Genomic DNA, 72,089 nt, shown 5'->3' on the forward strand with positions numbered 1-72,089 from the left:
AGAAAATGTGCTGAGGGAACACACGGAACCCTAAAATGATAAAAACCCTAAAAAAATATCCCGCGACACGGCAAACTGTACCGTGACGCGGGAAGTCCCACCGTCAGACGGGAAACATTCCCGTGACACGGTGCAATTTTAGTGTGACGCGGGAAATATTTAGCAAACGGGGAAGAAAACGCGTTAAGGGTTTACGCGGAAAGGACACGGAAATTCCCGTGTCACAACAGGTTTCTCGTGTCACAGGAAATCCCACCATCAGACGGGAATGATTCCCGTGACACGGTGGATTCCTGCCGTGGCGCGGGAATTTTCAGCCCGCTTTTCCGTCTAAATACATTTTTAACCTTAATTTCGTTCAGCATTTTAAATGTCGATTGATAATTTCGGGCCTTTGTCTGATTTATTATTATTTGGGCTAAAATAATAAAATAATAAATAAAAGGTTTGGGCCAAAATAAATAATAAAACAATAAAATAAAAAAGGTTTGGGCTAAAATTAAATAATAAGTTTGGGCCGAAATTAAAACTATGCTTTTACCAAACATCAAGACTAATCCATGGACTGTTCAAAAATACAAATTTAATCAAATACGATTTTTTAAGCACTCTCGGGATTAAATACTGAACCCGACCAATAGTGGCGGTGAAAGGTTGTTCATCATCGGGTTTGGTTTTGGGGAGATATTTTTAGGTGTCTACAGTTCTCTCCATACGTTTGATAAGGAAACTGGAAAATGGGTCATCAAGGGTCCGAAAACCAAAAAAATGGCAAATAAGCTTGTAAGTTACCTATGAACTGTTGAATTTTAAGTCACTTTTGCATCAAAATCACTATACAAACCATTAATTGTCTTACTGACATCCTTTTTCCTTTTGCTACAGCTAAAGCACACTCAAGAGCTGGTGGAGGGCAAATTTGAACCAAATGTGGAGAATGACCCTTTCACCATGACTTTGGGAAGGCCATACCATCCAGGACGAGTAGTAGGTTCGGGAGGGTAATTGCTTGGGCGACAAAAGGTGATGGGGCCAGAATACACGAAATCGGGTAGATCTCGAGCCAGTGTTAACTCACCGGGGGAGTTAGATGCCAAGGTGGCGTCAATTAAGGAACAAGTACGCAACGAGTTAGTAGGTGAATTCAATGCTTGGGCGAAGCAGGTGAACTTACCGACTTTGCAGTTCCTCGAGAGTACACTAGTCGACTCATGTTCTCAACCAAAAGGACAAGGAGAAGGTGGTAGACATGGAGGAGATGAGATACGTGGTGAAAATGTGCCACCTGAGGTATTTTCAATTGGGTTATTAAAAGTTTTAAAATACTAAGTTAATTGAGATCTGAGGTGGCATGATTGATGTACTGTTGCAGGTTCCTACTCCTACACATGCGGGCTCGAGGGAGCTTGATAATCCAACACCGCATAAATATCCAGAGTTACAAGTGATTTTTAACCCTCTACCTTAATGAATTTCGTTATATTATCTATGCTGTAGTAAAAGACCTATTTAACTATCTTCTTTTTGTACTTGTGTAGGAACACACCCGGTGTGCACTTCTAGACCCAGGGCATGCAAATAGTATGGAGTTGAGTTTCGTGGCGTATGGTAGTGCCCAAGCGATGACCGGTGCTACGGCGGGGCCACATCATTACTCGGTTGGGATCGCTTCGGTGGTTGAGGGGTTCGAAGACATCCCACTACCCGTACCGATAGAGGAGGTTGAGATAACAAAGATTTGGCAAGCTATAGGTAGCTTCGTTGATTGGCCACGTGCGTGGGTCAGGTTGATTAAGTAGGTAAATTATTTATTTCTCAATTTTTTTAGTGTTAAATAACCGTTAGGCACTCTCTAACTGCACCTCTGAAAATAAAACCGCCGAAATAACACGACTCCCCGGCCCCCATCTCTGATGCCGAGGCAACGGCGGCCTCCGCTAGTGCTCCCTGCGCTGCTCCAGACTCCTGAGCGGCTGCCCGGTCAACTTCGGCCTCGGGAGCCGCTGCCCGGCCAGCTCCGGACTTGGCAGCCGCTGCCGCGGCTTCTCCGCCATCGGAATCACCTGGCTGCTGGGGATGCAGAAGCCCCGGCAGCGGCTGCAGTGGCTGCGGCAGCCCCAACAGCCTGCTGCCTTAGCTGCTGCAGCTAAGGCAGTGGCTGTCGGGGCTGCTGCAGGCCAGGAAGCGGCTGTCGGGGCTACTCAGCCACTGGCAGGCCTGCAGTAGCCTGCCAGGGCTGCTGCAACCTCGGCATCCTGCTGCCTGGGCTGTTGCAGCCTCGGCAGCAGCCTGCCTGTGCTGCTTTGGCCTCGGCGCGGGCTTCCTTTGCTGTTCCGGCAGCGGGGTAGCTCCCTCAGGTGTTCCGGCCTCGGCGAAAGTTGCGTATTTTTTTAAAAAAATATTTTTGAGCCATATTATTTTTTCTCAACTCACTCGGCGGAATGGCTTCTCGCATGCCTATTTTCTTCATTTCTCAACTTATGCACTTATTCTTTCTCAAACCATATCATAATTACATAATTATAAGCGAATGTCACTTGAAATAACATAAAAGAAGCTAATTTCTAAGTTTTTTTTGCTCCATTTCATCAAAATAAAGCAATTTCTTTCCAAAACGGCTTCTCACTTGCCTATTTTCTTCAATTCTCAACTTATGAACTTATTCATTTTCAAACCATCTCATAATTACATATTTATAAGTGATTGTGACTTAAAATGACATAAAAGAAGCAAAGTCCTAAGTTTTTGGGTCCATTTCATCAAAATAAACCCATTTAGAGCCGAAATGGCTTCTCACATGCCTATTATCTTCATTTCTCAACTTATGAACTTATTCTTTCTCAAACAATCTCATAATTACATATTTATAAGTTAAAGTGAGTTGAAATGACGTAAAAGAAGCTAATTTCTAAGTTTTTTTGTCCATTTCATCAAAATAAAGCCATTTTGAGCCGAAATGGCTACTCACTTGCCTATTTTCTTCATTTCTCAACTTATAAAATTATTCATCCTCAAAACATCTCATAATTACATATTTATAAGTGATTGTGAGTTGAAATTTCATAAAAGAAGCAAAGTTCTAAGTTTTTGGGCCCATTTCATCAAAATAAAGCCATTTTGAGCCGAAATGGCTACTCACTTGCCTATTTTCTTCATTTCTCAACTTATAAACTTATTCATTCTCAAACCATCTCATAATTACATTTTTATAAGTTATTTTGAGTTGAAATTACATAAAAGAAGCAAATTTCTAAGTTTTTGGGCCCATTTCATCAAAATAAAGCCATTTTGAGCCGAAATGGCTTCTCACTTGCCTATTTTCTTCATTTCTCAACTTATAAACTTATTCATTCTCAAAACATCTCATAATTACATATTTATAAGTGATTGTGAGTTAATATTACATAAAATAAGCAAAGTTCTAAGTTTTTGGGCCCATTTCATCAAAACAAAGCCATTTTGACCCAAATTGGCTTCTTACATGCCTCTTTTCTTCATTTCTCAACTTATAAACTTATTATTTTTAAAACCATCTCATAATTACATATTTATAAGTAATTGTGACTTGAAATTACATAAAAGAAGTTAAGTTCTAAGTTTTTGGGTCCATTTCATCAAAATAAAGCCATTTTGAGCCGAAATGGCTCCTCACTTGCCTATTTTCTTCATTTCTCAACTTATAAACTTATTCTTTCTCAAACCATCTCATAATTACATATTTATAAGTTATTGTGAGTTTAAATTACATAAAATAAGCTAATTTCTAAGTTAATGGGTTCATTTCATTAAAATAAAACCATTTTAAGCCAAAATAACTTATAATATACCTATTTTCTTCATTTCTCAACTTATAAACTTATTCTTTCTCAAACTATTTCAGACTTCACATGGAAGCAAAACTTCAAATAGAAAGAGGGTTGAGAAGCCTAAAAGCATTGATCAACCTAAGAAGAAGCTAAGTGAACAAAGGTCCAAGAGTGAACAAGCGTCGAAGTTGCACTTTTCGAAAGGTTCACCCATGCAACCTACTCCACTAGTTGAAGACATTGTTCTTCAATCGCTCTCTGCTGACATAACCTTTCTTCACAACGGTGCTTGTCATTTGGTCAATTCCATGGAAGTTGCACTTCCTAAGGCAATATTCCACTATGATGAGGATGCAGTTGCATGGATCAGCAAAGAAGATGTGAAGGAATTTGTACGTGGTGCAAAGCTTAACATTTCCCTCATTCAAAAATTCATGAGGTACTTCAATTCCCACATAATCTACACTTTTTTCAAGTTATTCAAATTTATGGTGATTATACTACATGTGATTAATTATTCAATGTTCATGCACGCAGAGCACTACAGGAGCACTTAACTGAAACTGATTCTCCTTGTAAAGTTGGGTGGTTATGCCCCGAGCAATTATCCACTACTAGAATCATAGGCAACCCCCATTACGTGTTGTACTATGTTGAGCAAAGTATCAGGGAATTAGAGCGTGCGGGAGACAAGTTCATATTCGCCCCATGTTATAAAGAGTAAGTCTAACCATGTCAAATTCAATCGATTTGGCCTCATTATATGTTGACTCCTAAATATTAATTTACTTGTCTATTGTGAACTTATGTAGGGAGAATTGGAGCCTCATGGTGATTTGTAATTCCAATAACACAATTTATCACCTTAATTCAGCTCGATCATCGGAGAAGTGGCTCGTGAAGTCTATATTGCAAAAGTAAATATATATAGCTACCTAGTGATAATTATTGCTAATAATAACTAATTTAGTAGTCAAACAATAAATCAAATTTGAATGTACTTTATTTACTACAGTGTTATGAAGAAGCTACATTGTCGTGCTCCATAGGGTCCAACATGGAAGTCACCGTTGGTAATTTACATAATATTGTGATTATCTTCAAAATCTATGTTAGTAAATATTTGCTAATTTCCTTTGCATGTTTCACGTATGTGATTTGTTTGTCATATGCTAGTGCGCACAACAAGAAAATGGACTTGATTATGCTTTGTATGTGATGAGAATCATGCTTGACATAGTGACTCGTTGTACGGACAGTCAACACCTTGATGAGGTAAGTCCTAAAACTTAATGAAATACTATATTGATGTGATTTCTAGCCTTATACACCTAATATTACCCAAAATTGACATGTTATGAGAAATAAAAAGGTCATTTGACAAGAAAGGTAGAAAATGGGCTGAATAGAAGTCATATGGGCCATATTTGGGCCATTTTGTGTAAATATGCTATTTTGATGTGATTTCATTCCTTAAACATATATAACTAGATAATATTGACATGCTATGAGATAAATAAAGTTCATTTGATAAGAATTGTAGGAAATGGGCAAAGTAAAGTCATATAGGCCATATTCGGGCCATTTTGAGTAAAAAAAAACGTCTTAAACCTTAATAAAATGCTCTTTTGATTCAATTTTAGGGCTTAGACACATAAAACTAGGTGACATTGACATTTTATGAGAAAGAAATAGTTCATTTGATAAGTAATGTAGGAAATGGGCTACATAGAAGTCATATAGGCCATATTTGGGCCATTTTGAGTAAAAGCTGCCACAAAAAAAAAAATTACGCGGTAGTTTATTTTAGGCACCGGTTAACCGGTGGCCAAAATAGTTAAAGGCACCGGTTTTGAACCGGTGCCAAAAAGAGGGGTAATTGGCACCCCCCACATAGAAACCGGTTCAAACCAGTGCCTTAGACCGGGTTTGAACCGCTGTCTATTGCTATTTTTCTACTAGTGATTATAATTTTAATTCTGAGCCATAACGAAAAAGATATAAAAAATACAAAACTGACACCGTCCTACTATTTCGTGCATATCTTTTATTCTACAAAAGATTTTAATCTGGTTCTAATTGGGTTAAAAAGTAGACTTCAAGAACTTTCCAATGAAATATTATTTGTCTTATTCCAACTTCTGGATAAAAAGATATGATAAAAACAAAAATCACAAAAATTGTTGTCAATCGAAAGAGTTTTATTCCGATTCGAATTCAGATTCTTTTCTATTCCTTCGACCCTTTTTTTTCCCTATAAAAAGAGGTCATATCACCCCTTTTTCAATCATCAACAAGCTTTATCACCCACAATCATCATCTCTTCTCCCTGTCTAAGCTAAAGCTTATTCTTTCTTTCTCTCTCTTAATTTTCTAAGTCTAGTCTAAACACATTAAACACATCCCTTTGATTTTTCTTGATTTGATCACCATATACCTCATTAACAAGACTTAGACACATCTAGCTAAGCTCGAAGTTGTCTTTGCCCTAAACGTGAAAGATTGATATTCACTACAAGAATCAGGTCAAATTCCGACGGATTAGTTCCGACGGACAGGTAATTCCGTCGGAAATTTCGGCATTTCCGACGGATTTTTATTCCGTCGGATATTTTCGACGAATTTAAAATTTCCGTCGCAAATCCATCGGAAATTTCCGACGAAATATAAATCCGTCGGATTATATGCACTTTCCAACGGAATTTTCCGTCAGAAATTACTATTAAAATCCGTCGGAATATAATTTTTTTAAAAAAAAAATAACTAAAAGCCCATTTAAAAGTAAACCCTAAAGCACGCAGCTTCCTCCTTCCCCTTTTTATCTTTCCACCTCTCTTTTTCCTTATTCCCCTTTCTCTTTCTTTCTCCTTCCCCTTTTTCCTTATTCCCCTTTCTCTCTCCTCTTCTCTTCCAGATCTTCTTCTCTGTTCCTCTTCCGATCCTTCCCTCCTCTTATTTCCATTGTTTCTTACCACCGCAACAAAAACCACCACCGTTCTTTCTTCTCTCCTCTCTTTCCCCTCTTTCTTCCCACCACCGCGACTGCAACAACGACCACCAACATCTACCTCAAAAAACACCACCACTGCAACAACCACCTCCAACATCAACCTCAAACAACGGTGCACTGCCCAACAACAACCACCGCAAACAACAGCAATCGTCGCAGCAACACCACCGCCTCTATCCACCGTCGTGAGTATCTCAAGGTCTCTGCAACAACACCACCGCGAAAAAAAACCCACCGTCGCGAGCATTTAAGGTTTTTTTTGTGGATCAAGTTTTAACTTAAATTAAATTTTAGATCTTGTTTTAATTTTTATTAAATTTTAGATCTTGTTTTATTTTTGAACATTTATGATTATAGTTAATTATTTATGTAAATGTTAGTTTATGAATTATTAAATAATTGTAATTATCATAGTTAATTGTCATTTTTTCTTTTTATTGAAATTCCGATCAAATATGTATATCTACTGGTTTGGATTTTTTGTGGTTTTTTTCGCTTTTTTGTATTATTTTTTTTAAATATTATTGTTTATTATTTTGGTGTTGTGGGCGGATTATAGTGGTGTTTTGAGGTGGTGTGTGGTGGTAGGACGTGTTATGGTGAAGTGCAGGTGTGGGGCTGGTGGCAATGGTGCCACCAGATTTTTTTTATTTTTTTAATGCATTTTCTGACGGAAATTCCGTCGTAACTTTTCGACGACAGGTAATTCCGTCGAAAATTTACGACGGATTTTTCCGGACCGGAAAACCTCTCCTGACATACTAATTTCCGTCGTAATTTGCGTCGAAAAGGTGGTTCCGACGAAAATTCCGTCGAAAAAGGTCCTATTTCCTACGAACTGTTTTCCGACAACCAGTTCCGACGGAAATTCCGTCGGAAACGGGTTTTCCGACCGAAAAAGGGGTGTTTCCGACGGAACTTTTCCGTCGGAAATTGGCTTTTTTCTAGTAGTGATTTCTGAGGGTTTGGTCCCAAATCTCTATTTTAATTATTTCAAGTAATTGTTTGATTTAATATTTTCATTGAAGTTACTAACGTGTGTATTGTTTTGATAGAAAGAGATACGAGGCAACAAAGTGAGTAATTCAATTGCTCTATTTGTTTAGTAATCATGCTTAGATTATTTTATTAATTCTCAATATCATGTTAGGATGCTTTTATTACTTTCCGTTATCATGTTTAGGGAGTTAACTAATATTTCTAATATCATGTATGTTCCCATGCAATATCATGCTAGTATCATGTTAGGGCTAAAGCTTGATTTTTAGTGACATGCTAGGATTTGTTATTAATCTTGTTAGTATCATGCATAGGATCTTGCTAATATTATTATGTTTTGATGAGAATATCGTTATGATGATGATTGTGTTGTCAATATTATTATGTTGCTTGATATTATTGTTATTGCTTGATCATGCCCTCTCTTGCAGGTTTAAAGGAAATTTGTACTTGAAATCACACTTAATAAGATAATTAATAATTTGATTTTAGGCTAATATAATTTTAATTCAATTCAAGTGATCGCCAATAATAGATTGGTTTGTGCATTAATAATCAACCAACATAGATTAAACAGGTTTACGGTTAATATATTGATTACATGTTAATTGGAAAGCGCACATGAATATGAGAAGAACAAAATAGAGGCCTACAGGTTCAATCTCTTTTACGTTGGATTTGTACCTTCATCCCCGATTATCCAGTCATAGTTCAGGACCACTATGGAGTTAGCGATCTCTATGACCGTGAATGGTTTACAAGTTCCTAAAGCTTGTTGGAGACTCTTTTGCTCTAGCTTCCTTCCCTTTGGACGCCACCATGCTTAAGTGTGTGATCACAGTGAGGCTCAAGTGTGGGATACTTGAAATATTCCCTACAAGGCCCTTCCTCCATAATGAACAACAAAACATTCCTTACCACCAAAGTGTCACCAATGATAGTACCGTCATCCAAATACTACGCCCGAAGACATACCTCAAAAGTATCTATGATTTTACACACCAGGCATTGTTAAACCAAAGCAAAAAGCAGAGGACCAAGGGGGTCACCTTGTTGCACCCCTGAGACGACGATAAGGTGTGGTCCTCATATATAATACAATCTGGCTGGATTAGAGTAGTAGAACTCCACCCACCACGAAATACCCGGAAAACGACGTCGAACTTCACATAACATGACCACACGATCAACTAGATTGAAGGCATTTTGAAAATCCACCAACAACATGGAAAGACCAACATCAAAACTAGGCCACGATCCTCAATCAACCGATTCATAGCATGAAGAATTGCCTCACCTGAAGAAACCCCAACGCCAAATTGAAGACCATCAAAGTAACCTCCCAAAAGACTGGTTAACTATAATAGCACCCACCTTCGATACTAGACGCCGCCAAATAGTACCCACAGCTATAGAACGAATACCACGACTAGGCTTGACAAGTGGTGTGAGAGGAGCACTAGAAACATACGCTCCAAGCTCCATAAGACATCTTCTAGCTAAAAAGAGATTAACCACCTCAGAAATATAGTCAACTAACTCATCTGAGGCAGCCACAACAACACCACTCAAGCAATCGATAAGGTGTTGAGCACGTAAACCGTCCCTACCACATGATGTGTCACTAGGAAAACTCTTGATCCAATCCAAAACAATAGCAGAAGTAGCAACGAGATGAAGGTGATCAACAAATATATCAGGCAAGGATGGAGCTGGAGAAGAAGTGTGTTTTGATTGTAAATCTGCAAGAGTGGCCTCATCATTAGGAGCAACACCTGAAGAAGAAAGAACCCGAACTGTAGCGGTATAATGGCCATCACAAATCTTCCTACGACGTTGTTTGATATTACGCTCTTCCAAATCAAGGTACTCATCATCAACCACCGACAAAGGAGGAGAACCATCAGCCAAAGTTTCCCTCACAAGTTGTAAATTATTATTATTATTATTATTATTATTATTATTATTATTATTATTATTATTATTATTATTTATTTTTAAATTAGTTAATTAAGTACTCCCTCCGTCCCTAAAAATAACGACCCTTTTAGGCATTTTTCATGGGGTAATAAGAAACTTAAGTGGGAGATACAAAGTGCAAGAATAAGCTAAAAAAAGTACATTGAAAAGGTAAATTTATACTTCCTCTATTCTTTTTTACTTGACCTGTTTCTTTTATCACGCTTGCCAATGCAAAACTTTAACGGTCAATAACTTTAACGGTCAATGACTTTAATTCTCCATAATTTAAAAATATAAAAGTTAAATATTATGATAGTACTTATTGAGACGAATTCAAAATGATCCAACATATGTTTTTCCTTAAATATTATTCACAAAACACGATTAAAAGAGGGGTGGTGAATAGTGTAAAAATCAAAGCGGGACAAATAAAAAAGAACAGAAGAAGTATGAGATTTATAAAAAAGTTGAGAGAGAAAGTATTAAAACTACATGGAAAAGGTAAGTGTTAATTTTTTTTAATACTCCGTATTAATTAGTCACAAATCTGGTGTTTTTAAATAAAACAAGTTTTGTTTGAATCCATTTATTTACAGTAAGATAGGCAGACTGTTCTTTTGTCGGTAAAGAGCAACTAGCAACTCATCAATCATATCATTAGAATAAAATGGCAACTTATAAGTATGTCACAAGAGCAAAATATTCACATTGCAATGAATTCTCTGTTGCCTTCATCATACTCGTTGTACCTTTTTCTTTCTCAATAATTCAAGTTGCCGGAGCATCTCCCGATCTTTAAGGTTGCTTACTCTCCTCCCAATTCCTACTGCGAATGGTTCCTCTCAACCTCACCCTCATTCTTTGTTTTCCTCTACTAATAATTACTCGTCCGTAAGATTTTCTAATCAGTGATATCCCACAAACTCTACAACTTTAAGCTCACCCACCTATTTCCATTTGAGCCACCAAACCATCTTTTCATCCTAACCAAAAAGTTGTATTTCTCCTTGTATGGGAAAATGTTTATATAACATTTACATTAAGGCCGATACTGTATGACAAGCCGATATTGTTTTATAGGCCGATATACTATTTGAGTCCGGTTCATCAATAATTCTTATTAATATCGGAATTTATATATAAAGCATACATATCGGCATACAAGCAGCTGACACGTGTCTTTCTCACGTTTGACACGTGGCAAAAATTACTTTGCCTATTAAACTGCCACCCGTCACTTAATCAACCTATAAATAATCTGGTTTTACCTCATAAAGAAGGTAGCATTTATTACTCTCTCTCTCTCTCTCACTACTTTCTCTCTCTAAATAATCTCTTTCTTCTTTCTAAAAACACTTGCTGACTTAATCTTTGGAGTGGTTATCCCCGGATTCACCCCGGGGCTAGCTAATCTCTTCCCTGTGTGTAGGTTCTTGTTTGGCCGATAGGAGCAGAACGGGTTATACACTCGAGCTTCGGATCTTGGATTTGGGTCATCGGATTCCTGCAGAAACAGTTGGCGCTAGGAGGGGAGCTACTTAATAGCTTCTATCGCCTAAAAGAGCCTCATACCTTTCGATAAAAAATAATTAAAAAAAAAAGAAAGAGGAGAAAAAATGCCTAATCCAGAAATTCAGATTGAGGATGAAACTCATACTCTGGAGGGTAACGAATTTCATATGCCGTTAACTCCTGAAGGGCAAGCTGGGGCAGATGCAGACCCTATGGCTGGATTTACATCAAAAGAACTGGAAACGGCTGCAAGAGTGATGACCGCTATGAGTAAAAAAAAGAAAAGAAGTATGAGCAACCCAAGATGGAGGAGGGATGCCTTTTACAACTCATGGCAATCAATTTAACCAGACCGGAAGTTCGCAAAGACGCCGGCATGAAGGGTCACCGATGAGATCCCAGTAGACCCCTAGAGAATCAGAGGTTCAATCCTCAGGTCAAGACGAAATTACGGGGACTTATCAGCAAGGAGTGGTGCAAAGAGTAGTTCAGTTGAGGACATCACCATTTGCGCAGATCATCCTTGATCAACCGATGGAAAAAATCAAAATGCCGACATGTCGGTATGATGGAAGGGGAGATCCAGGTATATACATGACCTCATATGAGGGTCACATGATTTTATTTACCAATTCTGATGTCGTTTGGTGTAAAGTATTTCCCACCACTCTGGTTGGAGCAGCAGCCGACTTGTTTAATAATCTGGAAAATGGAGTAATCCATAGTTTCCAGCAGTTAGCTGAAATGTTTGTGGGGCAGTATGTTAGTAATAGTGTTTGGCAGAGAACTTCTGGAGAATTAATGGCTATTACTCAAAAGGCAGATGAATCTCTAAGGGATTACATAAGGAGGTTTAATAATGAAGCCAATACAATTCCGAGATTGCAGCAGGAGATAGCAGTCATGGCACTAATGAATGGCCTGAATGATTCTGAATTTTAAAGATACTTAACCCAAAAAAATCAGCCAACATTAGCTGCAGCTTTCAACAAAGCTCATGATTATATTAAGAGCGAAGAATTGATGAAAACAAGCAGCCGAGTTAGTTCTACCGATAGGATTCACCCGATGTCTGAAGGGGGATCTTCAGGAGTTGTAAGGCCGAGGAATCCTACCGCGACAAGGGGAGGAAGCCGTCAAGAGGTTAGAGGAACCAAGGCACCAATGCGATATAATTCGTATACACATCTGAATGCACCGAGGGCTGCAATATATTCTATAAATCAGAATTGAGAAGGATGGGTGAGGCCCATGCCGATAATAGCGAAAGGAAGGGATACCAAGAAATATTGTATTTCCACCGAGATGTGGGGCATTACACTGAAGACTGTGTGCAGTTAAAAGATAATATTGAAGAATTAATAAGAAGGGGGCATCTCACTCAATATCGGTTGCACTCTGGGGAAAGTCAACAACAGCAATACCGGCAACCAGAGCGCCAGCAGATAGAGTTCAGGCCACAAAGGCAAGGGCAAGTGAGCCGACAAGGTGAAGGTGGGAAACCACCGTCGTCCACTGGAAAAAGAGTTGATGTAACACTAGTAGAAAAATTGAAAAAGACACCGCTCAATGGCCACCGGTTTTTGTAAACTGGTGGCTTAAAAAATGGGCGGGATTAGGCATATGTACATTGCCACCGGTTCAAACCTAACCGGTGGCATAAATGATAAAGGCCACCGGTTTTGAACCGGTGGCAATAATCAAATAATAAAAAAAAAAGCCCACCATTCTCTTTCCCCTTCCTTTATATACCCTAACCCTAATCTTCTCTCTCCTCTATCGCCTCTCCTCCTCTCCTCCTGCTCTCCTCCTTCTCACTATCTCCTTCTCTCCTTCGTTCTTACTCCCCCTCTCTCTCCTTCTCTCCCTCTCTTTTCTCTCTCTCTAAATCTCCCTCTCTGAATCTCCCTCTCTAAATCTCCCTCTCTAAATCTCTCGTCGCTCTCCCTCTCTAAATCTCCCTCAAAGGCCAACGTCACCACCGCCACTGACCACCGCAACCACCAAGACCGACATCAACAACAAGTTTTACACGGTTTTCAGTTTCCTACACCGTCGCCACTGACCACCGCAGCCACCAACATCATCGCATTTTCTCTCTCCTCGTGATGAAACCATAGGTTTTCAGGTCAAATTTGACCATCAAAACTCTAGATCTAGAGTTTTTATGGTCGAATTTGGCCTCTTAAACCTAATTCAAACTATGGAGAGTCGTCGAATGAAGATTTGTGTGTTTTTTTCAAATTTTTTTTTCATTTTTTCTGTTTTTTGGTGGTGGGTGATTGGTCGATTTTTTCTGTTTTTGTTAATTTTAGGTTGTTATTTTCGAAGGCGGTGGTTTTAGGTGGGTGGTGTGGCGGTTTTAGGTGGGTGGTGGGGTGGATTTAGGTAGGTGGTGGGGTGGGTCGTGGGTCGTGGGTCGTTGAAGCTGGGTGGTGGGTCGAGGGTTCTGGGTGGTGGGTGGTTGGTTCTGGGTGGTGGGTCGAGGGTTCTGGGTTGTTGGGTGTTGGGTGGTGGGTGGTTGGTCGTAGGTCGTGGGTCGTGCGTTATGGGGGGATTGTGGGTTTTGGTGGTTTTTTTTTTTTTAATATTTCATATCTAAAGTTTTAATTTTTTGTGTTTTTTTTGCAGATCTATTATTGCAGATTCAAGGTTAATTCAAAGAGCTATTTTTAAAAAAAAAAATTGTAAATTAGCTATGTATTCATTGATGAATATACAATGCATGTAATTTATGTATATTATGATTATTTCTCAATTTCTAGGGAAAAAAAAAGGATGTATATTATGATTATATGTAAGTTTCTTTTGATTTGTAAGTGAAAAAAATGAAAAAAAAAAATTGTTTTTTTTGGGCATTATTGCCACCGGTTCCACCTAAAAACCAGTGGCAATACTTACTAATACCAAAAAAAAAATGCGGGAAGTGTTATTGCCACCGGTTAACCGGTGGCCTTAAGCCTTTTTGCCACCGGTTTTGAACCGGTGGCCTTGCTTCGGTTTATTGCCACCCCCCAAATGACCACCGGTTCAAAACCGGTGGCCTTGGGGGGTTTTGAACCGGTGGCCAATTCATATTTTCGCCTAGTGTAATAACCGGTGGACCAGTTCACGGAGGGACGATAAGTGGAGCACGGAAGCACCTATCGGAACATCGGCACATTGTTAATGCACTAGATGTCGCTGATCGCCCACAACCGTCTGAGATTCCAGATGTAACCTTTACCAAAGAAGATGCAAAAGGAATAGTTTTTCCTCATGATGATCCCCTCGTATTAATAGCAAAAATCAATGGAGCTGATGTGAAGAGAATTCTAGTTGACGGAGGAAGTTCAGCGAATGTTTTGTTTATGCAGGCCTTTAATGAGTTGATGATAGGTCGACAATATCTAACGCCGGTATCTTATCCGGTGATTGGGTTTAATGGTTCGACAGTAAGGCCAGAAGGGAGTATAGTTCTCCCTATTAGGTTCGGAGATGGTACAACGGCAAGAGATGCAATGGCTGAATTTTTGGTAGTGGATGTACCATCGGCATATAATGGAATTGTTAGAAGGCCGATAATTCACGACATACAGGCAGTAGTATCAACTTACCATTTAACTATTGCTTATGTGTCGAATAGAGGGGTTGTAGAAAAGGTACATGGCGGACAAGTGATGGCAAAATCATGTTATGTCACGGAACTGAAAAATCCAGGGCAGAAAGGAGAAGTACCGAGCAACCCGAAGCGAGCAAGAGAGCCAACGGTGCAAGATTTATCCATGGAGAATTTTGACTCTAGGCCAGAAACTGCACCAAGGCCGTCACCAGGAGGTGAGACAGTACAGGTAGAGCTCCGACTGGGGAACCCAAATCAGACAGTTAAAGTTGGGGCCGATATGGATGTTGAAATGAGGTGTAATCTGATCAGCTTATTAAGGGAGAATGCAGATGTGTTTGCCTTCTCGGCAAATGATATGCCTGGCATACATCCGGAGGTAATGGAACATAAGCTTAATGTAGATCGAAGGTTTAGACCGGTAAGGCAGAAAAAGCGCAACTTCTCAACAGAGAAAATCGAAGCCATTCAAGCAGAAGTCAACAAGTTGTTAACGGCAGGATTTATAGAACCATGTACTTATCCAGAATGGTTAGCAAATGTCATAATGGTCAGGAAGCCGACTGGGAAATGGCGGATGTGCGTGGACTTTACAGATTTAAATAAAGCTTGCCCAAAAGGACTGTTATCCGCTGCCTCGGATAGACAGATTGGTAGATTCAACTTCTGGCCACGAGATGTTAAGCTTCTTAGATGCGTTTTCCGGATATCATCGGGTTAGTCTTCATGAAGCAGATAGGCCTAAAACAGCTTTTATAACAGATGTCGGGGTATACTGCTATAAGGCAATGCCGTTTGGGCTAAAGAACGCCGGTGCAACATATCAAAAGCTGGTTGATAAAATTTTTGCAAATCAAAAAGGCCGTAATGTGGAAGTATATGTAGATGATACGATAGTAAAAAGCAAGATGAAAAAAGATCACATAGATGATTTGAAAGAAACTTTTTCAACTTTGCAGCAATATCAGATGAAGCTCAATCAAGAAAAATGTGTTTTTGGAGTTCGATCTGGAAAATTTTTAGGTTTCATGGTTAGGAACGAGGCATTGATGCAAATCCTGATAAGGTTAATGCTATTCTTGAAATGAAGCAACCTAAGTCAATTCGAGACATCCAGATATTAACAGGAAGAACGGCAGCCTTAACGCGCTTCATTAGCAAATCAGCAGATAACACACTCCCGTTTTTGGGGTTGTGCGACAGAACAAATCATCTGAATGGGGAAAAGATCAAGCTGGTGCCTTAGAGATGGTAAGAAACCATTTGAAGTCTCTCCCGACAGTAGCACGACCAGAGCTGGGAGAGTACTTACAATTATACATATCGGCGTCACCAAAAACAGTGGCCTCAGTCCTGTTAGTTGAAAGAGCCAAGCAACAAATGTCGATATACTTTGTCAGCCATGTCCTTAATGCTGTTGAGCGACGATATCCAGTGATAGAAAAAATGGCATTTGCTGTCGTTATTGCCGCTAGAAAATTACGACCTTATTTTGATGCACATCCGATAGAAATCCTTACTAATCATCCATTGGAAAAATCACTGCAAAAAATGGATACATCGGGAAGGTTACTAAAGTGGGCTGTTGAGTTGTCAGAATACGAGTTGTATTATAAGCCAAGAGTGTCAATTAAAGCACAAGCCTTATCGGATTTTGTCTTGGAGACCTCTTACAATGATGAGGAGGAAGAATTGGGAACGTGGCAGGTATCTGTAGATGGTTCGGCAACTTTAGTAGGATCTGGAGCCGGCATTGTGATAATAGCTCCAGATGGAGAAACTTTTGAGTATGCTTTGAAGTTCAAGTTCAAAGCAACAAATAATGAAGCTGAATATGAAGCAGCAATAGCAGGCATTCAGCTTTCCATAGCGGCAGATGCAAAAAGGTTAATTCTCAAAACTGACTCGCAATTGGTTTCCAGTCAGTTTAGTGGACAATACGAAGCAAGAGAATTGGCAATGATAAAATATCTACAAAAAATAAATGAGCTTACATCCCAACTGCAATATTTCGAAGTTCAATTGGTGCCGAGAGCACAAAATTCGCAGGCTGATGCTCTAGCAAAGCTAGCCAGTTCAAGTTTTAATGACTTTGAGAGAACTGTTATGGTAGAAGTTCTGAAGCATAGAAGCATAGACGAGTCGGCAAAGGGCGTTCATTGTATTCAGCTAGGGGATCAATGGTATGACAAAATCCTAACATACCTGTTGACAGGAGCTTTGCCGATAGAGAAAGAAGAAGCTCGAAAAATCAGAAAAGATAGCATTTGGTTTATAATATACCAAGGCCAACTTTATAAAAGAGGGTTCTCATTCCCATTACAAAGGTGCATAACGGCAGAAGAATCTTCAAGGTTAATAGAAGAAATCCATGAGGGAACTTGCGGAAATCACCTAGGGGCACGAGCTCTTTCAAGGGAAATAATGAGAAAGGGATATTATTGGCCAGCAATGAATGAGGATGCTTCTTCTTATGTTAAAAAATGTGAAAAATGTCAAAAGTTTGCACCTATTCTGAACCGACTGCCGAATGATCTAACGCTGATATTGAATCTAGTTCCGTTTGCACAATGGGGAATGGATATAGTTGGTCCCTTTCCGTCCGCAACTAGAGGTCGAAAATTCCTACTGGTGGGTATAGATTACTTCACCAAATGGATCGAAGCAGAGCCAGTAACCACAATATCGGCTGCATAGGTGAGAAAGTTTATTTGGAAGAATATCTTCACAAGATTTGGCCTTCCGAGAGCAATGGTCTTTGACCATGGATCGCAGTTTGATTGCAAGCTTGTAAAAACTTTGCTGACAATTTACAAAGTCAAGTTTGCGTATGCAGCAGTTTGCCATCGACAATCAAACAGCCAAGCAGAAGCAGCTAATAAAAAGCAGATAGTAATGGCAATAAAGAAAAAGATCGAAGATGCCAAAGGATTATGGGCAGATTTGATTCCAGATATCTTATGGGAAAATAGAACAACAGTTAAAGAAGCAACAGGAGAATCCCCTTTCCACTTGGTTTTCGGAACATAAGCCGTTATACCAGCCGAGGTCGGTTTGCCGACATTCAGGATACAACATTACTGTGAAGAGCAAAATGATCTACTATTGAGACAACAGTTTGATTTTTTACCAGAAGTAAGGGAAAGAGCAGCAGTTAAATCGGCCGCATACAAAAACAGAATGTCAAGAGCCAATAATAAAAGAGTTAATCACTGACCACTAGCCATCGGAGATTTAGTGTTAAGAAGAACATCGGCAACAGGAAAGGGAAATGAAGATGGAAAGTTAACAGCTACCTGGGAAGGTCCATATCAGATAAGAGATATGGTAATGCAAGGATCATACTATCTGGAATCTGAAGACGGAAAACCGCTAAAGAATGTCTGGAATACGGCAGTTCTTAAAAAGTATTATGTATAAAATAAAAGTTGTATAATGTAAAAATATTTTGTGCATTTGTGATAATAAATAAAAGCAGACGCAGTGATCCATTTTATAACATGTGTACAAAGGCATCCTCCATTTAACAGACCATCGTTAATTGGGATGAACAGCCAAAAACCACTTCCGTGATGACAACGCACTTACAACCTGATCAGTTGTATTCGTTAATTCACGAGGTTGTTGGTTCAATATAAAATCCCGGCCAAATCATTATATAGTATGCGCCGACATGAGGTGCAGCTAAAACATGATCGCCGATAAGGGTACTTGCGAAACTATTACATAGTTGCACAAGTGACCAATGATTTACAGAATATAAACTACTACCGTATCCAAAAACCTGTAAGTACATACATCATGAAAATGATGTTTGCACTAAAAGGGGAAGAGTAAGGGGCTATACCACACCCCATATTGCAGTTTATCACCAGATTACAAAAAAAAAGCAGAAAAGGAAATATGAGAAGAGATATCACTATGTTTATAAGTATGGTGTACGAATTGCATACTCAAATAAAACAATTTTAGGTTGAATGATTAAAACCGATAAGAGTTAGAGCCAAGGCATTTATAGCATTAATAAAAACTACATAAAAGCATAAATATATTGAAGTTATACAGACATAGTGTTATGAAAGAAACGATGTTTTGGCAAAGCTAAAACAAGATCGACAGACATCACCACAAAAGGGTATATGCCGATAAAACAGCATTGTCAAAAACACAAGTTTTCTAAAAATATATAACAAAAACATAAATTATAATGAGTAAGGCCCCATAACACAAGAGCCACAAGATGATGCTGGTGATGGCTGCCCGCCCCTTTAAGCTAATTTGTTCTCGGGCTCAGGAGAATCCAGAATTTTAGGGTCGGAGACGGCGATATCAACACAAGGAGCAATATTAAAGATATCTTCATCTGATAACTTCTGTTGCTCGAATCCAGAAGGTGTCTTATGGGCATCATTATTAAACGCTGCTTCAATTTTTGCCCAGTCTTCTTGTTTCAAGCCGATAGCGTGAGCAGCACATCTCTGAGCGGCAGTCCACCCACCACCAAAGTGATCTTGCAGTTTACTGCAAAATTCTACCGATGACATATAACGGTTAATCGCTCTTTGACTCACTCTAGGTTTGTCGGCCTCCATTTTTTGCAGTTTACCTTCCAGGTTGCTGATTGTTGCCTTGGCATCAGAAAGATCATTCTGCACAGTAGAGAGTTGATTCATAACGGCGTTCTTATCTTCAAGCTGAGATTTCAAATCCTTTATCTCTTCTTCAAGATTTTTCATTTTATCAACTTTCTCGCACAGAGATGTTAATTCAGCGTCGTCTTTTTCTTTTATCAGCTTAATTCCGTCAAGAGCCTTCTCGGCGTTCTTCAAAGCTGTCTCCAGAGACTGTTGGTTGGATAAGTTCTGATGATATTTATCCTGGTAGAATCTATACATTTCGACCAACTCTGTTCCGGAAGCAACCGCCTATAGATATGCGAAATATGAAAGATATAAGTTATATGTATTAACGTAAAATAAAATATGAAAATAATAGGATGATAACTACATACCCTCATAAGATCGTGCATATGCTGAGCAGCAACAGGGCCGATAAGTCGAGACAGCCTATCAACTGGAGTTGAAACATTTCGCAGAAGCCGATATCCCAGATTTCCACCCCATAAAGGATCGTCAGTGAAAATGGACTCGTTGCGAAAGACGTCCATTTCAGGCCGCCATTGATCACGAGAACGACCCTCTGGAGCCTTCATGCTATCCAGAACCTCATCTGGAATCTTTCCTTCAACATGTTCAATCCACTGACCACCCCGATAAGTAATACCGAGAATACTTGTGTCGGAATTGACAGGTCCATCTTCTTTCCTTGTTGAAATGGCAGCAACACTACCACCGCGTCTATTAGCCAAAGAAGTTAGACGCCGATTTCTTCTCACATTCTCATCGGCCATTTCCTCCGCTCTTCTTTTAGGGTTACGGGTAGGTGCACGTGAGCAAAAGGAAGTAAAAGTTTCTAATGCCGGTCTCGGAGATGGGGGACAGCGGGATACCACTCTTTTGCCGTCAGGTGATAGGCCGAGAGCTACCTTGTCCAAATTCTGTGGACCTACATGTACCAAAGATTTTTAATAAATATAAGAGCTAGTAAAAGCATATATCTATGTAATAATACGATAACATATATATCCTATTGATATGAAAGTACCAACAAAATAAAGGATGACAATAATTTATAAAGTTAGTACCATAAGCATCAGTCCAACATAGACCGATATAAGATAGTGGTGCGTTGTTCAAAATGTACTTTACATTTGGCAACCACACTTTCAGAACAACTCGAGTTTTCCCGCCGACATTAATCCTAACGGCGTCAAAATAATCGCAAGCCTTCTGTTCTTGAGGGCCAAGATCCCTCTCGGAAATATGGCCGAAACGAGGATGAGGCCGAAAGAAAGTTCTCCGGATAGGAAAATCTTCCGGAACACTCATAAAGAAGAACTTATCCTGCCAACCTTTGCAGCTCGTTAACTTAGGATTTACAGTGAACTTATGAGAGGTCGTATATAACGACCACCAACCTTCAGATTGTCCATCACGTTTCAAAGTTATTAACCTCCTAAATAAGTTCAATGTTAACGGAAAATTTTTAAACAACAAAACCCAAACTAGAGCAATAACGGCACGAATAGTAGGAGGAGTAACTAGTACCAAGCATACGTTCCAGGCCTTAAAGATTTTAGCAATAAAAGGATGAAGAGGAAATCGGAGGCCGAATTCAAAGTGTTTGGCACAAATATCAATGTGACCGTCAGGACAGTCAAGAACAGTAGCAGAGGGTGGTGGAAGTGTTAACTCATACCCATCTGGCAAACCATAAAATTTGTTTGCCTTACGGCAATATTCCTTTTCCTCGACCAATTTTAGCCAAACCTTGCTAACACTAGCCTCAGCAACTTTACTATTAGAGGGTAAGATAAGGGGTTGTCGGTAATCAACCTCATCAGTTTCAGAATAATACTCCTCATCTAAGCTTTCCTCATGAGTAACTTGAGCCATGAGGTCAATCATTTCGGATCTCTCAGGGCTTTTGGCGTTATCACCCTGGTTTACCTCTTCATCACTGTCGTCGTCGTCATTTAACACATAATTAATAGCAGAATCGTGAACAGGAGATTTCGAACCCTTTTCTGACTCAGAGCTAGAAGAACTTATGACTTGCGCCTCACCAGGCCTTTTGCTAGGTTCAGGCCTAGAACTCGGTCCAGCCTCAACACTAGGCCCCGCTGCACCATCTGCAGCCTAAGATGGGTAACCAGTCGATTTAGATCTCGGCATATTTGAAGTTCTAATATGAATGTTTCCGACGTTGATTCTGTATTGGTCAAAATCAGGTTTGTCGGCAAAACTTCGCAAATGGTAACGGATGCTAACAGGCTCAATGTCAAGAACCTCAACGTCCTCAGGAATATTAGGGTTTGTAGGGCGCCGCGCCTTTTCACAATCTGCTAATATTTTATGACGGTAAAACGCCTCCTTTTGCTCTTTCTCTGATAACGGCTGAAAAGGGTCGTCAATGTTATCAGATAGAGATGAAACTCCAATTTTATTATGGCCGAGATCTTTTCCCAAAGACTGCCTAATAAGACGACGCCTAACAGTACTAAGGGTAGGTTGTTCTTCTTCAATATTATTATTGGACATTTAATAAACCAACTAAAAACTAAAAAATGGGTAAACAACGAATGTATTCCAAGGCATGCAAATTGAAATTGAAATCTTTAAAATACCTTAAACTACTCGATTGCAGCGACGACGTAAAGAAGAATTGTTGATGCTTCAGTAAAACGACAAGTCCAGCAAAGTCCAATTACAGTCTTCCCAAATAAAGATCGCAGTTTTCTCTGGTAAAAATCGCTTAAACAGGATAATTTTTTGCGAAAGAGATGTGAAAATGTGAAAAGTAAAAAAAAAAAAAAAAAAAAAAAAAAAAAAAAAAAAGAAGAAGAAGTTAAAAAGGAAGTTGAAAAGGTTACGTTTGATGCGACACGTTGTCAGAGATCTAACGATTAAAACAAAATGGTAATTTAAAAACATATTTCGTTAGATCATCAACACGTGTCCTATATTTATACAATTTTCCCGCTTAAAATTTTAAGCCACCTATGTATGCACATTAAACTTCCAATCTCACAATTAAAGTAAACCTAGTTTGCTAACGGCAAACAAGGTTACTTGGGGGGAAAAAACGGAGTTTTTCGCTCCCAGACCTATTATAGTTAAAGTAAACCTAGTTTGCTAACGGCAAACAAGGTTACTTGGGGGGAAAAACGGATTTTTTCGCTCCCAACCCTATTATAATTAAAGTAAACCTAGTTTGCTAACGGAGAACAAGGTTACTTGGGGGGGAAAACAGAGTTTTTCGCTCCCAGACCTATTATAGTTAAAGTAAACCTAGTTTGCTAACGGCAAACAAGGTTACTTGGGGGGGAAAACGGAGTTTTTCGCTCCCAGACCTATTATAGGTAAAGTAAACCTAGTTTGATAACGACAAACAAGGTTACTTGGGGGGGAAAACGGAGTTTTTCGCTCCCAGCCCTATTATAGTTAAAGTAAACCTAGTTTGCTAACGGCAAACAAGGTTACTTGGGGAGAAAAACGGAGTTTTTCGATCCCAGCCATATTACAATTCAAATAAATCAACTTTCCTAACGGAAAACATGGTATATCGGTAATAATTTACATACCCATGCTTTTTATTCTTCAATTACACAAACATATACCAGAAGTTATCCTAAATATTCATATACACTATAAAATAGAAAATGCTCAACAGAGTGCAAGAATACACCATATTACTCACGTTAATAACCAAAACGAATCAACTGAAAATGTCAATATCAAGTGAGAACGTTAGATCATCTAATCAAACGTCCTCACTCGGGGGGCTAGTTGTATGGGGAAATGTTTATATAACATTTATATTAAGGCCGATATTGTATGACAGGCCGATATTGTTTTATAGGCCGATATACTATTTGAGTCCGGTTCATCAATAATTCTTGTTAATATCGGCATTTATATATAAAGCATACATATCGGCATACAAGCAGCTGACACGTGTCGTTCTCACGTTTGACACGTGGAAAAAATTACTTTGCCTATTAAACTGCCACCCGTCACTTAATCAACCTATAAATAATCTGGTTTTACCTCATAAAGAAGGTAGCATTTATTACTCTCTCTCTCTCTCTCTCTCTCACTACTTTCTCTCTCTAAATAATCTCTTTCTTCTTTCTATAAACACTTGCTGACTTAATCTTTGGAGTGGTTATCCCCGGATTCACCCCGGGGCTAGCTAATCTCTTCCCTGTGTGTAGGTTCTTGTTTGGCCGATAGGAGCAGAACGGGTTATACACTCGAGTTTCGGATCTTGGATTTGGGTCATCGGATTTCTGTAGAAACACTCCTAATTTGTACTTCCTTCCACCCTTATTGTTTACACCCATTTCTTTTAGGATATCTAAAAAAAACATTTTTGATTGTGAACTTTTTTTTTTTGAAAATTGTGCATTAATTATATATATATATATATATATATATATATATATATATATATATAATATACAAAGTGTCTTTTAATGAACCTATCCTTAAACCTTATAAAAATGCAAAATTTTAACTGTAGCTTATGAATAGTTCCTGCTGGTGTTATTACAGAGGTGCCCTTGAATTCAAGGAACTGACGGTTTTGCCCCTGTTTGGTCACGTGGCGTTGATTCCAATGACAGCTGTTGTTGTTGCTTTTCCTTACCAGAGTTGGTTCTGACTTGCTTTTGTGTTGATTTAGCCTTTGCTTTGGTTTGTATCGCTCTTGTTTTGGGAGTTTGCGGTTGGGATGCTCAGGTGCGGGAGTAGGCTGCTTTCGTCCGGCTGCCTGTGCAGGAATGGCTGGTATGTTTTTCTTGGTTAGCTTGTTGTCGTGCCTTTGATTGGTAGGCTTGGGTTATTGTATTATGTTCTGTTTTAGGTTTGGTTTTTTGTTTCTGAATTAAGGATTAGGAGGTTATAGTCGGTGATGTATGGTTTTTGGTTTGGACTGCCTTACTTGGGGCTCTACTCCAGTGTCCTTTTCCTGAAAAATTAAAAAATAATAGTTTTAGAAGACTAAGGGATGACTTCGCTGTGCTTGCATTTGACGTGGCCTGTATATAGCCTGAGGGGTGGGTTTGTTTTTGGATGTGGTGGTTTATTTGTGCTCAATTACAAATTCTCTTTGCCTTTGAGCTATCTGAGTTTCCTGTGCATAGGTATTCTTTTGAGAGGTGGTTTCATTATATTTTGGTTTCTTTATGATCTCGCAGATGTAATTTGGACTACAAATTTTGAATCCCTGACAAATAGGACTTTGAATTTATGAAATTATTATTAATAAATTTAGACAGTTTACCCGTAATTTGATCTAGATTGTTTGTGTGGGTGATAGCTGTTTTGCCTCTGCTTTGATTATGGCGTATAGATTCCAAGAGCTTATTGATTATTTGTTCTAAATTGATCTGTTACATATTAGCTGTATGCTTTGCCTAATTGTATTTTAAAAGAACAGCTTCTATTTCCACTGTTTTTGGAGTTTATTTGTCCCCGGTTTAAATTTGTGTTTTTTCCGGGTTACAGGCTTGCTGATTGCATTGCTTGTGGGTCTGCTGTTGCAGAGTTGCTTGTTCTGTTGGGGTTAGGAGATCTGTGAAGGTATCTCTTTTGTTTCTGGCATGTACTTTTTTTTGTATATACTTCTTACCGGGCTTTATGAGTTCATGATGTCGCTTAGCTATCTGGAATTGTGTTCTTATATATGTTTTTAGCATTATTGTTTGGTGCATTTAGCAGCTTGTGCAGTGTAGTGTAATTTTTTATAGCTTAGCTTTTTTAGAGTTGCTAGATTTAATTATTTCTTAAATTTGGTGCATTGTATCATAAATTGTTGTAATGATAATAATATTTAAGAAAAGAACTAAGGAGAATTCATGTATTAAGGTTGTGAACGGATAATATTGCTCAAAATGGCAGGGTTGCGTATATACCTAAATAAATATTAATGAAATTAGGATATGATTTCACACACTTACAGGGGTTAGACTGTGATAAAAAGTTGCTTAGCTGAAAAAAATGCAGAACTAGGAACTATACTTCAGAGCACAGGTCATTCTGTTAGGTTAGTACTGTGTTGCTTTCAGATACAGGTCCGCTGATTGCATTGCTAATTATGTACAGCACTTTTTAAGGACACTGCTGAGAAAGAAGGTTCAGAGAGCAAAGAATAATCCAGAAGCAACAAGGCAATTCCCGAATGAAGGCTACCTAGAATATATATATGCAGTTATCATCTTTTGCTATTAAGGTATTAGTGGGAATCAGGAACTATGATGTGAAAGTTTATTAAATTTGAAGTAGCTTGTGCATGTTTAAAAGGAACATTTTGGACATCTTGTGTTCCCTATAAACATCAACTATGTATATAGTACTAAGGATATGTAGGTACTACTGATGTTTAGTAGCAGCACTGTCTTAGACGCTTCCTCTTAGCAGAACTGTAGTATTTTGCTTGTACATAGTAATGCTAGCAGTCAGAAATTGAAAGAACTATCAGGTCACTATGTTGTATCTATTTGCATCCTTAAATCAGGATGCCTATATATATAATATGAATTAAGTTGTTATAATTTCCCACCTTCACCTTTAGTTTCATAGTTATGTGTTTTGCTATCCTATATAGCAGTGTTTATTACATTTTTCAACAACATTTCTACCTTAATTAAAATAATGCTCCTATTTTTTATGTTCCTTTTAGTCTTCCTTTCTTATGACCATTGTGCATTTTAACTTCCACTTCTTTCGAGTGAAACAACAAACAGCAGAATGTTGCAGTTTACATTTCCAAATCTACTCATTTGTGATATCTTTCTGACAGTAAGTTCCCTTACCTTGCATATTCAGCTTCATAGAACAATGAAACTCTAAACCACTAAAACACTGAAACAAATTACTTCATTACCATTCTCATCACAAACTTAATACTTTACTCCTGCACGAACAAGTTTTATCCTAATATCATCCTGCTTATGAATCTGTATTCATAGTTTTGCACTTAAAACAGATAAACACAATGTAAACTAGAATTCCTCTTACATCATAATGAAAGATAATAACCGATCTGCACAATGCCAGAATTCCTCTTTTCCTTTATTTTTTGTCAAATAAACAGCAAACTAAAGCATAAAAAGATACAATAAACTTGACACCAAAGTTCTGGCAATTAACCTAACAACATTTTTCATCCCTTGCTATCATTGGTTCCCTGAAATTAGTCTTTGGTCCACAAATCTGCATCATTATTAAATTAGTACATTTGTTCATGCACACACACAAAACACCTGATATGCTATGTCTTTCTTTTCCTCTTTTCCTTTATTTTTTGTCTCCCCTTTTCTCAATAAACTATACTAACGATCATAGCTTACAAGCAACACTTATAATCAGACAACTTAAACATACACATATATATATGACTACATTTCTCCAAATTCACAAATTTCTTTATCGAGCCGTCGGGGGAGCACGCGCATCGCGCGTGCTCCAACGACTAGTTTATCAAAATATCACATGAATATGCTTTTCTTATCAATAAATGGAATCCACTGAACTTTGACTCTTTAAGGCAAAAGCAAAAGTATGACCTAACAAACTGAGAAGAGCTAGGATAGTAAAAGACCCAAACTTCTATTTTAGCCCCGAATCCATATTTGAAAAACTATCGTATGAGTGTTCCTTAAATTTATTGGCGGCTTTTAATAGCTCTTCCTTGTAGTTGTAGTCAATTCTCAGCAAACCCAGAACCTTTTGGCGAGGACCTCATCATTCACTAAATTCATTGTCGTCGGAATGAGAATGTAGGTTAAGCTGGATGGAACACAAGAAGAATACATACCAACAGGGATGCGGCGTGCTTCATTGTAAACCACACTATTATACAAGTACTTTAATTAGGCATAGAAATTAAATTTGAGAAGACATCAAATTACTTGGTACTCTCGTATCAACTCCATACAGAATTGTTCATGTGCTACTAACAGTGGGAAAAAATGAAAAAAAGAAAGTCAGACACCATATTAACTGTATTTATACAACTACTTGCCATTTTTACCCTGCCACAAATGGTTCTTGAACTCTCTTTTCATGGCCATATTTTACAACGGAGTGAGACACGACTGAGGAAATAACAATGTAATTGGCTCGTGGCTGTTGAAGGAAATGTTCCCTTCTGACTCCTAGTTTTTCTCCTTGATAACAAGTCACCTAGAGACAAATCTAACCTGCAGCAAAGCAGGTATTGAGACTATGATTACCTCGTTGCTGTGTCACCCCGTCTCACAATACATGTAGCATTTTACTTGGATATACTAGCACATTGAACTACAAATGAAACGAGTTTTACATCATTGTGCTAGAAGACCTATCCACCTACGAATCAATTGCCTGGATGGCTGTCAGGATTAAATTTTCCTCTGTTTTCTCAAACAAATAACAGAGTAGGAACTGAGAAGATAGTAAAAAGGATGTCAGATGGTTATTGTACACCCTAGTTCCTTGGCTGCCGTGTCAAGATACTCAATAGTCTTTCCTCGTGCTAGTCGACTATGAGCCTCCCACGTCAAACACTTTTCAATATCTGTGTGCCAGTCAATGATCCCTAAATGCAAGTATTGAAAGGGAGATTCATGGATACCATTTCTATTTTCTTGTTGAAAACCAAATTTTACAGATCCGTTCTGCTGTATATCTCGGAGAACAGAAGTGCTTAAAGCACGGACATGTGCACTTGGATGAGAGAGGCATGTTATAGTAGCTGGTAGGCGGCACTGCAAAAAGGAGCAAACAAAATCGGTCAAAAACTCAAAATAGATCCTCCAACAAGGCACAATGTCTTTCTCCTGGGGGCAAGGGTACGATCCCATTCATAAGCTATCAATAAAAATTGAAATCATGTAACTTTTCCTTGAGTGCATCATATCCGTTTGAAGTAAATAATCTAGGTAAACTTATACCTTTAAAAGATTGGAGAGGCCATCTGCAACAGCTAATCCAGACTCTCCCCATTTCAGCACTGATTGAACTGCCCTGGCAGTTGCTTCTAGCAGCTGTCAAAAAGTCAGCATAATACAATAAAGTTCATCAGACATTACAGTTTAATATTATAATCATCTTACTAATTCTTGCATCTCTTAGATGTAACAGCAAAAACCACCCAATTTTTACTATGTCACATAAGTCTTTGTTTGTATGCACTTCCTAGATATCACTACACTTTGAAAGTTTTAATAGTATTCATAATTACAGCACAAGACGATTTCTGAAACATAATAACATAGCAACGAGTAAAATGAAACATAGGTTTATTGAAACATAGGTTTAATGAAGATAATGGGAAAAAAGGAAATTAAAGCAAGTGAAAGCAGGCTTTTTAATCTTTAGAACTTTCCGATTTTTTACCTCCAACTGAGGAAGAGTGCAAGCTTCTCCATCAACAAGCATCCCATCCGTCGCACGCAAAAGAAGATCTGAAGCACTTGCCAGTATGACAAGTGATTCGGGGGTATCATAATTTCTCATCAATTCCACCATTAGCTTTACAATTCGCTGGTTAATCTTCCACATTTTCTGTCCTTGATCATCATCCTTGGCAATCCAGGGCTGTAACTCCCTTTCAGCCTGACCAAAATAAACAAATAAAAAAAAAAAGGTTACTAAATAAAATGTATTTGTATCGAACAAGATCATAATTTGAGGCATGTTCAACACCCATAAATTTAATATTTTTGATAGGAATCTTAGGATATTAAAAATGCCTAATTAAATATCAGGCAACAGAATATTGGTGAGTTTGGCCCCACTCTTCTATTGTCCAAATCAATTTTATTTATTTTTTTTTAAAATGCATAGCAATGGAGTAGAAATTGAACCTGAAGAACAATCCCTGCTGCTGCTTTAGCGGGTGATGCAGATACAACATTGCATAGTGCATCAACAACCTGTATCAACAAAATGTAAGATGGAAGGGCAATCCATATAGAAAAGTTATCACTATGTTGATATAATTTTAATATCGCATACTAATTTCGAAAATTTTATTTTGCAATGTACTGCTAAATAAGGTGACGCAGGCTTACTCAAAAAAAAAAAAAAAAAAAAAGGTAACGCAGGCTAACAAGTGAAAATTCACATCACGGAAACAAACTTGATGAGGTAAATGGTAGTTATAAGGTGACATGGGAGATAATGATGCAGAATAGGGAAGTAATAATATAGAGTCGGTAGGGAACTGAGAAGATAAGTTTCTGACAAATAGTATCCAAGTTCTTCTACTTAAAACAGAGACTTATTATTGTAGAATTTGGACATGCATACCTGTCTCCATCCTTGCTGTGCAGAGGTACTTTCTGCACTAGGTTGAGTTTCAGGTGATGCAATCAACTTGTGCCAAAGGAGTGAAACAACTGAGAAGCAAAGTTCTTGCTTCTCTTCAAGTACTGATTGCAGAAAAATTTGTACACTGCAATTTAAACCTATATGCCTGTCCATAGTAAGGAAATGAGCCAAATCTGAGGCATCAAATTGGAAGTTCGCAACCCTTTTACCCGCTATATTTCCAGCATCATCGTCTGTGTATATAGCCTTCCCACAATTTAGTAAATTCTTTGAATGGGAAGAATCTTCACATATTAGTGATGATGGCACTTCTGATTGAAAAGAGACAGTCCCTCCACAATCATTTTGTTTTCTTCGATTGGCAACAATTGGTGGACCCCTCCACACTGGTGTTTGGGATAGATGAGCTTCTAGTGGTTCTGCCTTGTTGGCAATAGATGCAACTGCTTTTCTGTGGATATCAATTAGATTATAAAGTGAAGATGCCCTGGTGTGAATTTCATTATCCCATTTACAACGCATTAAGATAGAAAGGGCATTCATGCAAGCCTTTGATCGCCTGAATAATTCAGAAATGTGGGCAGCAACCATAGCAGCAGCAACTATTTCATTTGAACTGTAACCCCATGATGTGCCAATGGTTGATGGTTTCAGTGAAAATAAAGCTTCCAGAATTGCCAAAATTCTACGAGTATGACGGACCGCAGAGTCAACACCTTCCTTGAATTCATGAGATGTACCATTTAATTTGACAGGCTTGGCAATATTAGCTGAATCTTTAGATATTGAAGGATCAGACATATTTGCAATCAAAGGAAACAGCTGAAGTTCACAGGATAGAGCACAAACAGCAGCCAGCACATAAGAATCAAATGCCACAACAGGACCTTGTTTTTTGGATTTCTTACTTCTGGGTTCTCTCTGTCTCTTAGAATTCCTTGATCTTGAAGGGCTGGATTGACTTGATTCTGAGTGTTTGGTAGTGTGTTCAGCATAGTTATCCTCACCCCTCGAACTTTTCCCATTTCTGTGAGCTTCGTGACTAACACAGACAGTTAGCACCACAAATAGCAATCGAGAAGCAAGCTCTGCAGAAGCACATGATTCCAAGAACAATGAATGAACCATGGTGCGGAGCTCGGCCACAGCTAGGTTTTTGGATGCTGGGCCTGCTTCAGAACTGTATCTTGATCTTCGATTTTCTTCCGGAGATGACTCAAACGGAAATGTTCTCCGTAGAACTGCTTCAACAGTAGCCACAAATATTTTCATAAGACATGCTTCGGATGGGCTTCCTCGAGGCAGATACTCCAATACTTTAAGGAGAGGTATGTACAAGTTCCATGACAATAGGGGGGGCTGCAATGGTGTAGCAACTATTATTTCAGGAAGATCAACAGCTGAAGAGCTTAATGGTATCAAACCATAAGCAGCTTCCCATATGGTACAAATTCTCCATTCCACCTCTGGACCATGGGCACAAAGCATTGATGCAATGCCCTGTGCAGTGGCTTCAATAGTAGCTTCAGCAGCAGGCATTTCTATCTGGTAACAAAAAAAAAAAAAAAAGAGCCCCAGTCAAGACAATCAGACGGTATCTTCAAGGAAGACGAGGTTCTATGATACGTTATGGGATGTTTGGAAGAATACAATAGTTACCAATGTAGACACTATTTTAGAAAACTATTCACCAGATGTTCTTCCTCTTTTACCAAAAAAAAAAACCAACACCACCCTGGGTCATCCAAATTAAGATAAATATATTACCTGCTTTCTGTAGCATGAGATATAACCACCCAAAGGTTCATGCTGGACATCAACCCCTTCAACTTGTCTCAATGGTGGAAAAAGCAAGGCAGGCTGAGAAAGTATACGAAACAACAATGCTGCTGCAGCATCAGCGGCAATACCTTCTCTCATAGACATTGCTATGCCAATAGCTCTCAGAAAATGTAGATGCATCCAGTTTCTTGGCAACTGCACAAAAGTAAGGCATACATAGATAAGAAGTAGCATTGACAGATAAAGAAGCCCACATACATCGAATTGACATGTCTCGATTACAGCACGTACCAGTTAAAGCATTACATACCCAAAGAAAAAATAAAGAGGCTGAAGAAACCATATGATACCAAGGGAAATTTTGCACAATTTTTTAAAAAGGGCATTAGTATCACTCCAAGAAACTTCCTTATAGAGTTATAGAAACTTTGTTGACGTGCACAACTGCACATACAACTTATATACCTTTGTTCAGAACTTCCAAGTGATTCAACGTGCTCACTATAAGTGATTTTATTGAAGCACTGCGCTTATGCCATCATACTTTACTTTCATCCCCCAAAATTCAAGTTAGCAGGTATATGTAGTATACAGGTCCTTTATGACAGGATATTTGGATATTTAGGACAACATTATGAGCGAATGTATGATACAAACACAAAGACTAACAAAGAGGGTGATGACCGGATGCAGGATATTTAGGACAACAATTATGTATGATACAAACACAAAGACTAACATAAGAGGTTAATGACTGGATTCAGAATATATGGGACAACAATTATGTATGACACAAACACAAAGACTAACATAGAGGGTAATGTCTGGATGCTGCGCGTTACAGACACATTTAAACAATCTATAGCACAAAGTGGTATTTTATGGTAACAGGTTGGATTTGGGCAAGATGAGAGAACCTGAATTCAATAAGTTAAAAGGAATTTATGCATCAATAGAGGAGAAAGAGTCTTTTATTGATACAACTGGATTACTATTTAGCCCCCTTTTCACCCAAATCTCACAAATTGCGTATACAAATAATAAATTAAATGGAGATGACCCTCACAATACTCACTACCGTAATCAGCCTACTCCAAATGCATTTAGCTAACTCAAGCAGCAGTAAAAGATGACTCTCCATTTGGAGAAAATGCACTTTCTAACATTACCAAGTTTACAGAATTATCATAAATTTTAAGCCTATCAAAAGACACAGAACTCACACAAAGTTTGTAACCCCAACATTTGAGTAAATTATAGGGCTTTCTGGGGAGATCTAATGACAAAGGTGTCGGAGCCTTATGCTTTCTCCAACTATTAGAGTAGTAGGCTGCGGATGAGGGGAATTTCCAAGTCTATGCATAATTCTTTCTAAAAAGTACATAATTCTATTCTGATCAGATAATTCAGAAGACCAAAATAAGTCGTGTCATTGGGAGGGGGGGGGGGATTAAGTAGAACTTTATCTTTTCGAACCAAATTTTATTTAGGTGCCTAGCATAATACTCAGCCTTGTGCACTACAGTTGATTTTACCATCAGCAAAATGGTGTGAAAATAATTCGAAGGGGAAATAACTTAAGAAATTCAAGCCACAGCTTAATCAACAAATGAAGAAGAATTGTCGATCTCACTGTTACAACTATGATTATAACAAAGAAAATAATGAGCACTTCATCCTCTTATCTAGAGGTCAAAATTAATCTAACTCGCATGGTCATGAAAAAAGCTAAATCCTCAAATACAAGACAAAATGATTTCTACTTTGGACTTTTGTCCTTGAGCAATTTTAAGTCATCCACTGCTGTGTGTAGCAATGATTGAAACAACTAAAGTAAGGTATAAATGTGCATACACCCCATATTGACAATCACAATGAGATCACAGATATATATAACCGCAATCACAATATTGGTCAGGGAGCTATTGCTTATAAGTTTACGGCATAGCAAGTGCATTATGTACCAACCCCTTGACAAGATTTCTTATCTACTTAGAGCATGTTTCGTAAGAGCTTTTTTTGCTTGGAAACGGAATCAATCAAACCATTACCATTACCATTACCATTACCAAGTGTTTGGTTAGAAGGTTAGAGAAACAATTACCATTACTTAGGGGTAATGGTTTCCACCTATTTATTACCTCTCCAAAATCTAAGGTAACAATTACCCTTACCCTCCTCAAACATGAACAAAGAAAGTTAGGTTAAGTGATTCCTTTCCATGGTTAAACCAAACAAATGAAAAGGTAATGGTTAAATGATTCCTTTCCCTTCTTCTATTTGTTACCTTTCCATTCCGTTTCCAATATTCATACCAAACGCCTCTTAAAGAGTACATCCTCATAAACTATTAGTCATATATTTTTATTTGTTTAAGAAAACTCTAAAATTTAATTCCATATTTATGAAAAAATATATATTTATTCTATAAAATTCCAGCGTGGCAGCGTTTATCATTTTGGATAAGAATAATTAAAAGTCACCAACAACCAAGTTTAGGAAAACAGTAATGGAGTCCATCGCATCACCAGAACAATGGAAGACAAAAAAGATCATGTGTAGTAGGTAAAGTCATATGGAACGTGATCTTACTCTCATTCCAGTTGCATAATCTTCAGCTGCCCGAAGAAGTTCCACAAGTTGTACTGCAGCATCAAGTGCATCTGGAGCCCATGATGGTGGTGCTTCAAGAAGTCCAAGCAACAATCTCTGAGTGGCACTTGGTGTAGCGATTGCATAATACCTTTTGCAATTAAAGGAAAAAAAGAAAACCAGATAAATATTAAAAGAAAATTGTACTAAAAAGGAATCAATCAGTGAGTTCTTAGGTCAATAATTTACCGATGAAACAAACGTGCATATGGTTCAAGTGCAGGTAAACCAGCAACTAGATGCTCATCCAAAGCTGTTGTTGGAGGAGGAAGCAGAAGGGCAGGAACTGCAACAGCTGTTAAACTAGCAGTCTCATATCGCGTGACTTCTTCGTCACAGACACTTAATATAACACCAGCACCATTTGCAACAGCCCAACGAGGAGTTGACGGCATTAACTGAGGATGCTTCCCATTTTCACGAGAAGAAGCTGCAGGAAGGAAAGGTAGCCAGAACTTACTCCATGTTTTGCTAAGGTACTTCTCACAGCAATAGAAGAGATAAAGATTACAATAGAAGACACTCCTATCCCTCAATTATTAGGTGAAGATTTTAACCTAGCTGATATACAGTTAAAACTTAATCACATTTCATTGCAAGGACTCTCCTACTAGCCAAAGGAAAATCCATGCAACAAACATTAGAGTACGTCAACTTTAGCCATTATTTGGCTGCTGTTAAAACTCAAAATAGGACAAATGGAAAATATAATAAATTTATTTTTGTTCCTTTCTAGGTAGGTAATGGTATCAAATACTCTTTCATCACCCTAGTGATGGAGCTATGAGTGAGAGAGGAGGGTAGGCTGATGCATTAGAAGGGAGAAAAGGATATGCATGAGACAGGAGAATGAATGATGTTGAATGTAAATTTTGTATATAACTAGGGCGGCCAACGCACGCACCATAGCTAGCCATATCCAGAAGTTCTTTTGATTTGGCATTGTTATTAGCGTTAACTAGGGGAAAAAATGTAAACGGATATTTTTATGGGTATAAATGTCCACATGTTATTTTTAAGAGTTAAAAAAAACAATTAACATTAATGAGGGCAAATATGTAAATAAATATTTTAGGGACATAATCGTCTCAACACTATTCATAAAGTGTGGTCATACTTTTAAAAGGGGTAAATACGTAAATAAACATATTTAGGGGCATAATAGTCTCAACACTATTCATAAGAGATTACTCATAGTTTTAAAAGGCAGGGAAAGACAGCATTTGACAACCTGAATAATTATCATGTTCAATAAGCTTAACCTGGTAAATTTTTAGGCTAGTAAATTATGCTTGTTCTTGGTGTTATGTCTCACAATTTACTATGAAACTGTTTGTAAAGACTGTAATGACAAATTTTATAGATAAAAAAAAATGTACAACTGTAATGACAAATGTATATTCGATTGGAAAACATTCATTATTTGGTGAACAAGAAAATCACTTAGATGAATAAAAATTGTCCGCAAACAAGATTTTCTTATTACTCTATGAAATGTATAAAGGTCATGCAAAAATCCAGTCAAACATGTTTTGGGCTTTAGTTTTAATAGTTGGTTAGCTAGAATTGTAACTTTGTGCGGGACACATAAGAACTGTAACATGTTTTGTTTTGCTATTATCTTTTTGCAGTAACAATTATTTTTTAGTTTGTGCCCTAGATGCATGGTTTTAGCAAATGAGTATTTTATTTCATGAATCAAGTGTAAGAATTTTATTCAACTTGGCCAAAAGAAAGAAGCTGTAAAATACGCCCCGTAAACATAAAATCTTTAGAAATCTAGAGTTGGCGTATCATGCAATAGGTTTTGCTTTAATTCCATGATCTCAAGCAAAATTTTGTTAAACTCTGTTTGGAGTTGGACAAAAAATACTTGGCATTCAAAAGTATCAAAAAAATTTAAAGTAATTTTCATCAGCTTTTTTTTTTCCTTATTCTCAACATTGCTCTGCATATACCAGCAAACAAAGCGAAGTGGGATCAATTTTTGAAAAAAAATCATATAAAATTCTTATAAGTACTTTTATCATTTTATGTATGGCATCTTCAGCACCAGCAAACTAAGCAAAGGACTGAAGATTAGATAGTGAAAAAATGTGTATACATGTAGTTTTGCTTGATAAATCATTCAGCATGGATTAATGAGCTTGGAAGAGAGACCTTAATTTTTAACTTTTACATTTTCAGAAACAAACAGAAAGGAGCACAAATGCTGCTATAGTTATTAATTATTAATTGACCCAACTTCCACACAGCCCCATCACTATTTCAAGCTAAAAGGTAATTGTATAATTATATTGCATGCTTCAGGATCATCTACTTGTATTATTTAATTATATCAAATTATCAGTAGGTACATAAGCCATACATGTGTTCAGTAGCATAATCATGGCCAGTTCAAGAGTCACAATAATGCACTTACTGAAGATGGAAAGAAAAACAGGAAAATCTCAAAAGAGAGATCTCCTTCTAAAAAACTTTGACTTACCAATCATAGGCGGTTTGAGTTCTCCAGCAGCATACCTTCCCATAACACCACCACACCTATAATTATTCCAAAAGATTCAGGAGGGAAACATAATTTAATTTACATGTACATCCATGCAAATTAACTTCCAGCGAATTCAAATTAAAGCACTTACAACATTCATACAAATCATGTATGCCCATTACAAATTTGACAAACATTCAGCCATTTAAATGGAAGAGCACAGCAGATAACAAAAATTATCAGGTTGAGGTAGCATGCTAGTCACTCAATAATCTCCTCCATCTCCCCCCCCCCCCCCCCCAAACCACACTCTTACCCAAAGCCGGTCTGTCAACCTCCCCAACCCACACACACACACACAAATCCAGTTTGTAAAAATGAGTGGGAATGTTCATGACTCAGCTGCAAAACCCTCACACAGCCGCCCCCCCCCCCCCCCCCCCAAAAAAAAAAAAAAAAAAAAAAAAAGAAAGAAAAATGGAAAAATAAAAAAAAGTCAATAATTAACTTGATATCTAATATTAGATCAGATCTTAACTCCAACCCTGAAAGTGATGGTTATCTGATATCATCATATCTAAGTTTTCAAATTAATAGCTATCAATTTTCTATCATTTCCGAAAGAAAATTATTTTTCATATAGATATTCTACTAAGAAAGGCCGAAATTTTTTAAATTTTTTCTTGAGCTATTATCTGTTAACAGATAAACATGATAAGAATTATAACTCATAATTTCACTTTAAAGTTTGTATTTTACTTAAAGCTCAAATCTAGAGATCAATCTGCTACATGCATCAAATCTAGGCATCCAAATCGAATGTACAAATTCACAAAAACTACACATTAATTCAAAAACTGAGTAACCGAATCGTTCAAGAACTCAACTGAAGTACATACCATCTAAAGTAATCACTTTTAATACCAAGAGGGGCTGCAAGTAATATGTCAGTAATCCAAGGGGACAAAGGCCTTGAAGGTCTTTTTTCACTATGAGCAGAAGAAGAACAAGACGGTTTGGCAACAGAAGCTTTGCTGCAAGTAGCACTATTTATACTGGTGGTACAATCTTTTGAACTTTGCTTTCGCTCAACTTTGTATATTGGACGATTATAGTGAGTTAAAATTCGCAGTATCTCTCCGCATGCTAGTGCCCACTGCTCAGAATATTCATTCTGCAAAATCGATGAGAATTAACAATTTTCTTCAACTAGGAGATTACATTACTAATTTGACAAATGAAAAACTATTGATGCATGCCCTCAGTTCTACACTTCTAGTCATGGAACTGAAAGGCTCCTTAGTTAGTGTCAAGAAGAAATATACAGCACCATGGAAACGAAATCATGCAAGAAAAGCTCATAAAAAAGTTTGGCGCATGTACCTCGTCATTTGGGCAGAACAGAGAAATGAAAGAGGCAAATGGAGGTCGATCCTTATCATATACTAGAGTCCCATCAATAATAATAGAAATGATAGGAAGAACAACAGCATGCCCATGCTCTGGATGGTGGAGGACAAAAGTAGCTGGCATCATCATAAGCACAAGTTAATGCCTTTCCTCAACAAAAAAAAATAAAGATTAATCATTCTAAATACAATCACATCAACCAAAAGGTATAAAAAGGTATAGAAAGGTAAACTATTACCAAGGACATCATCAAATAGACGTTTTTCATGAGCTGGGTAACGAATCCGAATCAACTGAATAGATAGAGAAAGGCATATAAAATGGTTAGTAAGCTCTGAAAGAAAAAGTCATATAAAAGGAGTAGAATCATTTTATTGAATATAAAAATAGGGTTTAGTGATCATTTTGTATCTGCAAAAGCTGCAGGAAAATACCTCAGCAATGTCTTCTGGAAACTGTTCTGATATGAATTGTCCAAAATACTCAACGTAAGCTGTGATTTGAGCCTAAGAGGGGGGGAAAGGGAAACGAAAAAAATCAGATAAGCATTTGAAAGAGCTGAAATGAAACAAGGAATTCAGTCAAGTTGGAAGGGACAAAATCAATTTGGTAAGAATATAAATATTAAAAACATCAACAATGTTATAATTCAAAAATTCATAATAATCAAGCAATAGCACCAAAAATAATTAGGAAATATTTTGTTGATGCTCTATATGACATGCCAAGTAAGTTTTTTACGTCCACTGGAGAAAGCATAAAAAACAAAATGATAAAGCTCAAAAAAATATTTTTATCACATGGTTAGCCATCTAGAATAGGTTTCTCACTGCTAATTGGGTCACTGGCTGGGGTTAGATCATTAGAGTTTGACTGTAAGTGCTATGCAATTCTGACCAGGAATATTTATTCCAAGTACCAGATATCTGCATAGATCTAGTGGTCTATGATGCCGCTGCCTGGAATCTACAGGCCTGCCTATGCATTATACCAGGAATATGTTAAAGCATAAATGTATGACAAGAGATTGACGTTCTATAGAATGATGCTGGGTAAGTCTTGTGTGCCCCTGCTATATATCAGATAGATACCAGCAAAGCTTTTCTTCATGAGCCATGGGTTTATAGATGAAGTCAAGATGCAACCTCATATCAATCCTATGGGACGCTCAGAAGCTCAACTAGAATAAGCTTGCAAATTAAAAAGGACCAGGCTTGATCTTAATTGGTCTCCAGCAAGTTGACAGTATAGTAATCTAAGTTTCTTTTAAGCCTTGGCTTTTCCTAATCAGACCAAGATTGCATTGTCCACACATTAGCATCATGGGCTTCAACAGTACCGCTAGTCTGGAATTACTGAGACAAACACTTGAATTTTCGATCAAGCTCTAGGCAGATCTTATATCATTAATGACCTGAGATTAAGGGGGTATTATCTTGATAGGTTGAGGCTGAAATGCTCAAGAAACTGCACTAAGTCAAAGACATATATTCTTGATATCTTGCAAGATATTAGGAACCTAGCTTGGAAGAGAATATACTGAAATGTTCGCTTATCATCAAGGCTTGGCTGAACGGTTGAAGTTATCTGCTCTTACAGGGGTATGCCAATGATCCTGACGTTTGCTAAAGCCTTGTTGGGAGATTTGTAGATCACATATACAAACCTAAACATTTCGTATGCAGACCAGCATCACCATGACACAGACCAGGGAACTATGAATACAAAAGTTTAGCAAGAGATCACGAACAGGTTACTGTGCCATCCTATAAGATTTCACAGTGTCCTGATATCCGATGGAGCAAGACACAATATTCCAAATCCTGAGTTGGTAAATAGTAGAGAAGCATTTCCAAGACTGAATAATTCTGGACAATAGTTGCCTTATTCATTTCCGTACCACCAACATGCTGCAAATAATTTCTGTATTCCATGATAAATAAGATGTCTTGAACTCTTGAAGCTGATTGTCATTGTTCCAGGGAATAGACAAAAGAATTTCTAGAGATCTCATGTGAGACTGAATCTGTAGTAAGAAGATGTCATCATAAAGCCCCTATAGGAACAATAATTTCTACTTGACTCTCAAAGTTACAGCAAATTCCAACTGAGAGAAGAAAAAGGGGGAAGCATGAAGAATATATTCTAACTATGATGGTAGCAATAGTAGCTTCATCTGCTTACTGACAGCTTCCACTCAGCTTGACCAACTCAACAATAGTTTATGCATAGTACTTTCTTGTTATTTCAATAATTCAGCCAGATGCCATACCAATACATATTTAACCTCAACCTAAACAACTAATCATTTCATGACCCCTTTACTCTTAGGAGCTCGAACAATTACCTCGATCTCTACTTTTCCACAAAGTCCAACTGATAATATGTTTAAAACTGATCAGATAAAAAATCAGCAGGATGGTGTTGATCGTAGCAAACTAATAAGCCTAGCCAACCTAAGTTTGCTTTAAGATCATTGTCCACATCCACATACTATCCAAGCTCAACTAGTCAAACCATTGGATGAGAGGTCCCATAATCAACTCCAAGTATCGAAATTAACATACCAACACCCTTACACTTACACGAAATACAAATCAAACACAAATTACATAACATGACATTTAAAGCACTAAAATACAAATTAGAGCAAAGTGACACTACCTTCCTCTGTTGTGTATCTTGTGGTGGTGGCCAAAACAAAGAGGAGAACTGAAGGCCATCAATCCACCTTTCCGATGGACGCGCCATATAATCAACCGTCCCCATTTCTCTTATTCTGTGAAAAATAATGTTATTGTTTCAACCCAACTACAAACTTCAATCCGAAGGCCGTTACCAATCAAGGATTAGAATCTCATAATTCAGCATCCCGAACCGAGCATCGAACAATCGAACAATGAAGTAAGTTCTTCCCAATTTACTTAATCAGTTTCTTCATAAATAAATTTATACTTACAGTTGGGAGCTACTTCTCTTTCTCGATTACAATTTCAACAGAAAAGGTACTATTATACCTTCTTCTTCAGCAATTACTTATTCACAAATCACAACAATTACCCCAATTTTTAGCTTCAAACCTTCCGATTTCTTCAATTATCAATCAATTTCTCTATGTTCAACGTTTGATTCCTATATTTTACAAATCACACCCAAAAATTCTGCATAATATCACAAAAATAATTAATCAAAAATAGTAATAATCATACTTCAATCATCTATGTAATACTCAATTTAACAGCCAAAAATGAATAAACCGAACTTATAAATTAATAATTAATCAGAGCAATAATTTGATATTATTATTCAGTATAAAAATGAAGAAAACAGCAAAATATCTAGCTGAAAAAATTTAAATTAAATAAAAAAAATAAAAATAAAAATCTGAAAAATAAAAATCATACCTGTTCAAGATGAAAAAAAATATCTGAAGCAGAAGATTGAGAGATTCTTGATTTTTGTTACTGGAAAAAAAAAAAAAAAGTGAGTTGCAGAAGAAGTGGGGGATTTTTTTTGGTTGTGAGATTTTGGGATTTGGAGAGAGAGAGGAAGAGGAAGAAGAGGAGATCTTTTTCGGGTCTGTGCGCTACTTGTGTTGCATACGTGGCGATGATATTTTCCTCTCGCCTTAGAGGCCGCATGTCGTTTCATGTTAGATTCGTTCAATCACACACTATGTATGACTACATGATATGCTACATCCATACCATACGATGTGCTTCTACTATACATGGATGGCTACATCGCCTCCCCATGGTTAGCTCGACTTGAGGTGTTAATGAGTTGCGTTCAGAATGACTCGAAACGATTGGTTGAGTTTATTGGAATTTATTATTTTTTTGGTTTAGCTCGAGTAATATGTTTTTTTCGATTGAGAGTTGAATTCGTGCTTAACCTGTCTGATGAGCACTTTCAATGTTTACATGTGATATTAATACTTATGATGATGTTATTTTGACCATTCGTGTGTGGAATGTTACAATTGTTGGCATAACCTTACAAAAGGTCATTTTTAGGTTTAATCATTCAAAATTTAACCGTATTGAGAAACTTAACACACGATCTTAGATAAAATAACTTACTAATGAGTAAGAGTTACATTACAAGGTTGGGTGCAAATTTACTTGTAAAAACATGGAATATACATATACTCCCTTCATTCCTAATTTTTTGCCCCATTACAAAAATTTGGATTAAATTTTAAAATCTTTAACCATAAAAATCATTAATATTAATCTAAAAGAGATAATATAGTTATACGGGATTTATTTTTGATTGACATTTAGTTTTAATAATTTTACATGTATGAAAAATTGAAAATAGAGATAAAATCATCTTAACATGTGCATTGAAAACCGTGAATAGTCAAATGGGTTAAAATATTAGGGACGGAGGGAATATATATATCAATTTTTTAGGGTTTGAAATTGTATTTGTTTACATTATCCTTGCTAAATCTATGTAATCAACATAAACTAGAGATATATAAGAGGTTAATAGAGGGACATGCTTCGTTGTTACAATCCTTCATGATAGAAAGGAAATGTAGGAAAATCACATAATCACAAAAGTTGTTCATACGTCCAATATCCAATATTAACCAAATTTGCTATAGTAATAAAGATTTCATCGTTCTTAGAATGATTTTTTTTAGGGTATAAACTTCCATTAATGTTTTTCTGTGTCTTTTGCTCACATATTAATGGTAAACTAATAAATATTGCAATGCAAACACCTTTGAGCTTCAACTTTCTATTGGTTGTTTGAAATGGTTTTTCTAATGCTTTTGATTTAATTTAGAATCTTATTCTTTGTTATTAAACACATTGTTAATTTTCCCCTAAAAAAAACATTATTAATTAAGATTTAGTCTATCAATCCAAGATAACTTTTTAGAAGAATCTAGAGCAAGGCTAACAAACTTATCATTGAGATGTTTACCTCCTTTGATGTGATCCTCATTTGACTTAATTACGAGATTGTGTAGCCTTGTAGGCTCATGTCCTTTTTTTTCCTTCTTTTTTTTTTTTTTTTTTTTTTTTTTTTTTTTTTTTTTTGTTCTTTAGCAAATTACACCTTATACGTATGGTTATTCTAACTTTACAAATGATAGAGTATGGGTGGGTCTCTTTAAAGTGGATTTAATTCGCAGTAGGTATGGGTGGGTCTGTGTTGCATCCACATTTCTAATCCGTGGTTTATACACACGGGTGTACAGTGCTCATCGTACACCCAGATAAATAAAAAAAAGGCGGAAAGAACATCCTGTGTTTCATAAAGAACATACATGTATTTGACAAAGAACATGTTTGTATTTGACAAAAACATGCATTACCAAAGAACATAAAGATATAATAAAAAGAACGAGATAAAAACTTAATAAAATTTTCTGAAAAATTACACATTATTATCGGAAAAAATTTAGAGGTGATAAAAAATCGAGTAGGGCCGGGCCATATCATAATTTCTCGTGCCCAAACCCGTAGAAAAGTAGCAGGTTTTTGGGATTTTTTCGAACCCGGTTCGAGTTTTAACTAAAAATGTATTTTTAGGTTTGCCCAAACCCACCCTATTTCGGGCCGGGTCGGGTCGGGAAGCGAGTCATGCCAATGTTGATCAACTCTTAAAAAATCCTTACCAAAAATATCATTTCCCCAAAAAATAGTTTTCTATCTCTCCAAAAAAAATTCAACTTCCCATAATAATTTAGTTTTTTTTTACTCTAATATTATTTTCAATTAAAAATAATTTAAGATTTCAATATCAAATTTCAAAATAACATATGTTAAAAGAACATAATTTATATTGTAAAGTACATATAGTTAATACCTAAATAACACACTAATCAAACTCAAAGAATATACGATAATAAAAGTAATTTAAATATGACATATGATAATAAAAATAGAATTTGGACGTCATTACGACCTTAAAGAACATACACGCCAAATTCAAAGAACATACTTTGTATTATTAAACCCAAAAAAACATATATGTGTATCAACATATGTTAAATAACAGAAGTTATAATGTAAAGAACATATAATTTTACTCAAAGAACACACTGATCACACTCAAAGAACATATTAAAGGTATGTTCTTTGTCAAACATAGGTATGTTCTTTATCAAACACTATATGTTCTTTCCGCCTTTTTTTGTTTACCCGGGTGCACCATGAACATGGTGCACCCGGGTGTATTATCTAATTTTCACACATTTCAAGCCCAAAAAGCATTTCATGTGAGGGGGAGTGATAGAGTATAAAAACATATTTCCGAGTCTCAACCATAAGCTTAAGCTTTTGGTTGAGTTAGTCCTTTAATATGGTATCAGAGCCAGCATGACACAAAGGTCACGGGTTCGAATCTCATTCAACCCTCCTTCAAAGTGGGAATTAATTCGCGCTAGGTATGGGTGGGCCTGTGTTACATCCACATTTCAAGCCCAAATGACCTTTCATGTGAGAGTTGGTTCCCTAACAATATAAAATATTTCAAAGTTGCAATTTTAAAAAATCAAAGGTAGTATTATAATCATGTTCAAACTTCTTCCTCTCTACTACAATACCAAAGAGAGAAGAGACCAATTTAAATTTTCAACCACCCAAAGAGACCTCTATTCTTAGATAACAGGTCTCTGGTAATCTCTTTGGCTAATTTAGATGGCCTCTTTAACCAATTTTGTAGTAGTGCCTTGAGTCTGATTAAGATTTAAAAAGCAATTTAACATGTTAGATAATGGGCCTTAATTGTATTGTCATTGTTATATACCTACTTGTGTACTTTCTTTACTTCTTCATAGCCTAATTTGAGAAACAATAAGAGTGTGGTACGGTCTTTCGTAACAATCACAATGTCTTTGAAGAAGACAACATTTTCCATTAATTGATTATTCAAAGAAAATCAAAATATTTCATTTAAATGATTCAAATTTAAAAGCTCATATAATTTATTTATTTTTGTTAAGAAAGAAAGCTATATATTCTTAATGTGTTGTTTTTTGAATTGTTCTAATAGAGAAAATAATACAATTGACTATAAAATACCAAACAACTTGTTTCAGGAGAGGGGGGAGAGAAAGAAAACACGTTGCTGTTTTTTTGTCCAATTGGAATCATGTTCTAATCAAATCATAGTAAAGGTTGATAAGATTAACCCTATTCCAATGCAATTAACCCTATTCCAATGCAATTTTAATTGCATTGATAGATTTAATTTGTTTGGTAAATAGATAGAGTTATGACAAAAAGGTCGGATGATTTGATCAATTTAGATGATTGAGTCCATAAATCCATCGATTTGGTCATTTGATATAGAGCTAGGGCGTGTAGTGGAGTATTTATAATATGTTTAAGTAACAATAAAACAACTACAAGCTACAAGTATAAGCCAATTTTACCAACACACTTTCATAAGATTCTTTAATGTAGTCAACATTCTAATGTAACTAGTTAATTAAATCAGCACTAAGCAACTAGATACCCGCTAATTACCATACATAGCCAAATAGAGTAAAATCATATTCCATTTATTCCTTTAACTCCCTAACTCTTAAATTGAATAAACTAGTTTTTTTGTAAAAAAAAAAATTAAAAAAAAATAACATAATAAGATAGTTTATTACATCCATATAAATAAGACATTCTTTGAGTAAAGAGAATCAAACTTTAATCCCTTTAGTCATTCAAACTTGTTAGAATACATGCAAATAAATACATACTTCTCCCGTTCCATATTATAGTTTTTGTTTTTCTGTAGAGATTCAAAATGTTTTTTCTATTTGTTAGTGACCAAAAGTTTAAGCTGATGGTTGAGGTCCAGAAATATGTTTTATACTCTATCACTCCCCCTCACATAAAAGGCTCTTTTGGACTTGAAATGTGGATGCAACACATGCCCACTCATACCTGACGCGAATTAATTCCTCTTTGAAGGAGGGGTGGATGAGATCCGAACCCGTGACCTCTATGTCACTTGGGCTCTGATACCATGTTAGTGGACCAACTCAACCAAAAGCTTAAGCTGATGGTTAAGGCCCAGGAATATGTTTTATACTCTATCATTACTTCTATTTTGGATAGTACGTAAAGACCTTTATACCCTCATTTTTTAAAACTTTATTTATCAATTTCCTATACTACCCTTGAATGTTCCACTTACCTTGTACTTTTTTTCACTTTCTCCCTCAAACTTTTGTTTATAATTGTACTTTTCACCTTTTTTTTTTTTTTTTTTTTTTTGTACTCAGGACTTGTTCTCTTCACCTGTAGATCTAGTCTGAATTTTTTAAGGTTTCTGGTCTGATCTGAATTTTTCTGATCTGGCTTGGTTTGATCTGATTTAACAATTTGACTTAACTTTGATCGCATTATAATACTAATCTATAAAGAAAAATACTATCAAAATGAATCTTGCTAGATTTGTCTCATTCATGAACTTTTTAAATATGTAATTTTTATATAAAAATTTAATACGCAATTAACGATATTTAACAATAAGTAAATGATAATCAAAAGTTCTAATTTGGTCTGATCAGATCTGAATTTATTAAGGAATAAGTAATTGGTATCTGAAATTAGTTGAAGAGAACAAGTCCTTCATCTACTTTTTCCTTCCATTTCTTATATACCGTAAAAAAACACAAACAAAAATTTTAAAATGGGAAGAGTACCAAAGTTATTGTGTACTACTCCCTCTGTCCCATTATTACATGCCTGTATTCCCTTTTGGGGTGATCAAAATTAAGTGCCTATTTCTATTTATAGGTTGTACTTTTTGACAATATTATTCTCTTTTTGATGATTTGTCACCTTTTTTTTTTTTTCTTTTTTGTACTTTAACATCAATTTCCAATACTTTCTCTCTCCTAATTCCCAACCACTTTTTCTTTCTCTCTATCTCTCTCTAACCCCACATGCATATTTATACTCCCAATTATTAGTTTTAAGGAATCTTTAACTTTCTTAATTCCCGTGCAAAATGAAAAATAGACATGTAATAAAGGGACGGAGGGAGTAGTAATTAATTTGAGGGTACAATACATCACATGATCAATTCCTCTTACCTCTGTTATAGAGGAGTACTCGACTACTAGTTCTTTATAATTTGTATTGTAATTGTGGTTGATTGAGAAAAAAAAACAATGAAAAATAGATGGCATATAAACCGTTCATGTATGTATCATGAAACAAACACATTGACTTTATACTACTATAGAAGAAATGATTAAAGATTATAAAGTAATTATTCCATTAGTTAGTAAAATTAACACCTCATGCCGGCCCAAAAAGAAAGTTAAACAATAAACAATGCAAAAACCTCTAAACACGCGACACGTGAATGCGTAAACGAAAGGTTGTTAAAAATGGGGAGTGGGACATAATTGAACACTTGTCCAAAATATCTGGCTCTAAATTTCTAATTTAAGTTTTGCAAAGTTTCTTCCACTCAGATATTTATCAGCTTCTCCACGTACTACATGTCTCCCTCAGTCCCTCTTATTTTTTTTTTTTTTGAATAGCAAAAATATTTCATTAATTAAAAGTCATACGACATCTATAATAGACATTCGATGTTAACAAATACATAAGATATTGAATCAAATAGAATTTTCCTTCATAAAAACTACGATCGTCGAGTACTTAAGTTAAGGTTCTATTCTTTCGAACTTATTTTCTGTTTAATTTATTTTATTGATCTAATTTTTTTAATCAAGTAATTTAAATTCAATTCAATTTAGTTCAATTCAGTTTAAAAAAAAAATTCTTTTGACTGGAAAAAAAAAAGTTTAAGAATGATTTATACTCTATATTTTATTACTCCCTCCGTCCCACAATACATGACACGTTGAACTTTTTTCATTATTCATTCATTAGGTTTGACCATAATTTTTTACTAACATAATAAAAATATATTTTTATCACAAAATATGTTATTAGATAGGTTTTGATATATAGTTTCATAATATAATTTTTAAAATAATTTTCATTAATATTCAATTATATAAAAATAAAGTGTCTTAATGTATATATATATATATATATATATATATATATATATATATATATATATATATATATATATATATATATATATATATATATATATATATATATATATATATATATATATATATATATATATATATATATATATATATATATATATATATATATATATATATATATATATATATATATATATATATATATAAAGTCAAACGAACAAAGGGGGTACTTGCTTAATTTTCCTAGACACGTATGTTCGTTGTTGTAAATTATTTATCAATAACATCTTTAATTACCCCAAAAGTTCGACTCTTTTGGGTTGATTTTGCGTTTATTAAGAAACTTAAATAAAAAGAAATAAAAACACATATTGGAAATATAAATTTACATGGGGTTTGTAAAAATGTAGAGAGATAAAGTATTAAAAATACATGAAAAAACAAAATTTTATATATATGGGGAAGCTAATTTTGCACAAATATTATTGTAAATTAGTGGGTATTTTAATGCAAATGAGTCGATCATTTCAGGATTAAAATTAGGCCAAATTAAGAGTTGAAGTTTTGGGGACGGAGAGAGTCGTAAGTAAAAATTACTATAACAATTGAAAATTAAGAATTTATTCATTAAATCGATTTCAACATGTAACAACAAGACTATATATTTTTATAATATATAAATCATAAACATTAGTCAAAGTATGTCAACTAATGTTTTTGATTTTTTTTAAACAAAAAAAAAAAAAAAAATTGTGCAAATGAAGCAAGTAATAAAATATGAAAGAATTAATATTTTATTTTTTAAAATGTATAAATCACAAACATTAGTCATAATATGTATAAGTCACAAACATTAGTCAAAATATGTATAAATCACAAATATTAGTCAAATTACTCCAAATTATAGACTTGTTCACTTCACCGATAATAAGGTGATCTTGTCTAAATTTATTAAGAGTTGATCTTGCTTGGCCTAAATTTGCTAGTTTGTTTAATCCAATCCTTCTTCGTTCTTTTAATTGAGTAGCACACTTTTCTTACAAAATTATTTTAGTAGCTACAATTATATCTCTCATGTACCTTTTGCCACATCATTTACTTCCTCTGTTCTACTCCGTAATAATATTGCAACAACTGGACTTTTACACTATTTATCACGCTTGTTTGACCACATATTATGATTTATACGTAAAGTAAAATATAGTCATGTAGGGTCTTGTTAGATTCATCTCATAAAATACTTTCACATTAATTATCAACTTTTTATAATTTTTAATCTTATATAATTATACATATATAACATATAAAATGTATTTTGAGATGCGTAATTTCATCTTCTTGCAATATTTGTGGAATAGAGGAAGTATTATTTTTTTTTCAATGGACTACTCCCTCCATATTACTCTCTCCGTCCCTTAATACAATGCCTCTTTCGAGCATTTATTACTCATATAATAAAGAGAAAGAGCCATTGTATTAAGGGACGGAGAAAATATAACATACTGTTCATTTTTGTTTTTATTTCATGTGAATTAATTGCAACCATGCAGGGGAGGGATCATAGTGTATAATGTTCGCTAAAGTAGATATATTTTGTACAAGAAAATAAAACGTAAATAAAGCTTTAAATATCAGAGTTTCTTATAATATATTATTATTATTATTATTATTATTATTATTATTATTATTATTATTATTATTTTTAAAAGTAAATAGTGGCATGAAAATTTAGGGAAATGTTTAGGTTTCTTTATGTACGTAGGAAAGGTAATGCATCAACATTTTTGGATACCTAAAATAAAATACAAGCATTATATTATGTGATGGAGAGAACATACTATTCTAATTATCCAATATGCTTCTCCTAATTAATATTTTGAGCAAAAGGTTAAGTATCTCCAAACAAATAAAGGAAACGTAGGACTGTAGGAGACACTACATTATTCTCGTATATACTTCTGTTAGAGATATGAGATATCGGAAAATATTGTGTGATATATTTTCCGTAGATATCATTCAGAGAATAATATATTTAGGATATTTATGTTAAGATATTATTTTGAGAATATATCTTTAGGGTTTATGGTTATGTTAGTATATCTTTAGGAATATTGTTTACTATCTTATGAGCGTAGGTTTTGTATAAATACTCAACCTATTGATGAATAATAATCAAGCAATACAAAAGTCATTCTATTCTATTTCTTCTCCTCTATAATTTGTCATGATATCAAGAGCGGGTTAGATCTTGGGGTTTCACAAAAATTTCCTCCTGCCGGTGGGTTAGAAAATTAAACCCACCGGTGGGATAAAACTTTAACCAAAGCTATAACTTTTTTTTCTCAATAATAAAGAGTCATGCGTGATGCTTGCTCCAATATAATCATGGGAGGAAGTTTTTGTTGAGTTTGTGTGACGAGGTGAAAACAAGGGTCTCAGCTTTGACCCATGATTTAATTAAAATAAAAAAATAAAAAAATTTCGGCTCTCTTGTGTCGTGAGACAAGAAATTGGTTCTCCTTGTGCCGTGAGACAAGGTTTGTGAGTTGATTCGAGCATAATTTTGCTCCTTTGGATTTGAGTGTGGTTTACTGTGAAAGACCAAATAAGAAATTTGAGTGTGTTTTACTCTAAAAGACCAATTTGAGTGTGGTTTATTCTGAAAGACCAATAAGAAATTTGAGTGTGGTTTACTCTGAAAGACCAATAAGAAATTTGAATGTGGTTTACTCTGACAAACCAATATTTGATTGGAGCTCGGTTTTGCTCTGGAAAAACCAAAATTGTTATATTTGCAGGTTCGAAAAGAATGACGTTCCTGTTTGATTGATGACTGATGAGTTCGAAAAAGATGAACGTTCTCATCATTGAAGAATGGAAAAAAAATAATTGAAAGCGACATCACAAGAGTGTGCATCTCGGCTTCAACAAATTGAAGAATTTCCAATCGCAACGTTCGTGTTACTGCCGTTACGATTGCGGGAGGGTGTCAGAGATATGAGATATCGGAAAATATTGTGTGATATATTTTCCGTAGATATCATTCAGAGAATAATATATTTAGGATATTTATGTTAAGATATTATTTTGAGAATATATCTTTAGGGTTTATGGTTATGTTAGTATATCTTTAGGAATATTGTTTCCTATCTTATGAGCGTAGGTTTTGTATAAATACTCAACCTATTGATGAATAATAATCAAGCAATACAAAAATCATTCTATTCTATTTCTTCTCCTCTATAATTTGTCAACTTCTCTAATTCCACCAATGTTTGGGCCTTATAAGGGTGTGTTATGTTCATACCTTAAATTTTTTTTTAGGATTAATCAGATCTAATTAGTTTACAAATAATAATAATAAAAAAAAAAAACAAAGCTTGTTTCTTCAGATCTGTTAGAGGACCAACTCAACCAAAAGTTTAAGCTGATGGTTGAGACCCAGGAATATGTTATATACTCTATCACTCTCCCTCACATGAAAGGCCCTTTGGGCTTGAAATGTGGATGCAGCACGGGCCCTCTCATACCCGACGCGAATTAATTCCACTTTAAAGGAGGGGTGGATGAGATTCGAATCCGTGACCTCTATATCACGTTGGAGCTTAAGCTGATGGTTGAGGCCCATGAATATGTTATATACTCTATCAAGATCTAATTAGTTTTACAAATAATAAAAAAAAAAAAACCAAAATTTTAATCATACATAATATATTTTAAAGTCAAATCAAAGAAGTTCACATGAAGAAAACGTAAGGCAATAATTCCACTCATACTTAGGGTGTGTTTGGATTGAAGGAAATGAAGGGAAAGGAATGTAAGGGAAATGGAGAGATGGAATATCTTTCATATGGATAACAAATGAGGAAGGAAGGGAATTGGAGGGGAGAGAAATGAAGGGATTAAATTGTAGGAAATTGATCCCTCTAACAATGGAGAGATTTGGAAGGAAAATTCAACATTCTTCCCTCCCCTCCTCTTCTCCCCCCTCCTCTTCTTTTCTTTCCTCCTTTTTTGTTATCCAAACACAGTGTTAGTGCTTGTTTGGTTGCACAAAGAAAACGATGGAAGTGGAAAATTATGGGAATTTGAAAATGAATGAGTTATTTAGTCGACAATTAAAAGTATAAGTGTAGGAATTACAAATTCATTGGAATTGTGATTTCCTACAAAACATGGGAAATTAATTACCCAACCCTTAGGGAAGTCTAAATTCCCATGATTTGCAACTTTCTTTATGCTACAAGTGCCGCTCGTAAATGTTATTAAGTGATTAAACATCTAAGACATATACACTTGGTTAACCTTTATGCTTCCTCATTTTATCAAATTCAGACAACTTCAGGCAATTCCTAAGTTTTTGATGTACTCGTAAGTATTTAATTCTCATAAAATACAACTTCTTATGAAAAGTAAATATTCCTATATCAAAGAAACACCTTAAAGTTTTAAAGAAAAACAACATTCTCTAATAATCATGCAATTATATTGAAACAAACAAACGTTATTACTCCTTAAACTTAAAAATAATTAAGTTGACGGGACACGTAATGATAAACCGACTTTGTGAAATTGTAGCCAATAGAAAGTTGTTTATAGATCCCACTACTAAACTAGAATACGACAGTAATAGGGTGCAATGGGTCCCATCACATATAGTTTTCCACCACTTCGACAAATTCAACAGCTACCTCTATTATTTTAATATCAAACTCTAATCATACATGATGGTGATACTTCACGGTTTGTTCCATGGTTTTCAATCACCATCATGTTTTCATGTGTTACATGTACCATGTACTTCTTTCATTCTCATGTATTAGTCATGTACAACAATAAGCTTTCTTTGTGTTTATTACTTTCTTCTTCGTTTTTGGTACGAGTTGAGTTTGTAAGATTAGGCTTTGGTTTTTGGCTAATCACAAACATGTGTATCAATGTGCTCCTATCTTATATCATACGCATACGACGAATATGATATATTTTCTCTGTTTTTTAATTGACACTGTTTTGACTATTAACATTATTCATACACTTTACGTTTAATGTCTTTTGTGATTTATACTTTGTATATATTACTTTTACACACGGTATATGAACATACTACCTTTGTTTCTTATTATTTGCAATGAATAGGTCTTATTTGTGAGACATAAAATAATTAAATACAGTTAAATGTGAACTATCAGAATACATAAACATAAGTTTTCAATGTCTGATTTGATACCCAAAAGTTAAGAAAACAAAGATCAAATTTAACACCTAAGGCAAAATGCTTGGTTTGGACGTATGCCACAAGAGCTATTATATGTTTAAACAAGATTAATGACTATGTTTTGATAAGATATCATATACTTGTGTAAATGAAATGATATTGACATGCACAAAATTAAATTCTTGAGTCTTGAGAAAAAAAAAAAAACTTTGTTATTGCTTTATCATTATTATTATCATCATCATCATCATCATTATTATTATTATTACTCTCTCCGTGTTTTTTTAAGTGTTACAGTTTGACTGACACATAGTTTTGGGCAATTTAATTGACTTAAATAAAATAAGAGGTAAGTGAGGTAGTTAGAGTATTAAAAAATTGTAAAAAAAAAATAGTGGGGTTAATAGTTTATTGAAAAGTAATGAATGTGAGAGGAAATATATAATAAAAAAGTAGTAGTGGGTTTGGGTGGGGACCATGAGAGGAGAGAGATATAGTATTTTAATATAGTTTTTTTTGCCAAAAAAGAAAGTGTGACACTTAAAAAAACACGGCCGAAAATGAAAAGTGTAACACTTAGAAAAACACGGAGGGATTATTATTATTATTATTATTATTATTATTATTATTATTATTATTATTATTATTATTATTATTATTATTATTATTATTATTATTATTGTTATTATATAAAATTACAAAAACCTACAAAGTCAACTAAATTACAAGAAATTAGTTGCGAACCGAGATACAATACATGCCCCCACCCCTCTAGCTACAGCGAACCTCAATCTGCCGAAAATGTGAGCAGCTGCACGAGTTCCAATATCCTAAGTCCTAGCGAACGCCTGAACCCGCTTCAGCAACGCAACAACATCCTTCTCTAATTCCCCCTAATGAAGAAAAGGAAAAAAAACCATAGCCAATAGCCCCACAACGTGCTCCATACTTGTCCCGCTTCCGCTAAGCTGCAACTGACACAACACGACCATGAACGAAGTTAGACAACCCAGATTGTGTTAGTGGAAAAGATGTAATACCCCGTATTTTTATACATATTTTATTTTAAATAAGTGTTTTGTGAAGTATTTAAATAATTCAAAATGAATTATTGATGTCATTTTAATTTTTTATTTTAATAAGTTTGAAAATATTTTATAATAGGAAAGTTTTATTTAATTATTTTAATAAGTTGGGAATATTTTAAGAAAGTTCTATAGGAAAATTTTATAAAAGTAAGTTTTATTAGGAAAGAGATTAATAAGGATAGTGACAGGGTAAAGTCGTATCCCCAAATCAAAAGTAATACCTAAATCCTCAAACTAATGCAGATAGGGAAGTAGTGTCGAATCCACAGAGAAACGAGTCTTTCTATTCCTAATTAACTAATATAATCTAGATTATGAAGTAACCAATATTTATATTTGAATAATAAACTAAACTACGGAGATCAAGAATAAGGAGAAAATAATATATAAGAGGATCTAGGGCATAGGTTCACCAATAAATAATATTTCAGGGTAGAATATAATAATCATTCATCAATGCACACATTAATCAGATTATAAAGGGCTTTCGCTACGTATTATAATCACACAATTAATTTACCGGTATTAAATCTCATCTTTTGAATCTCGACCTAACCATTTATAAATTAACCTGCCTATTGAAACTAGACCTAAACATCAATTCTCATCTGTCGAATCTCGAATCAATATTGTCAAACTCATGCATAAAAGAACAGGCCTAATCTAGTCACAGAGCATTAAATCAATCAATAGGAAATTAATCTAGCATTGACAATCAACAACAATAAATTACTCTTTCATATCATTTATGGATCCCCACAAACCCTAGAAATAGAACTACTCGCACATAATTAAATATAAACTAATCAAGGCAGTAAAACAAAACATGATTAAAGGAATGAAATAACAACTAAGATTAAGAGAAGAGAAATAGTTACCAAAGGAAATCTGTATTAATGAAAATAATTAAGAACAAAGTTGAGAGAGAAAATATTCTAAGTAGAGAGAGAAATTCTAAGAAAAAGGTAATTAGAATTTACGTACATAATTCGTACTTAATTTAAACATTCCTCAAACAAGAATTAACACAAAACTAATCATCCCCTAAGAAAACACGCGCCCGATCGGGCGGCCCATGCTTTGTATGCCGCGCCCGATCGAGCCTACGCTCACCCGATCGGGCGCGCATTCTTGAGGCTGCTGTTGCGCGCATTCGCCCGATCGGGCGTATGCTTGCCCGATCGGGCCCGGCTTCCTCTTCGAGGCTTGGATTTCGATTGGCTCGATCCCTCGGCCCAATCTGGATTTCCTCATCGGGTCTTGATTAATCGATCCAATAGCCCCGGTATCACATACCAAGCCCTTAATCATCGGCTCTCACCGATCCTGGGCTTCAAGAGTGGTCGTGTCCTTCTAGCTTCCGTAGTTGATCCACGAAAACCCGGGAAAATGTTCCAAAAGTGCAATTTTCTGTAAAACTCAACTAAACCTACGAAAACCCTAGAAAACACAAATTAGTAATAAAAGTGGCCCTAAAGAGCCAAAAACACTACTAATTATGACCGTGGGACGGGGGTAAAACACTATATAAATTGGATATATCAGATAGAAAGGGAATTTAAGGGTAGGAGGGTTTCTAGAGAAAAAGGGTATAAATATTCAACACATGGGCAAATTAAACTTTGTTCAGAGTGGAGAATACGCAAGGTAAATTTTCTCTCCCTTCTCTATCTTATTTTCTTTTCTTTACCTTTTTTTTTCGGACCACCGCTGGTCATCACCACCATGCTCTCCAGCGGGCCATCGCGCCAGCAGCAAACATCGACGCCACCAGTAGCACGACAACAGCCGGTTGTGGTGTCGTGACTGCTGTCTGGCGGCTTTATTAAAAAAAAATATTTTTTTATTTATTTTATTCTTTTGCTTTAATCCTAAATCTAATTATTAATTATGGGTTTTGTGATGATTTTCATATTGTTTGATTTAAGGTAGTATGTAATTAAAATGTCAGATTTTGATTTTAATTAAACATCCCTAAATTTCTTGTTTGATTTAAAGTAGTATGTAATTAAATATTTTTTTAAGAACTATTATGTTCAATTTTTGTTAATTTCTGGATACGTAAATAGTATGACCAAACTGATTTCAATATCATATTGCTAGCATGACACATTAAACATAATTAATAATCAATACATATGATATTCAATACATAATACGTGTTTGTAGGGAATATTTCAAGCATTACCCTAAACTTGAACCCCACTGTGATTATACACTTAAGTATGGTGGCATCCAAACGGAAGGAAACAAGAGCAAAAGAGTCGCCAACAAGTTTTAGGAACTTGTTAACCGTTCACAGGGTGAAGGTTACACCCCTTCACGATCCATGAGATCGTTAACTCCAATAGGTCTAGAACCATGACTGGAAATTCGGGGATGAAGGTACAAATCCAACCTAAAAGAGATTGAACTTGCCCTAATAATAGGCCTCTACTTTATTCTTATCGTATTCATGTGCGCTTTCTGACTAACATGCAATCAATAGGTTAACCCTAAACCTGTTTATCTATGTTGGTTGAATATTAATGCACAAACAAATCTATTATTGGCGATCACTTGAATCATAATCAAACTAACCCTAAACAAGATTATTAATTATCTTATTAAGCGTGATTACAAGTACAAATTCCCTTTAAACATGCATAAAAGGTGTGATTAAGCAATAACGATAAATATATATCAAGCAACATAATAATAACAACAATTAAAATCAAGAATTTCTTGATGAGAGTTGGTGAGAATTGATGATTAAAAACGAAGGTCTAAGGACCCTATTTATAATGAAATAGTCCGGAATTGATAAAAAGAATCAGAGTTCGAAAAGGAATAAAACACGCCTCTATCGGCAACAACAGGACCTGTCGCTAGGCGACAACCTGCCGTTCGGCGCTGCAGGAGATTTTTCCACACGTTTTCTATTTTTTGATAAAATTAAGTCGTAAAAGTCTGTATGAGGGGTAAAATCGTAATTTCATATAAAACACTTCTTTTATTCCAAATAAAACCCATAAAACTTAATTTATCAATCCTAATCCCATTAGGATTCAAAAAACCTTCTAGAAGACTATAATCAATCCTAATTGCATTAGGAACGATAATTCATAATAGGCCATCCTCTAGATCATTGGGCCGCATATAAAGATCAAACCGGGCCCAGTTTAGTAATTTGGCCATAACTTCCTCATTATTCATCCGAATTGGGCTTATAATATATCGTTGGAAAGCTATTTTCGAGCCCTATTCAACTACACTATTATTGGACCCTTATTATGGACCAAACTAAACTGGATTGGATATTTTCATAAAAATAGAGTAGATTTTCGAAAACGGAAAGAGGAGAAATTTTAATAAAAACATCCTCATCACTAGACTTTTTACACTTTCACCTCGTTCGATAATCAAATGACATGAAAGGTATTCATCACTAGGTTTGGTTTTGGGGAGACACAAATGGGTATCTACAGAAGCCCCCACTTTGACTGAGTTTGGAGAAACGCAAATTTAGAAAACAAAAGTCAAAGTATCGATAGGGACGGAGAATGATTCAGAACGTTCTGCAATCCTAAATCATTCTTGTATCGCCGATACCTGTAAACTAGCATTAGTTAAAACATATAAGAGAGTTAAGAAACGCGTATCTTGCACCATCGAGCACACGTCTCTGGGGGTAACCGATTTGTTGTGACAATCTTCCTCAAGCTAAGGGATACCGCCTGAAGACTGCTACGCTTGTAACTGCCTCCATTTTCCGCTGTGATAGTATTCTGCAAGCTAGAGAACACTATCAAAGATTGCTTCGCTTGAAACGATCTTCTACTGCTTTGTGACCATCTTCCGCAAGCCAGGGAATATGATCGAAGATAACTTTGCTAGAAATCACCTCCAGTTGTTTGTGACAACCCTCCGCAAGCTAGGGAACGTCGTCGATCAATGCTGCTACATCTCGAGCCTTTACCTTGAATCATAGTGACAACCTTCCCAATCATAGAAAAAGTCGTCGACGACCACCTCATCACTAACCGCACTTCTCAAATCTTGGTGACAATTTCCACATCTTAGCAAATTAAATGCCGTTGAAGACCGCCCATCTCGTGCTATCTTCTCAAATCTTGGTGACAACCTCCACAATCTTAGCGAATGCTGTCGAAGACCGCCCATCTCGTGCTATCTTCTCAAATCTTGGTGACAACCTCCACAATCTTAGCAAATGTTTTCGAAGACTGCCCATCTCGTGCTATCTTCTCAAATTTTAATGACAACCTCCACAATCTTAGCGAACGTCGTTGAAGACCGCCCATCTCGTGTTATCTTCTCAAATCTTAATGACAACCTCCACAATCTTAGCGAACGTCGTCGAGGATAACTTCTCTTGAAACCATCCGCAGATTTCTAACAACCTTCCATATCCTAGGGAACGCTGTCGAAGATAACTTCGCTTGAAGTCATCCTCAGTTGTTACGATAATGTTCCAAAGAAGATTAACGAAGACCAACGCTTGTCGATCTTTAAAGCTCGTTTGAACTTTGCTGTTGCAATTTTTTTTTACTGTAATTTCCGCGATGCCAATACGTCGGCGCATTTTTGCTATTTGTGAACCATTACGTCGGTGCTTTTTATTACTTGTGAACCATTATGTCGGTGCTTTTGCTGCTTGTGAACCATTATGTCGGTGCCTTTGCTATGAGCCAATGTTTAGGCGCTTTAAGCTAAGTGAGACGCTCTTTTATCAGGTCGATCACTTTATGTGATTGTAATCGAGCCAATTACTAAATCATGTCAAATTTCTTAGAGGGGCTAACTGGCGTACCAAGGAACCCGAAAATTTCTACACTAGGTCCGAATAACCATTCTACAAGGCCTCACCTTCTGTCGCCGCAAATTTGTCCTGTCGCTCGGCGACAGACTCTATCGCCAGACGACAGATTTGTCGTGCGACACTACACTCGGTATTTTTGAATAAATCCCCTTTCTTCTTCATTTCTTCGTCTGCTGATGTTTTTGTTGCTCGGTTTCGCTCCGAACTTTGAACTTGGTCGTTTCCTTTCAACCAAATCCGCTCAAATCCTTTGTAAATTAAAGCTCTTCACCTCTAATTTACTGATCTATGTAATTTTGCTCAAACTCCTCTCATCTTGTAAGAATCTTGTAGACACCCATTTGTGTCTCCCCAAAACCAAACCCAGTGATGAGTACCTTTCACGTCGAATCATAATCGAATAAAACGAAAGTGTGGAAAGGTCTAGTGCTGCGGATAGTTTTATTTCTTTTCTTTTCTCTCTGTTTTTGAAAACTTTATTTTAAGAAAACAGCCAATCCAGTTTGGTTGGTCCATGATATGGGTCAAATAATAGTGTAGTTGGATGGGGCTTGCAAAGACCTTTCAAACGATATATTATAAGCCCAATTCCGATGAATATTGAGGAAGTTATGACCAATTTACTAAACTGGGCCCGGTTTGAGCTTTATGTACGGCCCAATGATCTAGGGGAGGACCTAATATGATTTATCATTCCTAATGGAATTAGGAATGGTTTTAGTCTTCTAGAATCTTCTAGAAGGTTCTTTTCATTCCTAATTCAATTAGCATTGATAAGTTGACTTTGTTGACTTTTTAGAGTTTTAATCAAAATCAAATAGCATTTTCGAAGAAATTATATTATTTTATCCTCCAGTACGGTAAACTTATCAGATTTTCGAAAACGCTTTAAAATCAAGACTGGCGTCCAACCCCAGGCCTTGGCGCCTGGAACCAGGCTTGGCGCCAGACGCTAGCCATTAGCGCCTGGCGCTAGCCATTGGTGCCTGGCGCCAGCTAGCCAGGGTTGGCGCCAACCTCGTTTTGCGTGCGTCAGACTCTGTTTTGTTAAATTATCTTTTTTGGCTGATTTTCTCTATAAATATCGTATCAAAAATTCCGTTTTCATTCACCTACAATCATTCATCATCTACATCTATCATTCACCAATTCTCTTCATTCACAAGTTTTAATTAGCATTCTTTAATTCATTCAATTCTTTCTTACCTTGTTTTCATACAAAATTCCGCATTCACAAGATCTAGAAACACCTAGCCATATTCGAAGTTGCCTTCGCCCTAGACGTGAAAGGTTTAATTTATGAGGGTTTGGTCCCAAATCTCTATTTCAATTATTTAATTTGATTGTGTTTATTATTTTCCTTGAAGTTACTAACGTGTGTATTTTGTTAGTAGAAAGAGATACGAAGCATCAAAGTAAGTACTTTATTGATTAATTGATGTTATGATGTAGAAATCATGTTTATATTGTTATTATGATTCCTAGTATCATGTCTAGGGTATTTTTAATATTAAATATGATTGTTACGATGCTTCCTATGTTCTTCCTAATATTTATGATTGTTAGTATCATGTTAGGATTAAAGATTTGATTTTTATTGCTTAGTGACATGCTAGGGTTTGTTATTAATCTTGTTAGTATCATGCCTAGGATCTTGCTATTTTTATTATGCTTTAATATTAACATGAACATGCTTATGATTATAATTGTTATAATTTATTATTATTTTGATGATGATTATTTTATTTATGATTATTATTATTATTATGATATGATTATTATTATTCTTCATGATTATTATTGATTATGTTGCTTGATACATTATTTATTCTTTATTGCTTGATCACACCTTTGATGCATGTTTAAAGGGAATTTGTACTTGTAATCACGCTTAATAAGATAATTAATAATCTTGTTTAGGGTTAATGTGATTATAATTCAAGTGATCGCCAATAATAGATTTATTTGTGCATTAATATTCAACCAACATAGATTAAACAGGTTTAGGGTTAATCCTATTGATTGTATGTTAGTCAGAAAGCGCACATGAATACGATCAGAATAAAGTAGAGGCCTATTATTAGGGCAGGTTCAATCTCTTTTAGGTTGGATTTGTACCTTCATCCCCGAACCCTTATTTGGTTCTAGACCTTATGGAGTTGACGATCTCTTGGATCGTTAAGGGGTGTAACCTTCACCTCGTGAACGGTTTACAAGTTCCTTAAAAACTTGTTGGCGACTCTTTTGCTCTATCTTCTTCCTTTTTGGACGCCACCGTACTTTAGTGTACGATCACATTGGGGTTCAAGCTAGTGGGATTTAAAGGCTTGAAAATATTCCCTGCAGTTTTTTGGCGACTCCACTGGGGAGGATTTCTATTTTAATTCCTGAATTTGTTTCGGCAATGATTTAGAATGAGTGGATGAGACTCGAAAAATTCTAAGTATTTCATGTGCGTAATTTTGATTAACATTATTGTCATATGCATAAAAAGGATCTCATTGGAAAAGACCATCCGTAATGAGACAAAAACATAGGATTTTACACGTAGGAAATTTGAGAAATATCTTTCACAACTAGGACTGAAATAACACCGCGCGAAACTGGAAGATTTTATCGAGCATAGAAAGCTGCTGAGGCATGTGGGAAGTAGCGTCAGGGGCCAGAGCTTGGCGCCAGACTTTTAGCCGTAGCGCTAGACGCCAGCATTGGCGCCAGGCGCTACAGTTAAAATCTGGCGCCAGTCTCTGTTTGCTGGCGCCAATTTCCCCCAATACTGAGCCAGAAATATGCGTTCTAATTTTGACCGGTTTTTCGTATTGTTTGCTCGATCCTACTTCCTGATTGAATTTTTTCTCACTTTTCTGAAACGCATATGTGTTCTACATATGGACATAACCCTCTGGGAATTCATGCTCCATCTACCCGATTGAACGCTCCGTGCAACAAAGGGTACATCCGAGATTGTTGAATTAACTAAACCATGGAAGCGAGTTTTTTCTAAAACTCGCGGTGTTCCATCCACTCGCGCCAACCCTTCACGGTTAGGCTTCCGCGGGGTGCATCCGGACAATTAACCATGGACCCTCTATTGACTAAACCATATCCCGAACTTTAGAGAACTAGAGCCATGGTTAGGTTGCAAACTCATTGCATCATATTGTGCCTACTTGACTAATTGTGCATTATTTGTTGTGCATACTCTATGTGATTTTTCCTAACCGTTTGTTTGACTTGTATTAAGACTAAATAAACTGATCAATGACTAAAGGACTTTGTTTAATTAATTAATTAATTAATTTGAGCTAATAAATAAACATAAAATCGAGTCATAGTTCCTTTAAGTCAACCCGGATTTTTATTCCCGTATACTGCACAAACGTCAACTTGTTTTGGTCATATCTGGAGTTCAAGAAAGAACTACGAGTCTTACAACCTATGGATCTGTATCCCCGAGTTTTATATTTAATTTGGAGTTGGTTTCATCCAAATCAAAGTCACAGATAAAAAGTTATGACTAAAATACCACAGTATGTCCAGTTTAATGCATATACGTGAAGTCTTAACTTAGTCTTTGCTTGAGTCTAGTCACATTGTCTAGCCACATGGTCATGACACGAGTCTTAAAATGTCACCTACACTCACTAGTCTTAGCACACACTTCGAGTATGCATCACCATGACCATGTCTTAGGTTCATGCATAAGTCGGTCTTTTCCGTCATTTGAGTTGGGGGGTGCATTCTATTCCTAATTCTTCATATCCCTCCATCTAAATCTTCTTTCACATGCATTCTATTCCAATCTTTCTTCACTTTCTCCATCCATTGCATGTTGAATAAAGTTTGAGTCAAATAATTAATAATGAATATCCCAAAATTCCTTTTCCACAGTACTTGGTCGAGGAGAGAAGGGCGATTAATCAAGGACAACCTCTTTATTCAGGTCTAGCTTTTTGATAAACCGATTCGTCAAAAGAGGAAGGCTAAAAAGATAATGGCAACTCAAGAAGAAGTCAATGAGCTTAGGAACCAATTGGTTACCATGACTGAAACACTGAAGCTCCTTACACTTAAGGTCGATGATCCCGTGAAGCAACAACAGATGGATCTCATGCAAGAGAGTCTAAGCAAGCTATCTAGTGACTATAAATTTCAGGGCATGAGTTCACAAGGGGTCTCGCTGGACAAGGAACTTTTTCCGCATAAGTTCAACGCCACTGACATCCCTAAATTCAAGGCAATAGATAACCCTTACTTCCATCTAAGAGATTTTGAAACTATAATGAGCATTAAGGTTATCGATAAGAAGGTTTTCCCTTCTCTGTTCCCACTATCTCTTGAAACCGTTTGCCAACAATGGTTCTTCTCCCTTGACAAGGAGAAAACCTCTACCTGGGAATCGATAGTGAACGCTTTCGTTGATAGGTACAAGTGCAATATCCAAGTTGAAATCGACCATAGACAACTTGAGATGCTAAGACAAAAAGAGAATGAAGGCTTTACTTCTTTCTTTAATAAATGGAGGGAAACTTCCGCCAAGATGATTGAGGTCCCCACCGAAAAGGAGTCTGTGAGGATGTTTATCAAGAATCTCCAAGAAAAGTATTCAAAGCACTTAAAATATCAACACAACTTGAATACTTTTAAGGCCGTTTATTACATCGGAATTGAAATCGAAGACAACCTTGCAAAGCAAAAAGCTACTAACAATAGTAACCACGGTGGCTGGAAAGGAAAGAAGAACGACAATCCTTCTTCTTCCGAAAATGCCCACTCTAGTAATAATGTTAGTACCTTTGACCATAATGGTGTCTTAGCCATAGATAATCAAGGATCTAAAAGGAAACCCAGGCGAGAGTTCACACCCATTGGAATGACCTACGATGCTGCTTTCGATCGTCTCTATGATCGAGGATTAATCAAACCTATTGGCCCTACCGAGGATCCAACACCAGAAAATCGATCTTCGAGATGGAATCCAAACTCCTATTGCAAGTACCATCGAGGGCGCAGTCATACTACTGATGAATGCTACAGGTTTCAAAACCTCATTCAAGATCTCATAGAAGCAAACAAGATCCCATTGCCTCTAGCTAGCGAGAAGACTGGATGATGATGAAGCGAATGACACAAGACAAGAGGCGAGCTTCAATGACAAGATTTCATGACCTCTTTTTTCTAGTTCTTTTTCATTTTTTCCTTTCCCCAATAAGTTTAGCATAGGCACCTTTCTTTTCCCTTAAGATTACTTTTGTAGATTCTCCATTTGTTTTTCCCTTTTAATAAAATGAGCATTTATTTCCTTGCATATGATCATCGCATTGCATTTCATTAAAAAAAAAATAAAAAAAGGAAAAAAAATCATTCTCGAATTGAGCACAAGGTATACCAATGATTTAAGGCACCCCTTGTAGCCACATTATATTATCTTTCACCCTTCAATTATACATCCTTTTTTGGTAAACCACTTTGAGCCTCGTCTAACGATAGACCCTTCCTTTTTCAAACTACATCTACTTAACCTTGGGATGGGATGGTGTGCAACTTATGCAATTCTAAAGAAAGCTTGAGCAAATTCAAAAGATTAAAATAGCAAAAAATAAATAAAAGTGTACAAAAGGGCAAGTGTTCCAATGTCTTTGATATGAAAATGTCTTCGATATGAACACGTCTCAGATTGCGTCTCTTATCGAGTGCTCGGTACCGTGCCTGAGAAACATGAATGCCAAGTGAGTGATAGACCGCATGATCGAGATTGCTCACACTTATAAAAATGAAATAAATGCTAAAGCAAAAGAGAGCTAAAAAAAAGAGTAGAAAACCTCAAGCATAAAAATACAAATATTCAAAATCAAGGTTGCACACCTTGGGGGCTTATCTAAGGTCTTGAGCCTTTATCCCCTTCTTCTTTAAACCTTTATCCTATTCACGTTACAATCCTTAAAAAGAACTTTTTGAGGTATACACACTTGTGCGAGGTTCGTCTAGAGCTACGTTCGGCCTGATTCCTAACGGATACGTAGGCAACCTCACATCGAGGTGCGGCCGTAATAAACATGCATTCATATTCACATTCACAAACTTGCACCATGATCATATCAAGGGATCTCCAATGCTCATCCCTATTCACTTAGAGCTAGACTTGGGGGCTTGATCCCTACATCATTAGCTTACCTAGCCTAAGAGTCACCACCATTTGAATCTTTTCAATAATATATTTTTCCACACACTTAGCTCTTGCGGCCTAACTTTAGTGTCACTATCACACACATCAGAGATACATGACCAAATATATTTCCCTTAGGAACCCTTTGTCATGAAATCTTAACATAACGATGAAGCATGCCTTGTCACATCACTCGTCACTTAGAATTGTCATTACATAGAAGTATGAAGTGCTTAGCCTCCGTGCCTAAGTTACCCAAATACTTTCATCATGGAGTCAACAATTGAGATAGCCTAGGATGAATTAATCCTTGAACCTTGAGAGATAGTATCAAATGACATTTGACTAAGCTCATTCAACATGCATCTTCAACACTTCACTTCTTCTTTTTCACGTCTTTCTTTTTCGGGAGAAAGTTGGTACCCTCCACAAAATTGACGGAAAATTTTTGCTTTTTTGTATTTTTCAAGTCGCACGATCACATTACAATGCACACACGAGTCATGTACACATTAAGTCATGTCGTGCCATATCACTTTGATTTGAGTCTAACACATGTGTCATTACACTTCGAGTCGAGTCAACCTCGAGTCAGTCAAACACATCGAGTCAAGTTTATACCTTGAGTCGTGTCAAGTCGATGAGTCAAGCAACATTAAGCCTTAGGTCAACCCTAAGATAATTAAAGATTGGCAAAGTTCTATAGTCAAATTAAATACAGGTGCAATAGAATAGGGAGGATCCTACTCCAATTCTTGGCGCTAGAGATATTTCAGCAGCGACAGAGCTCGAAGCCTCTCAGAAAGCCTGAAGCGCCTAAGAGTTGGCTCATCACGGAAACACCAGCATACTGGTTTTAGCGAAAGCAAAGTTCAGGCGAGCTTTAGAGATCGACAAACGTTGGTCTTCGGAAATTTTTCTTCAGAACATTATCGCAACAAACATTCAAGCACCGAAGCTCTTTTGTTCAGAGACGCGTGAACATTTCCATCAAAAGCTCTTTTGCTCCAGAGACGCGTGGGCATTTCATCAAAGCTATTTTGTTCAGAGACGCGTGGACATTTCATTGAAGCTCTTTTGCTCAGAGACCCGTGGGCATATCAATCAAGCTCTTTTGTTCAGAGACGCGTGGACATTTCATTCAAGCTCTTTTGCTCAGAGACGCGTGGGCATATCAATCGAACTCTTTGTTTAGAGACGCGTGTGCATCCTATTATTAAACTCTTTGTTCAGAGACGCGTGAACATATCAAGAAGAAGCTCTTTGTTCATAGACGAGTGAACATCGAAACAGCAAGGTGGCGTTCCCTAGATTGTGGAGAGTTGTCACAAACAACTGAGGATTATTTCAAGAGAAATAATCTTCGATGATGTTCCCTAGGATGTGGAATGTTATCAATGCGGATGAGGATTGTTTCAAGAGAAATAATCTTCGATGGTATTCCCTTGGACGCGGAATATTATCATTGCGGAGGAGGATCGTTTCAGGCGAAGCAATCTTCTAATTTGGAAGCAGTTACGGCGTAGCAGTTTTCAAGCGGGATGGCATTCTCTAGCTTGTAGAAGGTCATCAAAATAGTAAAGCGGCAGCAAATCGGTTACTTTCAGAGACGTGTGCTCGACGGTGCAAGATACGCGTTTCTTAACTCTTTTATCTGTTTAAATAACGCTAGTTTTGCAGATATCGGCGTTATAAGAGTGATTTAGGATCGCAGAACGTTCTGAATCATTCTCCGTCCCTATCGATACTTTGACTTTTGTTTTCGAAACTTGCGTTTCTCCAAACACAGTCAAAGTGGGGGCTTCTGTAGACACCCATTTGTGTCTCCCCAAAACCAAACCCAGTGATGAGTACCTTTCACGTCGAATCATAATCGAATAAAACGAAAGTGTGGAAAGGTCTAGTGTTGCGGATAGTTTTATTTCTTTTCTTTTCTCTCTGTTTTTGAAAACTTTATTTTAAGAAAACAGCCAATCCAGTTTGGTTGGTCCATGATATGGGTCCAATAATAGTGTAGTTGGATGGGGCTTGCAAAGACCTTTCCAACGATATATTATAAGCCCAATTCCGATGAATATTGAGGAAGTTATGGCCAATTTACTAAACTGGGCCCGGTTTGAGCTTTATGTACGGCCCAATGATCTAGGGGAGGGCCTAATATGATTTATCATTCCTAATGGAATTAGGAATGGTTTTAGTCTTCTAGAATCTTCTGGAAGGTTCTTTTCATTCCTAATTCAATTAGCATTGATAAGTTGACTTTGTTGACTTTTCAGAGTTTTAATCAAAATCAAATAGCATTTTCGAAGAAATTATATTATTTTATCCTCCAGTACGGCAAACTTATCAGATTTTCGAAAACGCGTTAAAATCAAGACTGGCGTCCAACCCCAGGCCTTGGCGCTTGGAACCAGGCTTGGCGCCAGACGCTAGCCATTAGCGCCTGGCGCTAGCCATTGGTGCCTGGCGCCAACCTCGTTTTGCGTGCGTCAGACTCTGTTTTGTTAAATTATCTTTTTTGGCTGATTTTCTCTATAAATATCGTATCAAAAATTCCGTTTTCATTCACCTACAATCATTCATCATCTACATCTATCATTCACCAATTCTCTTCATTCACAAGTTTTAATTAGCATTCTTTAATTCATTCAATTCTTTCTTACCTTGTTTTCATACAAAATTCCGCATTCACAAGATCTAGAAACACCTAGCCATATTCGAAGTTGCCTTCGCCCTAGACGTGAAAGGTTTAATTTATGAGGGTTTGGTCCCAAATCTCTATTTCAATTATTTAATTTGGTTGTTGTTTATTATTTTCCTTGAAGTTACTAACGTGTGTATTTTGTTATTAGAAAGAGATACGAAGCATCAAAGTAAGTACTTTATTGATTAATTGATGTTATGATGTAGAAATCATGTTTAGATTGTTATTATGATTCCTAGTATCATGTCTAGGGTATTTTTAATATTAAATATGATTGTTACGATGCTTCCTATGTTCTTCCTAATATTTATGATTGTTAGTGTCATGTTAGGATTAAAGATTTGATTTTTATTGCTTAGTGACATGCTAGGGTTTGTTATTAATCTTGTTAGTATCATGCCTAGGATCTTGCTATTTTTATTATGCTTTAATATTAACATGAACATGAACATGATTATGATTATAATGGTTATAATTTATTATTATTTTGATGATGATTATTTTATTTATGATTATTATTATTATTATTATTATTATTATTATTATTATTATTATTATTATTATTATTATTATTATTATTATTATTATTATATGATTATTATTATTCTTCATGATTATTATTGATTATGTTGCTTGATACATTATTTATTCTTTATTGCTTGATCACACCTTTGATGCATGTTTAAAGGGAATTTGTACTTGTAATCACGCTTAATAAGATAATTAATAATCTTGTTTAGGGTTAATGTGATTATAATTCAAGTGATTGCCAATAATAGATTTATTTGTGCATTAATATTCAACCAACATAGATTAAACAGGTTTAGGGTTAATCCTATTGATTGTATGTTAGTCAGAAAGCGCACATGAATACGATCAGAATAAAGTAGAGGCCTATTATTAGGGCAGGTTCAATCTCTTTTAGGTTTGATTTGTTCCTTCATCCCCGAACCCTTATTTGGTTCTAGACCTTATGGAGTTGACGATCTCTTGGATCGTTAAGGGGTGTAACCTTCACCTCGTGAACGGTTTACAAGTTCCTTAAAAACTTGTTGGCGACTCTTTTGCTCTATCTTCTTCCCTTTTGGACGCCACCGTACTTTAGTGTACGATCATAGTGGGGTTCAAGCTAGTGGGATTTAAAGGCTTGAAATTATTCCCTACAAATCTCATGCGATCATATTTGAGTTTTTTTGAAAAAATCCGGGAATGTTCTTGCTTGTCGGGATGCACCTGCATTTATATTTTGGACTATAGGACTTTTCTCATCTCTTTAATTATCTTAGGGTTGACCTAAGGCTTAGTGTTACTTGACTCATTAACTTGAGGTTGGCTCAATGTGACTGACTGACTTGAGGTTGACTCAAGGTGAGTTGACACGTGTGACTCATGACTCGTGTGTGCATTGTATTGTGATGTGCTTGACTCAAAATGCGAAAAAGCAAAAATTCAAAAATTTTACGTCATTTTTGTGGAGGGTACCGACTTTCTCCCGAAAAAGAAAGACACAAAAAGGAAGAAGTTTTTGATGGTGCATGTTGAATGAGCTTAGTAAAATGTTGTTTGATACTATTTCTCAAGGTGTAAGGATTAATTCATCCTAGGCTATCTCAATTGTTGACTCAATGATGAAAGTATTTGGGTAACTTAGGCACGGAGGCTAAGCACTTCATACTTTGTTATGCAATGATGAGTGATGAGTCAAGGACGGATCTAGAAAATAAATATAGACCGGGCCAAATCTCTAAAGTATGTTCATATGTCAATCTAGTTTTAGATTTCTACCACAAAGAATAATAAATAAAGATTATTTTAAGTACATATTTATATTTTGTTAAGCCAAAAAAAAAAAATTTAAATGAAAAAAAAGAAAGAAAAAGAAAAAGGATGAGCATTTAGCAATAAATGTAATAAATAGCGTGCACCAAATTAAATGTTGGGAAAAAAATCTGGTAATTGTGGGCATTAGGTTTCGAACTCTAGACACAAGGGTTTCATGGTTAGTGATCCAACCAACTCAACCAAGTTATTTGATAGTTGTATTGATACAACGTAAATTAATTATACTGATTTTGGATCATGGGCGGGCCATGGCCTGGGATGGCCACCCCCTAGATCCGTCATTGTGATGAGTGATATGACAAGGCATGCTTCAGCGTTGTGTTAAAATGATACAGGGTTCCTAAGGGAAGTATATTTGGTCATGTATCTGTGCAGTATGTGAAAGTGACACTAAAGTTAGGCCGCAAAGCTAAGTGTGTGGAAAAATATATATTGAAAAGAGTCAAATGGTGGTGACTCTTAGGGTGGGTAGGCTAATAATGTAAGGATCAAGCCCCCAAGTCTAACTCTAAGTAGATAGGGATGAGCATTGGAGATCCTTTGATATGATCAATTATGCATTTTTTTATCACGGCCGCACCTCGATGTGAGGTTGCCTACGTATCCGTTAGGAATCAGGCAGAACGTAGCTCTAGCCGAACCTCGCACAAGTGTGTGTGTACCTCAAAGAGGTCTTTTAAAGGTTGTAATGTGGTTAGGCTAAAGGTTGAAGAAGAAGGGGATAAAAGGCTCAAGACCCTAGATAAGCCCCCAAGGTGTGCAACTTTGCTTTTGAATATTTGTATTTTCATGCTTGAGGTTTCTCACTTTTGAACTCTCTTTTGTTTATATTTTTTACTCTCTTTTTTGATTTTGCATTTATTTTATTTTTATAAGTGTGGGCAATCCCGATCATGCGGTCTACCACTCACTTGGCATTCATGTTTCGCAGGCACGGTACCGAGCACTTGATAAGAGACGCAATCTGAGACGTGTTCATATTCAAAGACATGTTCATGTCAAAGACATTGGAGCACTTGCCCTTTTGTACACTTTATATTATTTCTATTATTTCTATTTTAATCTTTTGAATCACTCAAGCTTTTTTTCTTTGAAAATTGCATAAGTTACACACCATCCCATCCCAAGGTTAGGTATATGTGGGTTGAAGAAAGAAAGGCTATCGTTAGATGAGGCTCAAAGGGGTTTATCAAGGAAGGATTGCATATTTGAAGGGTAAAAGATGATATGATGTGGCTACAAAGAGTGCCTCAAATCATTGGTATACCTTGTACTTAGTTCGACGATTTTTTTTTTTTTTTTTTTTTTTTTTTTTAATGCGATGTAATGTAATGATCATATGCAAGGAAATAAATGCTCATTTTATTAAAAGGAAAAAAAATCTACAAAGTATATCTAAGGAAAAATAGAAGGTGCCTATACTAGACTTATTGGGGAAAGGAAAAAATGAAAAAGAAATCGAAAAAGAGGTCATGAAATATTGTCGTTTAAGCTCGCCTCTTCTCTTGTGCTCATCACCCGGTCTTCTTGCTAGCCGGAGGTATGGGAAGCTCGTTATTATCGATCAAATGTAGGATAACCTCTTTTAGCTTCCTACAACTCTCAGTAGTATGTCCCCTACCTTGATGGTACTTGCAATGTGCATCTGGGTTGGCAATCTCTTCTCAGGTGCGGGATCTTGAATAGGTCCAATGGGAGGAATGAGTCCCTTGGTATGGAGTCGGTCGAAAGCAGTATCATAGCTCATGTCAATGGGGGTGAAGTCTTTCCTTAGTTGTTTCTTAGATCCTTGGTTATCCATGGCTAAGACTTCACTGAGATTAAAGGTACTAACATTGTTACTAGAGTGGACGTTATCGAAAGAAGAAAGATTGTCATTGTTCTTTCCTTTCTAGCCACTGTGGTTACTATTGTTAGTAGCTTTTTGCTTTGCGAGGTCATCTTCGATCTCGATGCCTATGTCATAGAGGTGAAGGTTTCGAAGGCCTTTAACCCTTTAATATTCATTACAGTTTCGAAGGCCCTTAAATGAAGGTTAGGATTGTCGGTTGGCTTAAACTTAGGGATGCCATTGGCATTGAATTT

General features: G+C 36.1%; 1 protein-coding gene and 1 long non-coding RNA gene across 3 annotated transcripts; one reads left to right on the forward strand and one right to left on the reverse strand.

Moving 5' to 3' along the window:
- The first annotated feature begins 23,992 nt into the window (after window positions 1-23,992).
- Window positions 23,993-26,017, forward strand: LOC145637993 (uncharacterized). The gene is made up of 3 exons (XR_014114574.1): window positions 23,993-24,300; window positions 25,021-25,095; window positions 25,618-26,017. It is a non-coding gene; the product is annotated as an uncharacterized LOC145637993 (long non-coding RNA).
- Window positions 26,018-27,399: 1,382 nt separating this feature from the next.
- Window positions 27,400-41,764, reverse strand: LOC145639110 (protein GIGANTEA-like). Of its 2 annotated transcripts, XM_081690269.1 has the most exons (16): window positions 41,569-41,764; window positions 41,124-41,325; window positions 40,829-40,943; window positions 38,599-38,670; window positions 38,403-38,457; window positions 38,138-38,280; window positions 37,654-37,928; window positions 36,752-36,807; window positions 34,453-34,693; window positions 34,204-34,354; window positions 31,597-31,806; window positions 29,809-31,374; window positions 29,364-29,432; window positions 28,894-29,112; window positions 28,449-28,541; window positions 27,400-28,262 (listed from the first exon to the last, which is right to left on the reverse strand). In XM_081690269.1, exons 3-16 carry the CDS (start codon window positions 40,931-40,933, stop codon window positions 27,963-27,965), a joined length of 3,555 nt encoding a protein of 1,184 aa, XP_081546395.1. In that variant the 5' UTR covers window positions 40,934-40,943; window positions 41,124-41,325; window positions 41,569-41,764; the 3' UTR covers window positions 27,400-27,962. The 2 variants fall into 2 exon arrangements, with proteins under 2 accessions (XP_081546395.1, XP_081546393.1); XM_081690267.1 differs by having other exon boundaries at window positions 40,829-41,325.
- Between the last annotated feature and the right edge of the window lie 30,325 nt (window positions 41,765-72,089).

Source organism: Chenopodium album, chromosome 7 (genome assembly GCF_948465745.1).
Source record: "Chenopodium album chromosome 7, dcCheAlbu1.1, whole genome shotgun sequence".
In the NCBI taxonomy this organism is placed as follows: Eukaryota; Viridiplantae; Streptophyta; class Magnoliopsida; order Caryophyllales; family Amaranthaceae; genus Chenopodium; species Chenopodium album.

Bases quoted from the DNA above. Each gene is read 5' to 3' on its own strand.
- LOC145639110 (XM_081690269.1), bottom strand. From the start codon at position 40,933: ATGGGGACGGTTGATTATATGGCGCGTCCATCGGAAAGGTGGATTGAT. The intron at 36,808-37,653 runs GTATGTACTTCA...GAATAATTATAG, and splicing joins AAAAGTGATTACTTTAGATG to GTGTGGTGGTGTTATGGGAA. The intron at 29,113-29,363 runs GTTCAATTTCTA...TATTTTGGTCAG, and splicing joins CAGCAGGGATTGTTCTTCAG to GCTGAAAGGGAGTTACAGCC.